General features: G+C 40.5%; 2 protein-coding genes across 2 annotated transcripts; one reads left to right on the forward strand and one right to left on the reverse strand.

Annotated features, from left to right (window-relative positions):
- Window positions 1-8,325: 8,325 nt before the first annotated feature.
- Window positions 8,326-50,833, reverse strand: LOC122655334. Its single transcript, XM_043849539.1, has 7 exons — window positions 50,539-50,833; window positions 49,547-49,773; window positions 42,473-42,553; window positions 17,384-17,419; window positions 16,889-17,239; window positions 9,265-9,413; window positions 8,326-8,336 (listed from the first exon to the last, which is right to left on the reverse strand). The coding sequence occupies exons 1-6, from the start codon at window positions 50,831-50,833 to the stop codon at window positions 9,312-9,314; spliced, it is 1,092 nt and encodes a 363-aa protein (XP_043705474.1). The 3' UTR covers window positions 8,326-8,336; window positions 9,265-9,311.
- Window positions 50,834-69,994: 19,161 nt separating this feature from the next.
- Window positions 69,995-70,643, forward strand: LOC122655335. Its single transcript, XM_043849540.1, has one exon. It carries the CDS (start codon window positions 70,062-70,064, stop codon window positions 70,641-70,643), a length of 582 nt encoding a protein of 193 aa, XP_043705475.1. The 5' UTR covers window positions 69,995-70,061.
- The last annotated feature ends 1,446 nt before the right edge of the window (window positions 70,644-72,089 follow it).

The following is a 72,089-nucleotide window of genomic DNA, read 5'->3' on the forward strand; positions in this document are numbered from 1 at the left end:
CATAGGTGGAAGGTATCGATTTCGATGAAACTCTTGCTCCAGTGGCTAGACTGGAGTCTATCAGAATGTTATTGGAATTGGCAGTCTTCAAGGGGTTCAAAGTGTATCAGATGGATGTGAAATCTGCTTTTCTGAATGGTGATCTAGAAGAAGAGGTCTACACTGAACAACCAGACGGATTTGAGATTGGTGATAACCCAAATATGGTATGCAGGCTCAAGAAAGCTTTATATGGTTTAAAACAAACTCCAAGGGCTTGGTACTCAAGACTTGACACTTACCTGCTACAGTTGGGTCTGAGGAAAGGAACAGTTGACAGCAATCTATATGTCATGACAGAGGACAGCGGTCAATTAGTAGTTGTTGTGTATATGGATGACATCATCTTTGGAGGTCACTGTGACAAGGTATGCCAAAAATTTGCAGAAAAGATGAGGACAGAGTTTGAGATGCCCATGCTTGGAGAGTTGTCCTACTTTTTGGGTTTGCAAGTGAATCAAATGGAGAATGGCATTTTCATATCTCAAATGACGTATGTCAAGGAAATGTTAAAGAAATTCATGATGGAGGACAGCAAACCAGTGGGAACACCTATGGTAGTAGGTTGCAAGTTGAGCTCCAGTGATGAGTCACCCTCAGTTGATCAGACTCAGTACAGATCCATGATTGGGAGTCTTTTGTACCTAATAGCATCAAGACCTGATATTCTACAATCAGTGTGTCTAGTAGCTAGATTCCAGGCTAGCCCAAAGGAAACACATCTGCTAGCAGTGAAGAGGATTTTCAGGTATTTGAAAGGGTCAATGGAGTATGGATTATGGTATCCTAAGACTGAAAAGTTCACTCTCACAGCCTTCTCAGATGCAGATTGGGCTGGTAGCATTGATGATAGGAAGAGCACCAGTGGAGGTGCATTCTACCTGCGGAAGAGTTTGGTTGCTTGGCACAGTAAGAAGCAGGACTCACTCTCATTGTCTACAGCAGAGGCTGAGTACATAGCAACTGCATCCAGTTGCACTCAGGTGATTTGGATGAAGAGACAAATTTCTGATTTTGGCATTCAAAGTGATGAACCTGTGGTTATTAAATGTGACAACATGAGTGCAATCAACATCTCTAAGAATCCAGTGCAACATTCAAGGGCTAAGCATATTGACATCAGATATCATTTTCTTAAGGAAAAGGTAATGGAAGGTGAAGTGAGGTTAGAATTTGTTCCCACAGAAGACCAAGTGGCTGATATCTTCACAAAGCCGCTTCCCAAAGATAGTTTTGAGAGACTAAGAGAAAGGCTTGGAGTTGTGACTCCAAAGGAGAGAAGACCTAAACAGTAGAAGGTATAAGTGTATGGGGAGCAGGTGAAAGAGTGCATAGAACACCAACTCTCCATAGGATAGGAAGATGCGGTGGGCACTCCTATGGTTGAGTCTATGTAGGGAGAGCTCTTTTGTAGGGGGAGTTCAGTTACCCTTTGTATTTGTGGTCAAAGGAGGAGAGAAAGTACACTTGTGGTTGTTGAGAGTACACTTATGGTTGTTGCCAACAATTCTAAAGGGGGAGATTGTTGGTCCATTGGCAGTAGTGGTAATGGGTTCTCATTGTTGGCAACCAAGTGCAAACATGTTCGTAGGTGTTTTTGGGAGGTTTTGGAAGTGTTCAGGGACATTTTAGTCCTTTTGCATCACTCAGGGGCAATATGGTAAATTGGAGAGAGAAATTGGGTGGTGGACCCCACACATTATGGACCTCACAAAGGGTGCCTAACCTGGCTGAGGTGGCAGCCAAGTGGTCAGGTAGTGAAATGATTTAGGTAATGTGGTCTGGTAAAGGTGTAGGCAGAAGAAGAAAACAATTCGAGCATTTGCTACATTTTTTAAGTCCATTGCTTAAAAGAGCAGCATTTGTTACACTTTTGAAGTCCATAGCTTAAAGGGCTTCCTATACTTAGCCAAATTTTGGCTTCCATTTCGTTATGGAGCTTCTGTGATCGTTTTGAGCCATTTTGTGCCTTAAGGGTTTTTTATTATAATTTATTAAAACTTTGGTCTACAGAAGCCTTAGAAGATGAGGTGAGGGGTCTATTCACAAGTATCAAGAATTGGTGCATTAAATGGCCATTCAACATTCCAACCTCCAAAGTCAAGCACCATGTACTCCGTTGCTTTTCTTTAAAAGCTAAGCAAAGTGAATGTATCTTGTCCTAGACACGTACCCTGAAACAAAGTTAGAGATTCCAAATGCTAGCTTCTGGTTTGCTTGTTGCACCCTGCTCTTTGTGAAATTCAAGATCAAGGGCCTAACATCTATTCCTACTGGGCGACATCATCTATGGCTGTGCAGTTTTTGCGCTGAACGATGACAAGAATGATAAGAGATGACAAAAGGTCATCTAACCCAAGGAGCAAACTTGTCAAGCCCTCTTCTTACAAAGTATCCATTGCGATTCCAGATCCGATGCTCCCATTGGCCGAATATTTATTTTATTGATCCACTTTATTGTGCCATATCTTCCAATGCCAATCTAATGGTTTTCATCATGACTTATCTGGTACACCCTCTCATGGTCCTTTGATTCTATGCATCCCCAGCTCACCATACATAGGTGTAAAAGATTCCATTCTAAAGCTTCTCATTATTCGAAATAAAAATGCAATAATCCCCTCATTCGATGGTCATTTTGGTCTATCAAAATTGCAGTGTTTTCATTTTTTTGAAGAGACCTATCTGTCTGTAACGAAAAGGGGAAGGGGATTATTCATTGAAACATTTGGATTTCCTTAGTGGAAGCTCTCCTCCCTTTGAAGAATGCATTGAAATTAGTCCATGAATCATGATGAGCATGGTTTTGAAGGGTCATTGAAGTGAGGATATGTGTGGTGGTGCTTCATTGAAGAAGAAGAGCTCAAGATTGTTGATTGTTGAGTGATGATGTTGCTTTGAAGCTTTTCAAAGATCAAGTGGAAACAAGAATGGGTGCTAGTATACTTGAAGATTCAAGTCTCCTCTATCTTGGGGTCAATTGAAAATTCCAGTGATACCTAGAGATCTCTGTGAAGCCACTCAAAGTGCTATTGTCAAGGGGGTAACTTCGAAACTTGCAAGTTGTTTTATATTTTTGCATAGATTGAATATTATTGATAAAATCTATGGCCTGTTTGTAAGGGGGTGAGACTTGCACTTACTTTGTTATTGATTCATATATATTGTAACTAGTCAAGTGGGTGCTTGACTGGAAGAGGGGTAGGTGCCCTAGCCTGAGTGGGTGCTTAGGTGGAAGCAGGTGTTGCATCACCTGAATTGTCGCTGCAGTTGAATTCACAGTTTGTGTTGAATAAATACAAAACCCTGGTTAGGGTATTACTCCGTGGATGTAGGCAATTTGCCGAACCACGTATATCTTGTGTTTTGTTCGTGTATTTGTTTAGAAGTGTTGTGTACTGCAGGATGGGGTGCACACCTAGTATGCCTGGCCACATAGTGGTTACACTGCGGGTGTGCATGTGAATTGGGTGTGTTTATTTGCACAAGCAAGCTTAGTGGCAAGCAGTTGAGTGTTCAAGCTAACAGGTCATTTTAGTGTTGCACAGTTGGAAGCAAAAATTGGAAAGAATTTTTAGACCCTGATTCACCCCCCCTCTCAGTGTCGATCTGGGAACCTCACTCTTCTTCTTCTTAAATGGGCTAGTTCCATGTTTTGGATGATCGAGGTGATGCAAAGGATTAATGATCAGGCCCGTTAGAACTGTTGAAGATGGATGACTCATCGAAACTAGGTTTGCATATTTATTATGATCATATGGGGAGGGAAAGCTAAGGGTAACTCGTGAGAAAGTAACAAATGAAAGAATAATAATAATAATAGTCCAAACAGCCTTCCATCTTAGTTCTTTCCATTATTGCATGCAATCCCATGCAATCTTACCTTTCCATTATTGTATGCAATCCTTGTGATCTCTATAATCTCTCTTAATCTCTATATTCTCTCAATCATATCTCTCTCTATATGGTAATGGTGATTGAGTTTCCAACTTGTGGATTCCTCTCACCTTCATCTATATATACACAATCTTGTAATCTCTCAAAGCTTAAGGCAATAATATTATTTCATATCTCAATATGGTATCATGAGCTCCTAGCTCCAAAGAGCAAGAAACGATCCCACCTCCCTTCTCCACCGAATTTTTTTGGCCATGGCCTCTCCTCCCTCCTCTCCATCTCATACTCCCACTCTCAATCAAATTCTTTCTCACAAATTAACCTCTAAAAATTATGTTTATTAGAAAACTCAAATCGTTCCTTACCTCAAAGCCTAACGACTCTATGGTTATGTTGTTGGCTCCAATCCATGCCCCACCGATGAATCAAAAGTTGATGCTTAGCACAAAAAGGATACTTCAATCATGAGTGTTATCATCTCATCTCTCTCTGACAAAGCAATGCCTCTCTCCGTCGGGCCTGAGACAAGTAAAGAAATCTGGGAAGCTCTTCATGCAGCCTTCAGTTCAACCTCTACAACCCATATTCTATCCATTAATGTCGCCCTCCAGAACCTTGTTCAGAAACCCGAGGAGAGCGTCACTCAGTTTCTCCATCGGGCCAAGGCCCTTTTTGATGAGCTCAGTGTTGCTGGCAAACCCCTCCCCATGGAGGATCTGAACATCCATATTTTTTGTGCACTACGACCAGAATTTGAATCTGTGGTCTCCACAGTCATGGATCGCAAGGAACCAATCTCTTACACTAAACTTCATGGTCTGCTCCTTAGCCTTGAATATCTCATTGCGTCATGTCGGATCCTGCTGCTAATGCAACTGCCAACCTTGCTCACACATCTCGTGCCCCCCCCTCCCAATCTTATGGCCTTGGTCGTGGTAGGGGAGGCCGTGGTGCTCCAAATGGACCTAGTGGGTTTGGGCGCTCCAATGCCTATACCCATAGTCCTTGCACGATTTGTGGTAGGACCAATCATCAAGCCCCGACATGCTTCTATCGGAACAAGCAACTAGGCCAATCCACCCAACCTATTTTGCCCTATCCCAATCCCTCATATGCACAATCTTCTGTCTATCTAACCACGCCCCACCCCCCATTGCTGCCCACGCCACCCACCCAATACCATTACCCACAAACCCAGTTATCAAGGCCACAACAATTTGCTCCATCCTCACTATATCAAATGGTTGGGCTGTTCGTCAGCTTGACGTCCAAAATTCCTTCTTACATGGCATTCTCAATGAAGAAGTCTACATCCCCAGCCTCAGGGGTTTGAAGATTCCAGTAGGCCCACCCATGTTTGCAAATTACATAAATATTTATATGGTCTTAAACAGGCCTCTCGGGCTTGGTTTGGCTGTCTCTCTCAGTTCTTACCTGGGACTGGTTTTCGGGCATCACAAACTGATCCATCTTTATTTATCTACAAACAAGGCCCCACGGCAACTTATTTTCTTGTCTATGTAGATGACATTCTGGATATAGGGAACCAGGCCACACATATCACCACTCTCCTCCAACATGCTTCGGAGTTTTCCATTAAGGATCTTGGTCATTTGAGTTTTTTTCTGGGTATTGAGGCTACATACAGGCTAGATGGGGTTACTCTCTCTCAATCCTAGTACATTACAGATTTGCTACAACGGGCTGGCATGGTTGATTGCAAACCGGTTGTCACACCAATGGCCACCACCTTCAAAGCCTCCTCTACAGGGGGTGTTGCCTTCTAAGATCCAACTCAGTACAGGTCTATAGTTGGTGCACTTTAGTACATCACCCTCACTCGTCCCGATGTGGCCTTCTCCATGAACTGGGCCTACCAGTTTATGCATAGCCCAACTAAAGATCATTGGTCCATGGTGAAGCGAATTCTACGCTATCTCAAATACACAATTAAATATGGACTTCACATTACCAAATCATCTTCTCAGAATCTTCAAGCGTTTACTGATGCCGATTGGACCAATGATGGGGACGATCGAAAATCTACCGGTGGATATGCAATTTATATGGGCCAGAACTTGATCTCTTGGGCATCAAAGAAACAAAAGACTGTTGCCTGATCATCCACTGAATCAGAATATAAGGTTCTCGCTGATGCATGTGCCGAGCTGACCTGGCTCCAATCTTTGTTTGGCGAGCTTGGACTATCCACGACCCACGCCCCCGTGTTATGGTGTGAGAACATCGGGGCTACATGTCTCTCCACCAACCCGGTCTTTCATGCCCGTACAAAACATGTGGAGATTGATTTTCATTTTGTGCATGATAAGGTTGCCAAAAAGGATCTACAGGTCCGATTTATTTCCACAAAAGATCAGATTGCAAACATTATGACCAAGGGGCTCGGCACGACGTGATTTTCTTTCCTTCAGGACAAGCTGAAGATTAGATCTCTCGAATCTTCATCTTGAGGGGGTGTATCAGTCATAACAGCCTTCCATCTTAGTTCTTTCCATTATTGCATGCAATCCTACCTTTCCATTATTGCATGCAATCCCATGCAATCCTACCTTTCCATTATTGTATGCAATCCTTGTGATCTCTATAATCTCTCTCAATCATATCTCTCTCCATATGGTAATGGTGATTGAGTTTCCAACTTGTGGATTCTTCTCACCTCCACCTATATATACACAATCTTGTAATCTCTCAAAGCTTAAGGCAATAATATTATTTCATATCTCAATAAATAATGATAATAATAAGAATAACTAATTAAGAGAATTCTAAACCCATTTACCTTTTCTTACGTACCTTCAAACCTTGATGTCAGTCTTATACCTCGACATGTATGTATTGTTGGCATCTTCTCTCTTCTCGTGATTCTCATCGATCTCATGTTCCATTTCTTCCATTGTTATCGGGTTCTTAGAGAATCATAGCTAGGGAGAGGGTAAATTTCTTATTATAAACATAGTTGGAAAATCGGGTTTTGACTGGGGCGATCCACCCGAGTCGACTCAAAATTTTGAAGACTTGGTCAAGAATCGTGTAGACTAGGTCAGGGTAAAAAATGATGAGACTGGATCAAAAATGATTCAAGTCAAATAAGAATTAGTATTTTTAACCGAGTCATGACAAAATCAGTGAGTTTAGTCATTTTTAAAAAAATTATAAAACCAATTCACTTAGAAATGGAGTTAACTAAATAGTAAATCCATAATCTAAAACAATAAGAAAGCCTCAACTCCTCAATTCCCTTCTCTTATTCATTGGTATAAACTCAAAATGCATTGATATGTGATTACTTGATTTGTTTTTTGTTTTGTTTTTCCCATATTATTCTATATTTTAATGTTTTTTTTGTACTAATTTATACATATTTATTACATGATAAAATTAAAAAATATGACTCGTCTTGACTAGGTTTGACAAGGCCGAGTTACCAAATTTTTCTAGAAGATGAGTCCAGTCAGAAATCCTGATTTTCCAACAATATTTATAAATGGGTTTAATATTGAAATTATATATTTACTGTTGGTGACGGTTTGTTTTTAGTGATGGTACCAACTACCGCCTGTAATAAATCGCAATAGTTGCACCATATTTAATGCGGATTTCCGGTGTAAATAAAGACACCTACAAAAGTCTTTAACACAGTATTTTGACTTTTAGTTGGTGAAAATACTGTGACTAAAGTTTTTATTTATTGTAAAATGTTATTTAATGTGACCTTTTGGTTGCCCTTTTTTATTCTTTTAATGAAACAAACAAACAAAGTGAAGTGTAATCACATAAATCACACATCAATCCCAAAAGGTTAATCGACTTTTGAAACCGTGGAATGGCGAATATATATGACACATACACCACACACACATCCGATGTGGGACTAAACCCACCCATTTTTTCTTTTGATGAAACAAACAGACAAAGTGAAGTGTAATCACACAAACCACACATCAATCCCAAAGGATTAACCGGTTTTTGGTTTCCCTTTTTAGTCTGGTAAAAGATCCCATACGATAGTGGGATGGTAATTTCTTTCCAGTCTCTCACGTGATGGGCAGTAGGGTCTTTATATAAAAAAAAAAAAAAAAAAAAAACTGTGAGGTTTACAGAGACATTTTTTCTCCTTAGACAAAATGTTGATCCTATTGAACTAATTTGTCTCCCATCTTCTCATCGGTGGTCAATTCAGAATTGGAATCTAAAATCAGTCAAAACTTGCTATTTAAAATTGAACCTGGAAAATTCGATTTGGTTTCGATTTTAAAAAGTGAAATTTCATTCGATACGGTTTGTTCTTATACTAAAAATCATCTATTTGAACCAAACCAAATAAAGTATAATCATTATAAATCAAACTTAAATTAATCAAATTTAAACCATATTAAACCCTACAATCAATTGTCTTTGTTGAGTTGTGTGAAATTATCATCTATAGATATCTTTGTTGAACTGTGTAAAAAAAGGTTGAAATTTACGAAATAAGACTAAAATGGCCATATTTTTCACACATACGTGCTCACTGGTTCAGAACAGCTCTCTTTGTTCAACCCTCTCGTAATGTAGCAACTTTCAGCCAACCCACTGGTGGCAAATCAAGGATTCTTTTTCTGTGCATTTTCTTGAATCTATATGAGCTGAAATTGAATATTTGGAATGTCCTGATTCCAAACAGCCACTGATATTGATGCCAGTAAATCTACATGTCTTATATAGAGGAAGTTTTATCCAGGGAAAGAATATAAAAGCACATCTATTTATAACTTCGATCCATCCCTTTAAACATTTTTTCTGACTACTTGTTATGTACAATAGTCCCACATCGGTCCCATAAGGGATTGGATGTGGGCATATATAATATTAGGTTCGCTCCCCTTGAAGATCGGTTTATGAGGGTGAGTTCTTCCAATCGTATCAATTGGTGCTTTCATTGACCTGTCCTTAGCGGTTGGCTACTTGAGAGGGGCGACCTAGTGCCAGAGTGCGAGCCGCTAGGAAAGGGCTACCTGCCGCTGGGAAAGGGTCCTGGAGCAGGGTGGCTACTTCTTCTCAAACATATGGCAGGAAAGTGAAATATATCAAGAGGCGGAACTTTGGAGCCAGATGTAATATAAAAGGTGATTCATTCAGTAGATTATGAAGTACAAATATATACAACAATTCATCTATTGTTCAAGCCAAAATAAAAGAGCGATAAATACATTTATATATCAATGAAAAAAAAAGGTGGTATATAAAATGGGAATTATATTGCTCATAGAGCTAAATACTTGGTAAGGAAGCACACTGAAAACTGTAATTTCAGTATTAAATAATTACAACAGCTATTATAACAGTTACAGATGAAGACATGGGCAGGCTTGGTTTCACAAGGTTGTTCTCAAGAACTGTACAACAAAATAGACAACGGCCAGGAAAAGTGCAATCTGATACGTATCCCTTCGGAAGCTGTCATCCCTTTGGAAGAACTGAATCAAACAACAAACACATTAAGCACTGGTTCAAGAAATATTCGGAGATATATCATAGACAAAAACTACTCTTGTATGTTTAGAATCCTTTTACATGTTCGATAGAGTTAGAAAATGTAATAAAACTCTATATTTTCAGAATGTTAACTGTATTTCCTCTTCTTTCTTTTTTTTTTTTTCGGGGGGTGGAGGGGGAGGGGGAGTGTGTGTGTGTGGGTAAACCCTTTCTTTCTGTTTTCACTCTGTTCTTTTCTTGTTCCTTGTTCGTTATCTTTTTTTCCCACTTTCTATTAGGCTCTCTAACTTGATACTATTTTCTAAATCCTACTTCTAACTTTGCATTTTCTGCTTCTAAACCCTAATCTTTTCTGAACAGGAAACCACCTTAGTTCCCACACCTTTCCCCATTGGCACCTTACTTTTAGCAACGGTTTGTAGGTTGATGTTGAAGAGTAAAACTATCCTTCTCTCGTCCTTAGTAAATCCTTATTTTTCGTCACATTTACTCTTCTTGATCACTTTCCTACCACCATCCCTTCTAGTTCATCCATAGATATCAAAAACCTGTGACTGTCTTACATGATTACATCATATGTAAATAATGTTATAGTGTTGCTAAACATTCTATACAGCATGGCGTGTCTTACAGCCCTCTCCTTAAACCCTTCAAATCTAATGGAATATGTCAATCATAGGACACTCTCATACCACCTCTCCATTTCATCCAACTCACTTTAAATTCTATCTACAACACCTCCTTATGGATGAAAAAAGCAAGATAACAAAAGTTTAGGTTCAATGGTATTTCCTAGTTATCAATCCTAACTACTCCCTCATTTATATTCCTCTTTTTACAATTATTGCACTTACATAAACACCTCATCAGCACCCTCTTCAGGGGAGAATAATAGGAGTGAAGAGGCTGTTGATGTCATCCCTTTTATTCCACCTTTGTCTATTTATCCTTTTATGTTTGATGTTGGGAAATACAAGGAGGTGGATGATGTTGATGCCCTTGATCATTCAGGGGGAGCTGGTAATGAGAAGAAGTTACTTGTTTACAAAAGAAAGGAAAAGAAGACCGCCCAAGAGTCCTCTTTGGATCCACATCCTGAGATCCACCTTCCTCAGTTAGGTAACATACCTTCTTATCCTTCTGAGTTAGATCTTCCCATTTGATGTAGATTACATGTCCATGTCTAGCCGCAGCAACAAGCCCCAAAACCAGCCGAGTTTAATTGTGAGATTCAATTGCTGTGGGAGGCAGCCTGGTCTGATGATGTGGCAGATTTTTGTTGGTTCGATGGAGCATCACGTAAGGCAGCTCCAGTCCAAATAGAAGCATGAAGAAGAGAAGGGACCAAGATAGAAATCCCCCCCCCCAAAAAAAGTTACTGTCCACAGAACAGTGTTGTGGGCCAAGCTTAGATTATGTCTGCTTCTATTTTCCAATATTCTAGAAGCCTTGGACAGCAAGACACTCAAGGATTGAAGGGACAACTTCTAGAAGATTTTGTTACTTTTTTTATTATTTCAGTCCTTATTAGTCTTAACTAAGTAAGAGTTTCTATTTTAGTTGCTTAGCTTTTATTTAAAAGTCTCTATTTTCTTAAGTTTCTATTTCAGTCCTTTGTTTCCTTTCAGTTAGATTTAGTTTCTATTTTATAATCCTCCCAATAGCCAAAAGGGGAGTTACTATTTTGTAACCATGGTTTAAATATTAAATAAAGGCAAGAGGCTGTATTTTAGCCAACGATGAGATTAAAAAAAAAGAGTGGTTGTTAGCCATGTAGTAGTGAGAGACAGCTCCTCTGAGAGACAAGTACAGTAGATAGGCTGTGGGTGAGAGACCTCATTTTTCATTTTTTATTTTAAACTTTCATTGTGTGATCTGCTACAAGTTCTGTGATCGATTAAGGAATATCTGCTACAACTTCATCAATTTTTGCCCAGTTTTGAAGACCAAACCAGCATTAAACTTTGTTCAAGAAGATCCTGCTTAGGGCTAGGTCCTTCGTGATCCAGCCTTACATTACCATTGCTCTTCGTAAGGAGAATAAAGCTTGTACTAATCTTACAGCACAATTTGTTTCCTATGATGCTATTTCTCCCATAGGTGTTGCATTTTCTGTTGCTCCTTTCCTCTTCCATTCCCAAAAATGTCACTGAGGCCATGTTTGACCCAAAGTGGAAGGAAGCCATGTTTGAGGAAATGATGGCACTTGAGGAAAACTGTACCTATAAACTAGCTGATCTACCCAAGGGAAGAGTTTTGGTTGGATGTAGATGGGTTTACTCAATCAAGTACCTATCTGATAACACAGTTGAGACGTATAAGGCCAGGTTGGTGGCCGAAGGATATGGTCAGGTGTATCGGATTGACTATCAAGACACATTTGCCCCTATGGCTAAACAGGATTCCATAAGAGTCCTATTATCATTGGCGGCCAATATAGATTGGGCATTTTACTGACTTGATGTGAAGAATGCATTTCTCCATGGTGACTTGGAAGAAGTGTATATGCACACTCCTCTAGGTTCAAATTTCCATCAGTTGAAGGGAAAGTGTGTCTTCTCAAGAAAGCTTTATATGGCCTCAAACAGTTTCCTTAAGAGTGGTTTGAGAGGTTTAGGCAAGCTATCCTGAAGAACGGATATTCCCAAAGGCAAGCTAACCATACATTATTTACCTGACAAGGTAACGGTACTATCATAACCCTGATTGTTTATGTGGATGATATTGTGGTAACAGGGAATGATAGGGCTGAGATAAACAGATTGAAGTCCTACTTGGCCCAGCAATTTGAGATCAAGGATCTCGGACCCTTAAAATACATATTGGGGATTGAGGTCTACGGTCACCATAGTTGTTAAGGCAGCAAAGCGACCCAAGGCATTGGAGGGGTGTCCAAGCACTTAGGTGACAAGGCACCTGCCTAGGCGTCGCCTAGGCGACCAAGGCGCCCCCAAGTGTATTTTTTATTTCCCCCTTTTCTAACATATTTAATATGCCACAATATTTTAGTATGCTACAATATATACCTTCTATCATCAACAATCAACATTAAGCCGTCTCAAGTCATCAAAAATCAACATTAAGCCACATTAAGTCACATCAAGTCATAAAAAATCAATATTAAACCACATCAAGTCATCAAAAATCACATAGAACTAGAAGACAACAGAACTGAAGAAGCAAGCTATTGGAAGTTTGAAATAATCAAACATACATTTGGTTTATACTAGTCTCACATTTGGTCTATACTGTTCTTAGAAATATGATCTTATCTATAAGTAATTAAATTGTTCTCGATTTGGAGAAATGTTCTTGTTCTCTAAGAAGTTTAACTAGTCAGCTGATTTTATTTTTACATGGGATTTTTAGTATTAGGTAGAGCACCTCTACAAAACCAGCTTTCCAACAAATCCAAAATTGCTTTATTCTGATTTACATAAAAGAAGTTATGTTTTGTCAAACTTTATTTGGTATGCGTGAATGCTGTCAAAATCGCTCTGAATGAAAACATTTTTTTAGATATCAAAACAAATGAATATTTTACCACACTTTTGGATTTTAGCAATGTTTTAACATATTAAGATTTATAGAATTTTTAGATTTGAGAAAACCCCAGCATTAGAAAGTTGAAAATTTTACCTTTCGTCGTAAATCTAGTTTTTGATCTTGAACTAGGGGTTGACTTTTTATCCTTTTGAAATTTTATTTTTTAACTATATTTATTGGATTCAAATAGGGGGATATTTGCTTATTTATGAATAATATCTTAAGTAAATGAAATACCAAATATAAAACATTTATTTAAATCATATTTGGCATAAATAAATGAAATTCCTATCTTCTATTTTTCAATTTTTTTTTTAATTTTCACAGTGTGATCTGCTACAAGTTCTGCGATCGATTAAGGAATATCTGCTACCACTTCATCAATTTTTGCCCAGTTTTGAAGACCAAACCAGCAGTAAACTTCGTTCAAGAAGATCCTGCTTAGGGCTAGGTCCTTTGTGATCCAGCCTTACATTACCATTGCTCTTCGTAAGGGGAAGAAAGCTTGTACTAATCTTATAGCACAATTTGTTTCCTATGATGCTATTTCTCCCATAGGTGTTGCCTTTTCTGTTGCTCCTTTCCTCTACCTCCATTCCCAAGAATGTCACTGAGGCCATGTTTGACCCAAAGTGGAAGAAAGCCATGTTTGAGGAAATGATGGCACTTGAGAAAAACTGTACCTATAAACTAGTTGATCTATTGGGTTTACTCAATCAAGTACCTATCTAATAACACGGTTGAGACGTATAAGGCCAGGTTGATGGCCAAAGGATATGGTCAGGTGAATGGGATTGACTATCAAGACACAAATGCCCCTGTGGCTAAACACAATTCCGTAATAGTCCTATTGTCATTGGCGGCCAATAATGATTAGGCATTTTACAGACTTGATGTGAAGAATGCATTTCTCCATGGTGACTTGGAAGAAGTATACTCCTCTAGACTTCAATTTTCCCTCAGCTGAAGGAAAGTGTGTCTCCTCAAGAAAGCTTTATATGGCCTCAAATAGTCTCCTAAGGAGTGGTTTGAGAGGTTTAGGCAAGCTATCCTGAAGAACGGATATTCCCAGAGGCAAGCTAACCACACCTTATTTACCTGACGAGATAACGGTACTATCACAACCCTGATTGTTTATGTGGATGATATTGTGGTAACAGGGAATGATAGGATTGAGATAAATAGATTGAAGTCCTACTTGGCCCAGCAATTTGAGATCAAGGATCTCGGACCCTTAAAATACATATTGGGATTGAGGTCTACAGTCACGGTCACCAAAGGGAATAAATATTTTTAAAAGGAAGTTTGTGTTGGACTTGTTAAAGGAGACAGGAATGCTGGGTTGTAAACTAGCAAACTCTCCTATTGAGCAAAATCACAAGTTGGGAGAAGACTGGTCCATCTCTTATTGATGCAGAGAAGTACCAAAGACTTGTGGGGAAGCTGATCTACCTCTCTTTTACTCGCTCAAACATCACCTATACAGTTGGGGTGGTAAGACAATTAGGCATATGCCCCCAAGAGTGGGCGCTTGGATGTTGTTTATCGCATCCTCAAGTACTTAAAGTCTTTCCCAAGGAAAGGACTATTATATGCCAGACACAACCACCTGAAGATAAAGGGCTACACTAATGCTAGTTAGGCTGGTTCAGTTTCTGACAAACGGTCTACATTAGGCTATTGTACATATATGGGTTGTAACCTGGTTACATGGAGAACCTGTGGTAGCCCGATCCAATGCAGAGGCAGAGTTCAGGGCTACGGCTCATGGAGTATGTGACCTCTTGTGGTTGAGACGGCTGGTCCAAGAGGGTTTGATACTGAGGCACCTATGCAGCTCTATTGTGATAACAAGGCTGCCATCAATATAGCTCAAAATCTGTGCAACATGATCGGATCAAACATATTAAGGTGGATCAAAATTTCATGAAGGAGAACATTGACTCTAGCTATATTTGCACCCCTTTTGTGAGAGTAGGTGGCCAATTGGCAGACATCTTCACCAAATTGCTCAATACTCATCAGTTTAGTAAACTTCTGTACAAGCTGGGAATGTATGATGTTTATTCTCCAACTTGAGGGGGAGTGTTGAGAGTTTATTTAATGAGGATATTTTGGTTATTTAGTTATTATCTTGTTAGTTAGCTTGTATTAAACTTTTATGTTTTTTCTCCTTACCTCCCTAGGGAGATGTATGTAATTTCCATCATCTTATGTAAATGAATCAATATAAGGGAGAATCATTACAACCCTATCCACAAGTTTGCACTCATATTACTCTTCACTCCTTCTCTTTCTCCTCTCACCATCTTCCTCCTTGTTCTTACTTCTGCTCTTTCCTTTACTTCTGTCTCACCTTGATCATTGCTCATTTCCAACTAATCTTGGGGACTTTGTTCTAGGGTTTCGTATTGTATCATTCCCCAATATATAAATACGGGCATTTTAATGTGTTGAAGGTTGATCCCAAAAAAGTCCTAAATGGTGCACCACCAATTGTGTTTGGCAACAGGAATTTATGAGTTACTTTTTCCCATGGCTGAGAGGCACTTACCATTACATTTGAGTTCTGTGTGTCTATGGTGTACCAATGATTGATGTCTACCAACAAGATTGACTACACACCGGCCGTTCGACGTACACAATATAAGCGGTGACGGGGGTGACACTCAATAAGGTTTCCACTGCCCGTTTATAGAGAACATCTAAGTTAGAGAGTTGTCAGACTGTAATTGGTTGAAATCCAGGTCCTGGTAATTGTTTTGTAAAGAGTTTGCAAAAAGTCTTTTATTTTATTTGTTATATTAAATAATTATATTTGAAAAAAAAATTATAATATTTTTGTGCCCAGTCACTAACCTTGACATCCTAAGATTTATGAATAATGGATTTATTACATTTATTACATGGTGGTGATTATATTCCATGTTTTGCTATGTCCATTGTGGATGTTAGTGATGTGGGGGACTGGGGGAGACAGTATAATGAAACTTTCTACATTGGGGGTTTTCAGTTTACGCCTTTTGTAGTGCCATTCTTTAGTTCAATTAAGGACAATTTAAAAGCTACCCTTTAGGATCACGCCACTTGGTATGAGCTAGTCCGTTAGATTGTGTTCTCCTAAGTTAGTTTTCTATTTAAGAGAAGGTTTGCTGAAACCCTAATTGCACTGAGCAAAATTTGCACAACACAAAAAGAGAGTCTCCATCCTCTTCAAGCAAAGGTTTTGGCCATTGGAGATGGTGTATTCAATGGAGATTTTGACCTTGTGCTGCATTATCTCTAGAGGAGCACACCACTTGTGTGTTCTAGGTAACCTACAAACCCTATTCGTATCATCATCGTATGTGTTCTTTGAGATCCTCGCTACCTTAAATTTTTGTAATGGATATTGTATCATTGCGCTTCCACCACCACCTTTAGTATCAATATAGGAAACAACGGTAGACAAATCTGATAGTCTATTAAGGCTCTACATGGCTGGATTTCCAAACTTTTATGATCCCTGTATATTAGCATCCGTGCAGCTCTATCCATACACACACAAAAGCACATGAATACGCAAAGTGTGCTCCAAATCTAGTCAATTCCAGGAAAAGATAATCGTTGAATAGTTTTAAGAATCTTGTCCAATCCACTTGACTGAGACTGTACAACAGAAGAAGTTCGTTTTTAAAATGTATCTGAATTTTAAGATCTTTTTTAGTGAACTTATGTTGATGAAGGATTCATCTCTAAATACATTCAACCAAGAAACATGGGCTTTGAATATCAAAACTAAAGATACTCTACATTGCAGAAATATAAGGGCAAGTCCAAGGTCAACTTTTGGAAAGGAAAAGAACTGAGAACAGAACAGCATTAATATGTCAAAAAGATGTGATACGCAATATATATAATTAGAACTTACCTTTGTTGGATCACCAGAAGGATCTGGATATATCTCTAAGTTCTCTTTTTCTTTCGAGAAAAGCTTTGTCAACTCCTTAACAACCTCAGCTGTATCTTTTCCAGCTTCAGTTGCAGCAAATAGTCGACGAGACATCCAAAAAAATGCCTGAGAAAAGGCAGATGAGGAAGACAAATCCCAGAACTCCTCGTGCTCAATCACTTGACCACTTATCTGGTTTAGAGTAAACTGAGAAGTCACCCTGACTATCAAGTCTCCGCCTATGCTAGCAGGGTAAAACTTGGGCTTCCCTTTGATTGTCCACTTGATACGTAGCAAACTCGTTGACAACATTACCATTTCTTGTACTGACTGTTAAATAATAATTAAGAATTAAAAACATAGCAATAGCATGTGAGAATTGTAATTTTTTGAAATGATTTCTGTAAGTCTAAATAAAAAAAGTATTATGGAAAAGATGAAAATTAATTACCAAAATGGACTAAAACTACAGACTTGCTTCTGAATCAAGGTCTTGGTGGAAGAAGGTTGTTCTGTATTAAATAATTCAAATTATCCATCAAATGACTCTAGCTCTTAAGCTTAAACAGATAAAGGCAGATGAGTAATCAAAATGCACAAAACGGATAATTCAGAACGTTTTTTTTTTTTTTTGGTGAATAAAAAATGTATTACCAAAGAAAGCCCCAGGTGGGCAAGAAAGAAATACAAGGGAAAGCTGGGGGGGAAGAAACAAGCCACAAGCCCTCTAGGGGGGGGCTGTAAAATGGTACAATCAAGGTCCCAGGCTCTAACAATATGCCTATTCCTGGGAGAATCCAACAAAGACTTGTGGAGAAGAAAGCTCAATTTCGTAGAAACGTCAAAGGAGATGGACTTCCAAATAAAGTCGAAAGATCTAGAATTGGTAGACCATCTCCGAAGGTTTCTCTCCATCCAGATATGATATAGCATAGCTCCAAATATTAGCTTCCCAATGGCGTTGCATATAGAGCAATTCAAAAGGTTAATAAAGATTAGATTCAATATTTAAGCTTACTGTCATGTAATGGTTAACATATCTTTATTTGGAGTATGTTCATATGCATTTGATGGTATGTGCGAGACAGGAGTGGGATACTCTGCCCACTCCGTTTTGCATTTATGCTTTTACAAGACATATTATTCTTACTGGCCTTCTGGCTTCTACTGAGATACACAGTGAACCAAGTAGTGTTTATTACAGTACCAAAGCCATCATCGGAAGAAGACATAAGGAAACTGTAAAAAACTAGAATAGTCATTTACTATTTCTGTTTAGCTTCAATTCCGTATAAGACTATGACACTTCTAAATCCTGATGTACTCCAAGATTGGTAGGAGACCAACTAGGAGCCAGTAAACCAGGATCTGTTATGAACAGGTGAATCGGCTAGGTTAAAATAGGGTTTTTGGTGAAATTAGGCTAGGATTTGGTGTATGGGTTATGTCAAGTTGAAGTAGGGGAATCTATCAGTGAAGGTCCTGAGATGTTTTAATGGATGGAAGTATGTTGATCTGAATTAACAGCACATTAGGGTTAGGATTTCGGGTTTTTGAAAAGTGTAAAATAGGGAATCTAGGGTTTAGAGTGGGAGGATGGGGCTAGGGTTTGGATCGAATGCTATAGGGGTGGAGAGTTTGAACAAAAAAATGAGGGATTTTGCTGGCTGGTTTGGTCTGGGCAGAATTTAGGTTATGGGAATTGTAATAATATAAAAGAAGAAGAAAAGAGAAGAGATGGAGGGAGGAAGAAGAAGTAGAACTGCTGCAACTCTTGGGAGTCACAACCTTGAGTTTGAGACTCCCCATCCATCTCATTAAATAATAGGATAAAACCCCAAAACATACAAAGGACAAAAATACCCCTCATAGGGAATTGTGATTAGTATTAGCACTAATCACGATTCCCCTCCCCTCTTACATCAAGACTTCTAACATTCCCCCTCAAACTGGAGCATAGATGTTAATCATACCCAGCTTGTTACAAATATACTCAACCCTTACATTTCCCAAAGATTTAGTAAACAAATCAGCAAGTTGCTCCCCCGTTCGAACATGACGAGGAGAAACCCCTTGTTGCAGCTTCTCATGAACAAAATGACAGTCTATCTCAATGTATTTCGTCCTTTCATGAAACACAAGATTAGTGGAAATATGGATAGCAGCCTGATTATCACACCAAAAAGTCATAGGAAAATTGTCAACAAACCCAAGTTCAGTCATCAACTGTTTCATCCGCATCCGTTCACAAGTAGCATGAGTCATAGCACGATACTCGGACTTTGCACTAGATCGAGCTACAACATTCTGTTTCTTGCTTTTCCATGACACCAGGTTCCCTCCAACAAACATACAATATCTTGAAGTAGACCTCCGATCAATTGGAGATCTAGCCCAGTCAACATCTGAAAACCCCTCAATCCTCCCATGACCATGGTCAAAATATAAGAGACCACGTCCAAGATCTTTCTTGAAATATCGTAGAACCCGTATAACTGCATCCCAATGAGATGACCAAGAAGCGGACAAAAATTGACTTAGTACACTGACAGGAAAGGAGATGTCAGGCCTAGTCACAGTCAAATAATTAAGTTTTCCTACAAGTCTCCGATACTTCTCAGGATCCTCAAGAACATCACCATCATCTACCATAAGCTTCAAATTTGGATCCATAGAAGTATCAAAAGGTTTAGTGCCCAACAACCCTGTCTCTGAAAGTAGGTCAAGAACATACTTTCGCTGTGAGAGCGAAATTCCTTTCAGTGATTGAGCAACCTCAATGCCCAAGAAATATTTCAGTCTTCCCAGATCTTTAGTCTGAAATTGTTGTCCCAAATGTACTTTCAATTTCTCAATACCACGAGAATCATCTCCTGTGATGACAATATCATCCACATAAACTATCAAAAATATCCTTCCTACATCAGATAGCCAGAAAAACACCGAATGATCACTGGCAGATCGTGTCAGTCCAAATTCCATCACAACATCAGTAAATCGGCCAAACCACGCCTGAGGCGACTGTTTCAGCCCATACAACGATTTCTTTAGCCTACACACCTTACCAATAGACTTCCCCTAAGCAACAAACCCAGGAGGTTGCTCCATATATACTTCTTCATGGAGATCACCATGTAAAACGCCATTTTTCACATCCAACTGAAATAAAGGCCAATGATGTGTAGCAGCCAAAGAAATCAATATGCGGACAGATGTAAGCTTTACAACAGGAGAAAAAGTATCCAGGTAATCTACACCATATACCTGGGCATAACCCTTAGCAACAAGTCTGGCCTTCAAACAAACCAAGGAACCATCAGGGTTGACCTTCACCATAAATATCCATCGACAACCAATAGCAGACTTACCAGAGGGTAAGGAAACAAGGTCTAATGTCTGATTCTCCTCCAGTGCAGATAATTCCTCAGTCATAACAGCTCTCCACCCAGGAATAGGCAAGGCTTCTGCAACAGACTTAGGAATAGGACGATGCTCAACAGTAGACAAACAAGCAATAAAACCAGGAGACCAACCAGAGTATGAAACAAAGTTAGAAATGGGATGTTGAGTACAACTTCAAACACCTTTACGATGAGTAATCGGAACATCTAAATCAGAAACAGCAGGAATTGTAGGAGAAGAGGAAGTACCTGGTGTAGGATCAAGATCTGCCGGCAACGAAGGCATGGTAAAAGCATTCAACCGAGTGGTGTATCTCTCGAAAGGTGTAATACGGGGTGCAGCCTCGTCCGGAGTGCGACGCTGAAACACAACAAGAGGTTCTCTAGGACTAAGAGGCGGAGCAGATGACAAAAGAACCTACAAACCAGAAGAACTTTCGACAATATACACGGGCAGGTCATCATCCAAATCAGAAGAAACAATAGAAGACTCAACATAAGGAGTAGACTCAAAGAAGGTAACATCAACTGTCACAAAATATTTATTCAAATCAAATGAATAACAATGATAACCCTTTTGAGTTCTAGAATACCCAACAAAAAGACATTTAAGAGCTCTAGAATCCAACTTAGAAAGTCCAGGACGAAGATCCCAAATAAAACAAACACTCCCAAAAACACTGGGTAGTAGCACGAACAATGGTGCAAAACGGAACAACAAAGAGTATGGAATGCCACCACCTAAAACTGAAGAAGGCATGCGGTTAATGAGATAGCATGCAGTCAAAATAGCATCAGCCCCAAAAGGGTTGGACACTTTCATCTCAAACAGAAGACATCGAGTGACCTCCATTAAATGTCTATTTTTCCTCTCTGCCACACCATTTTGTTGAGGTGTATCAGCACAAGAGGACTAATGAACAATCCCATGCTGCATCATAAAAGTACTGAAGGAAGCTGAAAAATATTCTTTAGCATTATCATTACGAAAGATTTACAAAGAAGTACTAAATTGATTTTGAATTTCAAGAACAAAGGCACAAAAAATTGTGAACAACTCAGAACGACTTTTCAAAAATAAATCCAGGTAGCTCTGGAATAATCATCTACAAAAGTGACAAAATAATGAAAACCCAACTTAGACATGACCGGACAAGGACCCCAAACATCCAAATGAAACAAAGAAAAGGGTAGGTCAGACCGTTTATTGACTCTAGGGGGATAACTTACATGGTCAAGTTTCCCAAATTGACAAGACTTACACGGTGAACTGGACAACGACCGAAAACGACTATCCAAAATTTTTAAACTCTCCAGGGAAGGATGACCCAAACGACAGTGAATTTGGTGAGGAAGCGCCACACTCGAACACGCCACAGCCGATGGGTCTTCAAGTAGATATAACCCCCCAGATTCACGGCCTCTACAAATCGTCTTCTTCGACGTAAGATCCTGAAAAACACAATAGCCAGGGAAAAAGGTAACAGAACAATTATAAGTTTCGGTGAACTTCTGAATAGATAATAAATTAAAAGGAAATTTGGGCAAATAAGAAACAGAAGATAATGACAAAGAAGGGGTAACATGCACAGTGCCTGTACCCCGGATTTTTGCTAAAGACCATCAGCTAACATAACATTTGAAGAGGACTCACGAAATGAAGAAAAAAAACCTGAAACCCCAGTCATATGACCCGAAGCACCTGAATCAATGATCTAGGGATGATAAGTGGACGAAAGACACGCAGTAACATTACTTGTCTAAACAAGTATAGCAGTTGAGACCTGAGATGACTGGGAATGCTGAAATTGAGTAAAGCGCTCATACTCATCATCAGACGTCTTCACTGTCTTTCCCTCGGACTGGGGAGATGAAGCAACAATAGAATCACTATTGGCTGAATTGGCAAACTGAGCAGGTTTACCATGAAGTTTCCAACAAAAACGTTGGATGTGACTAGGCTTGCCGCAATGATGGCAAGTTCTCACAGCCCCCGAAGCCTCTGAAGTAGCCTGATTACCAAATATTGGGCCTTACCAGCCCCACGACCACACCCAACACTACCAGTCCCAACACTACCCCCACGGTTGGGAGTGAAGGATGCCAATGCAGAAGTATCCACAGGTGTGGTATCATGTGAATTCTCACGTGAGACACGTAGGACACGAGAAAAAGTCTCTGAAAGGGTGTCCACTTTATCGCCACCAAGAATCTGGGAATGGACAACATCAGATTCTTTACTCAAACCACCTAAAAATCCCATGACTGTGAGTTGCTCTAACTGATTTTGCATTTGCTGTACGTCAGAAGTAATAGGAAGTAAGGAATGTAGCTCCTCATACATCCTCTTGAAGTCTCCAAAATATTGGGTCAAAGAATGAACCTTCCGATCAACACGATAAAAGTCCTGGGACAGTTCATAAATTCGAGAAAGGTTGCTCTGTCCAGAATACAGAACATTCAGATAATCCCACAATTCCTTCACCATATTGACATGGGTCACCAGGTCAACGATGTGGTGATCCATACAATTTAACATCTGCCCTAAAATTCGAGCATCCACCACTGTCTATGACGTATAAGCATCATCCTTGGTCTGTGTCAAATGCTTCTCATGACCACGACCAGTCAAAACCAGCCCAACAATTTTCTTCCATTGTTGAAAATTGTTGGCACCTTCCAACTTCATCTCTACTAACTTGTTGGAAGAAACTTCAGTAAAAACAGATTTGTTATCACCCATTGATCCAATAATCTGTCCAATTAATATAATGTAGAATCTGTCCAGAAAAATATGCAGAAATTGATGCTAAGTCTGCCCAAAAAACGATGTCCAGAAAATACAAGCAGAGTCTGACCAGAAATTGATCCAAAACTGATCAAACTAACTGCCCCAAACCAATCAACAACACATACCTAAATGGAGAATTAAACCGCAAACTTCTACTCCATAAATCGATCACCACAAAAAAGGAAGAGACCTAATTCTCAATACTGAAACATGAACTAGTCTCTAAAACATTCCACAATACAGCATAGGGTGTTGAACCCCTTCAAACGAAAGTCCTAAAGAAGCCGCAAACCACCAGCCAGAGAGTAATCAACCAATATAGGTTGAAACCTTGAGAAAGATGAGAACACGATACTAGGGAATATGTCACAGCCCTAAGAACCTTTCTCTGATACCATGTAATAATATAAAAAAAGAAGAAAAGAGAAGGAATGGAGGGAGGAAGAAGAAGTAGAACTGCTGCAACTCTTGGAAGTCACAACCGTGAGGTTGAGACTCCCCATCCATCTCATTAAATAATAGGGTAAAACCCCAAAACATACGAAGGACAAAAATACCCCTCATAGGGATCATAGTTCGAGAACTCGCGAGATCTCGCCGAGTTTCTCGGTTTTTGGAAAAGCCGAGACGATACTGCCTACGAGTCTCAAAAGTGCAATATCTCGGCGAGATCTCGGATCTTGGTTGGATCTAGGTTTCGACCCATTATTTTAACCCACCTACCACTTAAATACCTTACATTGGACAAAACTTGACATATCTCGTCGAGATCTCGGATCTCGGGTCCAGATCTCGAGTTCACCCAAAGTTGAGGCTTCGAGTTGAAAAAAAAAAATGCACCAACTCGGCGAGATCTCGACTCGTCTCGGTTTTTCCAAAAGTCGAGTTGGTACCGAGACCCGAGTTTTAGTACCTTGATAGGGATGGGGATGCTTCTACTTGTAATGGAAGAAAATTATTGACAGAAGCTTGTTGACGGAGGAACTTGAATAAAATTGAATATTTGACTGAAACTAGAAAGTAGAACTTGAAGAGAACCACCCGGGCTTCACACCGCAAGGTGTCGATTGGATCAAACACCAATCCCACCAGCCTTGATCAAACACAAGACAACCTCCAAGGGAGAGAACAAAGTTGCAGAGCAGCTTGAGCAGAATTTTCTAAAACAGTGAGGTCAAGAGGAGCCCCACAATGAGCTTTATTTATATTGGCCAAAGGCCTAAATATGCAGCCTAGGAATAGGAATCCTGGCTGTGTCTAAATACAAAACACTCTATTCTAAAATACCCTAAAATATGACTTAAGTTACAAAGATTCTATTCTAAAAGAATATTCTAAAACCACTTAAATTGGACCAGTGGTTCAACCGGTTCAATTAAAAACACTAAAACATGAAAATAAACTAAGTATAGAGCTAATCCCGTATGCAACCTATGTACCCCTACATTAGGTCCATAAAAGTGACTTATTACAGTGAAAACCCATGGGATCAAAGGCCCAACATGTATATAACTCATCCTTAGACTTATTCCTAATAAAAGAAGCCCAGTTTGGTGATAAATCTGCATCACCAAAAATTTGTGGCAGATTTCAGGTCATTTCCTTAAATGTTCTTCTGTTTCTTCCTTTCTATGTCTCCCAACACAAGCAAACAGGTGAAAATTCAAAAAGATTCTCCCCCCCCCCCCCCCAATGTCCAACACCAATTTAGGAATGCAATTTAATACTCCTCCTCAAGCTGGAATACATATATATCTCCCATGTCAGCTTGGAACAACCACTAAGAAATGCTAGCTAGAACAACGCCTTAGCGAACATATCGCCTAGTAGATCACCGGAGTTGACAAACAGAGTCAAAATTAGCTTTTGTATAACTGCATTCCTTACAATATGACAGCCAACCCAATATGCTTAGTCCTCTCATGGAAAACCGGATTATTAGCAATATAAATCTTTGCATGATTATCACAATACATCTTCATAGATTTCTGCTGCAGTATGTATCATAACTCTATACTCAGCCTTAGCACTCTACCAAGTCATAGTAGTCTGCTTCTTACACTTCCAAGTCACAAGATTAACTCCAAAAAATGCACAATATCCAATAGTAGACCAACAATCGTCGGCAACACCAGCCTAATCAACATCAGAATAACCCACAATATTAGTGTGATCATGATGTCGATAAAAAAGACCTTTCCCAGGAGCACCTTTAAGAAATCTCAGAATGCAACAAGCAGCATCCCATTGAGCCTCTTTAGGATTCTCCATAAATGGACTAATAATTCCAATGGAAAAGGAAATATTGAGATGGGTAACTAACCTTCTATACTGATGTTTATCCAAAAAATCTTTGTCATCATAGCCCCAAGTTTTAGAATATGATTTATCAATGGGCTTAAAGCCCAACATGCCAATCTCAGTTAGAAGATCAAGGACATATTTCTCTTAAACAAACTGACACCCTTCTTGTAACGAACAACTTCAATTTCCAAGAAGTACCTAAGCATACCTAAGTCCTTCATCTGAAAATGTCGGATTAGATATGCTTTGACATCTTCAATGCCAAAAGAATTATTAATAGAAATGATAACACCATCTACATACACAATAACAATGACAACGTTGGCCCAAAAACGACAAGCAAATATAGAGTAATCAAAAGCACCTAAGGAAACTCATAATAACCAATAACTTTACTGAACTTATCAAACCAAGCACGAGGAGCCTGTTTCAGCCCATAAATGGCCTTGTGAAGACAACATACCTTGGATGCATTCTCCCCTTCAGCAACATACTTACATACCTGATGTAGATTTTGGCCAGAGGAAGAAGCAAAATAACCAACGAACCAGGTCCGTTCTCCAGAACTGGACCAGGTCGAGCCAGCCAAGCAGGACTAACTCGAGCCAGCCAAGCAGGGCTTCTAGTAGCTGCCCAAAGATGCTCCACGATTTTGACAGCTTTTCCCTTGACCAGTCAACTAGGATTGCTGCACCTTAGTTTCTATTTTTATGATTCCAGCCTTTAGTAGTTACCGTATTTACTAGTTTCTATTTTTGTTCCTTACATGTTGGCTGAACCATAAAGCCTAGTTTCTATTTTCATTAGGCTTCTATTTTGTTTAGAAGTTGCTATTTCTTTTAGAAGTTACTATCTCTTTTAGAAGTTACTATTTCTTAAGTTTCTAATTTTGTAAGCTGACTTATTCCACTAAATAGGCAGCCCCTCTTGTAATAGAAACAGATTTTGAAGAATAGAATTTTCTGGCCAAGCTTGCCATCGATTATGGGAATAATTCCTTGTTTCGACAGCTGGGATAGCTGTGGGTGAGAGACCTAGGCTGAGAAAGCCATTCCCCTACCCCCTTTCTTCTATCTTCTTCTCCCTTCTACTCTTTTCTTAACCTGCTCGATCTCCTTTGGTACTACTGCTACTAACCTGTGACTGCAACAACTGCTGCTGCTTCCCCTCAGATTAACACAAGTGCTGTGAAGATCCATCGAAGACTGCTGCTATTCTCCAAGCATATACAAAGCTGTTGCTTCTGCTACTTCCATTCGATTGAAGACTGCTGCTGTCCTGCGAGTTGATTGTTGCTGCAACTTCAGAGCCCCATAACTTCACAACCTTAAATCACAATCTGCTGGATTTTGGAGTATGGAATCACACCATCAACCACCTCATTCGATCCCAGTTCTGGCCTATCCTATTGGCTGGTTTACCCCATAGCCAAAATCCTTCTATTTTCATTCCACCACCATAACTTCATCTCTGTCCATTGAAACCACATAAAAATTGCAGCAGAGCCTCCCCTCAACAAGACCTCCACTCAATTCAGATTTGAACCCAAGCTGAAGGTTGGTTTGGCCTGCAAGGCTTAACTTTTTAATTTGGTGTTGCTTCCATATCTCCCACTTCCTCCATCAGAACTGATTGAAACTTTCAGCAATGTTTCTCTACCGTACAAGCAACATTCAATCCAAGTTTGGTTGCCTTCTCATGACTGGTTTGGTTTGAAACCCTAACTTTCTAATTCTATCCTTGTTACTATTTTGTTTTTGTGGGTTATTTGGGACTAGTGTTCTAGTCTTACATTAATACCCCAGAGGTTTTTCCATACATATCTCTTCCTCAAGATCACCATAAAGAAAAGCATTTTTTATATCTACTGAAACATTTGCTAATTAAGATTCACAACCTAGGAGATAAGAACACAAACAAAATTAAGATGGGCCATTAGAGAGAAAGTCTCAAAATTGTCGACACCATACGTCCAAGTATATCCTTTGCAACCAAACGAGCTTTTAGCTGCTCAACTGAACCATCTAGTAGGTACTTAACTGTGTACACTCAATGACAGCTCACAAGCTCCTTTCCTAGGGGTAAGTCAGTAAGAGACCATGTTTGACAATCCACCAAGGTATCCATTTCTACATCCATAGCATTTTTCCAACCAGGATGCAAGTATGCAACAAAGCTTCCTAGTATTTAGTAGATAAAGATAAAACAAAGTTGAAATGTAAAAGTGAGAGATGAGACATAGTAAGAAAATTGAAAAACAGGATAAACAATATGAGACTGTTGAATACAAGTACAAGTACCTTTACAAAGACAAACTGGCAAATCAGGATCCCTAGGCAAAGGGTCTGATGAAGTATAGAGTGGTACCGAAGGATCAAGCGGGTTCATGGAAGTTGACTTGGTATGGCACTTGTAAACCTACAATTGCTTAAGTGGAAAACTAGTAGTGGGAGAGTCAGTAAGGGGAATAAGTGCAAGGATAGGTGGAGAAATAAGAACATCAGCATCCACAGGACGATTCTCAGCAAAGAAGTAAGGTATATTTTCAAAAAAGGTAACATCAACACTGACAAAGCATTGACGAATACTAGGATCATAACATTGATAACCTTTCTAAGTGCGAGCAAACTCAAAAAACACAAACTTGGTAGCACGCAAGAATAATTTATCAACACCCGCGTGAAGGTTGTGAACAAAACTGTTGAAAATGGAATAATGGGTTGCGTCAATATGATCATAACCCCACTTTATTTATAATGAGTGAAATATTCTAGAATAGGTACGAGTACTGAAATACCCCTATGATAAAAATACCCTTGGACCCCTATTACAACACTCCCCCCCACCCAAGTTGGTGCATAGATATCAACCATGCCCAACTTGCTAACTATAGAACAAAAACTGCTACTACTAATTCCCTTAGAATGTCAGCTAACTACTCACTAGAATGGATAAATGGAACACAAATCCCCTTGTTCTATCTTTTCCTTGATGATGTGACAATCTATCTCAACATGATTGGTGCGATCATGTTGAACTGGATTATGTGCAATACTTATTGTTGACTTACTGTCACAATAAATCCGCATAGGCAGATCAACCACAACACACAAGTCTTGAAGAAACCCTTGGAGCCAGAGGAGTTCACATATCCCATGGGCCATAGCTCGAAACTCAGCTTCAACATTGGATCGAGCAACAACAGCTTGCTTCTTGCTTCACCAAGTAACCAAGTTACCTCCAACAAAAGAACAATAGCCTGATGTAGATCTTCTGTCATCTGGACATCTTGCCCAGTCAACATCAATAAAAGACTCAACTTTAAGATGATTGTGAGGAGAGAAGAGTACGCCCTTTCCAAGTGAAGATTTCAAATATCTCAAAATCCTATACGCTGCCTCCAGATGAGTAGAGTAAGGGTCAACATATATTGGCTGACTATACTTACTGCAAAAGCTATGTTTGGCTGTGTATGAGATAGATATATCAGACGCCCAACCAATCTTTGATAGCTGCCCTTATCGACTGGCTCTCCATCCTTACTCTTTAAATGAGTATTTGATTCCAATGGTGTATCAATAGGATTACATCCCAGCATGCCGTGTCAGATAAGAAATCAAGTGTATACTTTCTCTGAGAGAGTGAGATACCTTGTGCAGAATGAGCAACTTCTATTCCCAAGAAGTATCGAAGCCTCCCTAGATCTTTTACTTCAAACTCGGTTCCCAAATAGACCTTTAGTTTGCCTATTTCAACACTATCACTCCCAGTAATAACTATGTCATCCACATAAACGATCAAGACTGTAATGCGTTGGCCCGTCTTCTTGATAAACAGAGTATGGTCAGCATTGGTCTGTTTATACCCAATGGACACCATAGCTTTATGAAACCAACCAAACCATACTCTAGGGGACTATTTTAGACCATATAATGCTTTCTTCAACCGGCATAGCTTTCCTTGTGTTTTGGGGCAGCAAATCCATGAGGAATTTCTATGTACACTTCTTCTAGCTCCCCATGAAGAAATGCATTCTTTACATTAAGTTGTTGAAGATCCCATCCTTGATTAACAGCACACGAAATGATTACCCTGACAATGTTCATCTTGGCAACTGGGGCAAATGTTTCCTGACGGTCAATCTCATAGGTTTGGGTAAAGCCTCTAGCCACTAGTCGTGCCTTGTATCTATCCACAAATCCGTCAGCCTTCTGTTTTACAGCAAAGACCCATTTGTAGCCAACGGGTTTCTTTCCTGGAGGAAGGTATACTAAATCCCAGATTTCATTCTTTGTTAGGCAACTCATCTCTTCATTCATTGCTTCTTTCTACCTCAAGTTAGCTAATGCTTCCTACCAAGTGTTAGGAATAGAAACAAAGGACAAGGAGGAAACAAAGGCATAGAAAGAAGGGGAGAGAGAGAGAGTTATATGGAACAAAGTTAGAAATAGAATGTTTAGTATAGATTCTTTGTGGCTTACGAATAGCAATTGGTAAGTCAAGAGTAGGATCAGAATCAGATTTAACAGTAGAAGAACTTGGAACAGGTTGTACCGATTGAGTGGGAGCAATGGTGGTGGTTCTTTTATGTCATGTTCCTCGAGAAAAGGTCTTCAAGGTACTCTGTGTCTCCCCCCTAAAGTAAGGGCTGTTCCTGCTCCCCCTAAATTTGTTTTGCTCCAGTTATACCATCTTCAAGTTCTATGGAGGTATCTTCCAAGATAGGCACAAAAACATCCATCAATGGTTCGATAAGTGGAACTACTTCACTGACAGACTCCCCCTGAAGAGGTTTTTGGGTAGAAAAGTAAGCCTCAGATTCTCGAAAAACAACATCCATTGTGACCATTAATTTTCTGATAGGTGAGTGATATCATTTATACCCCTTCTGGATGGCAGAGTATCCCAAGAAAATATAACGAAGCCCCTTAGGATCAGATTTCCCACTAACCTGGTGATTTCTAGAGAAAACCACACAACCAAACACCTTCGGTGGCACAACAAGAGAGGAAGACCCCAATAATACCTCAAGAGGGCAGCGTGCGTCAAGTATTCATGATGGTAGCCGGTTAATACGGTATGCAGTAGAAAGGACTGCATCACCCCAAAACCGAGGGATTGCCATGGTGAACATAAGGGATCTGGCTACTTTCAAGAGGTGTCGATTCTTTCTTTCTGTGACACCATTCTGGGCTGGAGTGTGGCATAAGATGTCTGGTGGATAATCCTATGAGTGGATAAATAAGACTGAAAAGATCCTTCCATATATTACTTCCCATTATCTATTCGCAAAATCTTTACCTTAGCATCAAATTGACTCTGAACCATTTTATGACATAACTGGAAGCAAGATGAGACATCACTCTTCTGATGCATAGGGTAAACCCAAGTAGTACGACTAAATCAGTCGATAAAGGTAACAAACCAACGAAAGCCAGAAGTAGAAACACAACGGGTAGGGTCCCACACATCAGAATGAATCAAACCAAATGGTATTAAACTTCTACTATCTAGAACTGGATTCATAGCTCTAGTATGTTTTGCAAAAATGCAAGCATCACAAGAGAAATTGTTTGCATTACAACTTTAAACTAAACTAGAAAATAAAGTAGATAAGACTCTAAGACGAGGATGGCCCAAAATTCGATGCCACCTACGAAGTTCGGCCAAGGCAGAATCAGATGATTCAGAACGTGAAACCAAAGCTGATGGAACTGATGAAGAGCTGTCCAGCATGTAGAGACAATTGAGTTTTAGGTTAGAGCTGCAAGGAAAAGAAGTAGAGAAGGTAGAAGAAGAAAGAGGAAGAAAAGAGAAGAAGAAGGAAACAAAGGAGAAGAGAAGAAGGTGTCACGGTTGTAAGTATTGTTTGTGTGAGTCTCCTCCACATAGCTATATTGATTCATTGATAACATCCACCTACCTAGAGAGGTAAAAGGTAAAAGAGAAAGAAAATACATAATAGGACTGCTAGAACTTAACCAGTTCCTAAAATACCCTCAGACCAAAACATCTAATAACTCTAACACCCCCCTCAAGCTAGAGAATAAATGTCATGCATTCCCAGTGAAGATGTCTGCCAGTTGATCACCAGTCTTTACAAAAGGAGTACAAATGCAGCTAGTCTATCTTCTCCTTGAAGAAGTGTCGATCAACTTCAATGTGCTTGGTTCTGTTATGTTGTACTGGATTGTAGGCAATAGTGATGGCAGCCTTCTTGTTACAGTAGAGCCCCATAGGGCCTTCAGTGTCAACCTCAGTTCCTGAACTAGTTGTTTCAACCATATGAATTCACACACCCCATGAGCCATAGCTCTATATTCTACCTCGGCACTGGATCTAGCTACAACCGGCTGTTTTTTGCTTCTCCATGTGACTAAGTTACCTCCCACAAAGGTACAATAGCTAGAGGTAGACCTCCTGTCTGTGATGGATCCAGCCCAATCAGCATCAGTAAAACCTTCCACTCTCAGGTGGTTGTGCTTGGCATACAACAGTCCTTTCCCTGGGCACGACTTCAAATATCTAAGAATACCAATACACAGCATCTAAATTGTGAAACCCAGTCAAATTTCCGAATAAATTTGAACTTTTTGGGACTTGTGTGATTACAGGTTCCACTTCTCAGTCTATGGTAGCATCAATGCTATGGGCTGTATCGGTCGAGGACACAGAAGGAATACTCGACACACCTATGGAAGACTCCGCGGATCTTTCCCAATTTGCACTTCTGGAGTCAGAGGACCCCAGTGAGACACTGTACCGGAGTTACCTGTGCTGAATCTGCTGCCTGAAGGCTATGCAGAGCCTCTCCCTCAATTAAAAATGTTGTAAGTACGATTTAAATGAATTTATATATTATTTGTACGACCAAATAGGAATTCAGGGGTATTTTAGTCAAATTGCCCCTGTGGGACCCACTTTCTCAGTGGAGAATGTTGTTCTAGATAATTACCCGTAATCGGATAATCTTTGATGTCGTCCGGCATCAAGTTATGGTTAGAATAGTTATTAGAAGCAGATTTATAGTTATAAATAGCTTTTAAAATTAATTTATGAAAAGATTTTAACCAAAGGACAGAATTGCCCCTTAGTGCTTAAATGCCATATAACCTTATATATAACCCTCTCTTAGTCTATTTTCAAATCACAATTAAAATCTAAGAGCTGTAAAATTCGTTCTCTCTTGGAGAACAAGAAACAAGAAAGAAGAAAGGAAGGAGAAGGGAAGAAGAGGAAGCTCTACACTTGAAAGCTTGGATTTATACCTGAAATCTGAGCTGAACCTGCACAAATCCAAGGCTGCCTGCACTCTATCTCTGTTTCTACAACTGAGGTAAGCCTTAGAACTTGTTGTCTTCCTCCTTGCTTCCTTCTTCTCCATCTCTAAATCACCTATAATGGATTCCTGCCATTAAAGCTTGAAGACCAAGCTTTGGTTTATATAATTGGACATAATTGGACTGGTTTAAATCAGTCTCAGTCCCATTAAAGCCTGCAGTTGTAGGAATAAACCAACTCTGAACCTATTTTGCTGTTCCTAAACGGCAATTTATGAACCCTAAGTTAGTTAATTTAGGTTTAATTGATAAATTCCTAAATTAGGAAACCAAACATTAAATTGGAACCCCAATTAGACTGACCCACCTTGATATGATACTGAAACATCAAATTGAGGTCATGCATGCAAGAATCTGACCTTGTAGAGCAAAAACCCCAATTTCGGATTCAGGGCCGGATGGAGTTGCAGGCCTAAGGCCGGTCAACCGGCCCTGAACCCCTCTGAATCCGGCTGGTCTTTTTGATGTCCCTGCTGCCCTAGTGCTTTGGGGTTTGCCCTGACTTCTAGTAAGGCCTAATAGATGCTGTTTTGATATGTTGTTTAGGTCTGTTCTTGCTGTTCTTTGACTGTTTGCTGGGTTATCTGGCTAGGTTAAACTACACTGCAGGTAAGGAGACCTTGACCTTAATTTCTGTGTGTTTATCATATTAATTTCAACGTTGTGCTGATTGCCATGTCATGCACCATTACAAATATATCTGATGCATATAGTTTTCTAGCTTTGATTTAATGCATTAGAATGCATGTGAGTTAGGCGGCATATGAGCATGCTGCATTGCATTGCATTGATATTTTATTTATGTGGAATTGTTGATGGTGGAATTCAGTACTCTATAACTCAATCCATGCTTGTATCATCATAATTAGATTGCACTGGGCTAGGTTGATATTCATTACCCAGTACTACGCCCCTTACCAACAGGGGGAGAGGTGTTGGACAACCCGTGGTATAGCCGAAGGGACATGCCGGGGTGCCATCTTCTGTCTCATGTTAGCGTGTCAGCTCCGCTGTGGGAATAAACAAACAGGGTTGGTCTTTGGGGGTTTGTCGGGTCCGCTGCCTGGTGTCATGCCGATCTGGCGGGTCCCCACCGTGGTAGAATGGTTTCACTCGGGTGACCGATGTGTGAATTCCGGGACCGAGGTTAGCATCTACCATTAGTAGTACTTATACCTCATGAGACTTAGTAACTGTGCTAGGAGCATACTAGTTAGGACATGCATCATGATTTATTGTGTACGTATGCTTCCCCTCCCCCTTACTGGGCTCAGTGGAGAGCTCACCCCCGTGAACGTCCTTCTTTTACAGATGAAACTGCTTCCGTTGTTGTTGCTGGTTCTATGGGGACTTCTCCTAGTGAGGATGTTCTTCCTGCTGCTGGAGTTCATACTCCTTTCCTTGTTGAGCACGCTGCTTCGTGCTCCTGCGGCGACTGCGCGTTCTCCTGAACGTCCAGGCTGATCAAGCTACTTCTTTTCTTTTTGTCCATGACACTTTTGTAAATGTGATAGTATATAACTATCTTTTTGGGTTCTTGAGTTAATGTCTTTTTTGGAAATACAATGTAAATGATGTACATACAACTCCTTTTGAATATAATACTATCACTAGTCTTTCCTTATTTATTGTTATACTGCTCTATTATTGCTTCCGCTGCATTTAGATTCTGATATTTATGGATGAAATTGCGAATAGAACACTGCATGTGCGATCCTACTGGGATTGATTGGGTGTCTGAGACGTCCAATCACACATGGCCCTTATTAACCGGGCCGGGGTGTGACATAAATCGCCACTCTTGGGGGCATGCATAAATTGGCTCACTAATCCCACTGCATAGGAAATATCTGGGTGTGTAATAAAAAGGTAAATAAGCTTCTCAACTAGCCTCTGGTACTTTCGTGCATCAACAAAAGAACGACCACAATCTTCTCCTAGTTTGTGATTCTGCTCAATAGGAGAACTTGCTGGTTTGCAGCCTAACATCTCTGTCTCTATCAGCAAATCAAGCACAAACTTTCATTGACATATGTTAATTCCTCTCTTGGTCCTTGATACTTCAATGCCTAGGAAATACTTCAAGGGACCCAGATCTTTGATTTCAAACTGTTTAGCCAAGTAGATTTTCAATTTATCTATCTCAGTCGTATCATCTCCGATGACTACAATATCATCAACATAGACAATGAGGGTTGTGATGGTACCATTGCCCCGCTTGGTAAAGAGAGTGTGGTCAGCTTGACTCTGGGAATATCCATTCTTCAGAATAGCCTGTCTGAAGCGCTCAAACCATGCCTTTGGTGACTGTTTAAGTCCATATAGTGCCTTCTTGAGGAGACACACCTTCCCTTCAGCTGAAGGTATTTTAAAGCCTGGTGGGGGTTGTATGTATACTTTCTCTTCCAAGTCACCATGAAGAAAGGCATTCTTCACATCTAACTGATACAATGGCCAATCTTTATTAGCAGCCAATGATAAAAAAAACTCTTATAGAGTTGTGCTTAGCCACAGGAGCAAATGTCTCCTGATAGTCAATCCCATAGACTTGACTGTACCCCTTGGCTATCAACCTTACTTTATATCTCTCAACAGTACCATCAGATTTATACTTGATTGTATAGACCCATCTGCATCCAATTAGGACACGTCCCCTGGGGAGATCCACCAATTGCCAAGTACCATTCTTTTCAAGAGCCATCATCTCCTCAGATATAGCTTGTCTCCACTTTGGGTCAGACATAGCATCAGTAACATTCCTGGGAGTAGAAGCTGTAGAGAGAGCAGCAATAAAGGCAAAACCTGTAGGAGAAAGAGCATTATAGGAAACAAACTGGGCTATAGGATTAGTACAAGCTCTTTTTCCCTTTCTAACAGCAATAAGAAGGTCTAAATCAAATGGAGGAGAAGGGATATCACCTGATTGAGGAGAATGACTCTCAGGATGTAGATCTAGATCCAAAGAAGACTCTTGGTAGGTCTTCTTTCCTTCATTGTGCAAGCCTTCACCTCTCTTGTATTTAATATGGTAATCCTTCTCCTTACCAGAACCACTGTCAACAACCAAATCTGTATTCACCTCTACATCCCTGTGCTTTCCAATGTCAAGCATAAAGGGAGAGATAGGTAGAGGATAATGAAGGAAATCAGCAACCTGTTCACTTCCACAATTCGCCCCCTAAAGAGGATGCTGAGATGGTGCAAAGAAAGGGACAAACTCAAGGAAAGTGACATCTTTGGAGGTGAGGCACCGGCGAGAAGATGGGTGATAGCACTTATAACCTTTGGTAGTAGAAGAATACCCAAGAAAAAGACACTAGAGAGCTTTGGGATCAAGTTTAGTACGATGTGATTTGTTAAAATGCACATAACAAACACAGCCAAAGACTTTAGAAGGAAGAGAGAAAGCAGAAACCTGTGGAGATAAGATTTCTAAGGGAGAATTGAAATCAAGAAGTTTGGTAGACATGCGATTAATGAGAAAGGAAGCAGTGAGAAGAGCTGCAGACCAGAAGGTCTTGGGAACATGCATGCTAAACAAGAGACTACGGGTAACCTCCAATAAATGGCGATTTTTCCTCTCAGCAACGCCAATTTATTGGGGTGTGTCAACACATGCGAGCTGATGGATAAAGCCATTATTAGTAAAGAAGGCTTGGAGGCCACCAAACATGTATTCTCCTCCTTTATCAGACCGAACAATTTTGATACGAGTATCAAACTGAGTAAGGATCATCTGATAAAAATTCTGAAATGCATCACAAACATCACTTTTATGTTTCAAAAGAACATTCCAAGTAGCAAGAGAAAAAATCATCAACAAATGACACAAAGAAACAATAGCCAAATAAGGAGGTAGTAGGGGAAGGTCCCCAAACATCAGTATGTACAATATAGAAAGGAGCAGCAGTTCTATTACCATGATATGGATAAGAACGACAATGTTTGACAAACATACATGGTTCACATTGAAAAACATGAGAAGAAGCAATTGAAGAAAATAAGTGAGACAACTGTTTCCTCATTACAACAAGAGATGGATGGCCCAAACGACGATGCCATAACATAACAGACTCCACAGAACTACTATCATTACGTCACACACATAGGACTGAGCTGCGGGCAAAAAAGGGTCAAAACGGTAAAGACCTTGCTCCTCACGTCCACTACCAATAATGCTCTTCGTCACCAAATCCTGAAATAGACAGTGAGAACGAAAAAATGTGATACAACAGTTCAAAGATTTAGTCAAGTGACTTATAGATAAAAGATTAAATGTAAGGTTAGGGGCGTGAAGAACGGAAGTAAGGGAAATAGATGATGTAACAGGAATACTACCCTTACCAGATATGGAGGAAAGGGAGCCATCAGCTACCCTAACCTTATCCTTACCAGAGAAAATGGTATAGGAATCATAATAACGGGATGTACCATTCATGTGGTCAGTGGCACCAGAGTCAATGACCCAATACTGGGTTGCAGCAAAAGCGGAAGTGGAGACCTGCAAAGCTGAGCATGAAGAAGAGCTGGCCACTGTGGGTGCAGGAGATATGCTCAACTGTGACATGACCTTGCAAAATATTGCATCTGCCAAAGTAGAGTCATCCTGTGTAACATCTGCCTCAGTCATCACAGAGTGTGCTCTAGCTCCCCCTCTACAGCCACCACGATCTCGTGTGCCAGAAGGACGACCATGAAGGGACCAACACCTATCCTTGGTATGTCCAGTTCTCCCACAATGATCACATTTAAACCTGTCTCTCCCAACTCCACTGGCACCAATTGTCTCCACTACTCTGTCTTCCTCACAGTTAGTCCCTTAACCTCTACCACCTCCACGAGTGTCTCGAAAAGAACTAGAATTGAGAGCTGACCTCTTAAGAGATGATGTTGGTGTTGGTTCCATAGCAACACGTCGTGTCTCCTCACTCTGTAAGTAACTACAGACCTCACTAAGAGATGGAAGGGGAGACCGACCTAAAATCTGGATCCTAATTGGCTCATAGTCGGGGTTCAGACCACCAAGTAAAGTGAAGACACGCTCCTTTTCAAGAGTCTGATACACCTTTGCTTCATCCTCTGGGTTGGTCAAGTGGAGATCCCTGTAGTGGTCATACTCCTCGAAAAGACCAAGAAAAGCATTGTAGTACGCATAAATGGTCCTGTCACCCTGCCTCATTGATTTAATTTTTAAATGAAGCTAATAGACCTTGGCAGAGTCACCCACTCTATCAAAAGTCTGTGAGACACTGTCCCAGATTGCCTTGGCAATTTCTTTTCTTATAAACCTTCTCCCAATCTCGGGTGTCATGGAGAAAACTAACCATGTCATGACAGTAGATTTTTCAATCTCCCATTTGTCATAGGTAGGTCAACCAGGCTCTGGAGCTTTAACAGTACCAGTAATGTACCCAAGTTTCCCTTTGCTCCTAAGGGAAAGCTTCACAAAGTGTGACCAGTTCAAGTAGTTGGTACCATCAAGCTTCACAAAGGAAATCTGTGTATGTGTGCTTTCATAAACCAACTGAGGGGCACCTCGAGTGGGTTGTGAATCAACCGAACCAAGTCCAGATGTACCCGAATCAACCATATTATATGGGAAGCAACACTTAACCATAAACCAGATTTCCAACAGCAAGTGGGGAGTACACACTCAACCCAAATATGAACCCAACACAAGGAAGAAATCCCAGCAAGGAAGAAAAAGCAGTTATAAGCTGGACTAAGCTGCACCCAAACACTTTCCAAAAGGCAATACCAACCTAAACAAGCTCCAAGAATTCAATTAAGGTGCTCATAATCACTCCTCAACCAAGGTGGAAGCCGATGGCACTCCAAATGCAAGAAGAAGACAGTAGTAGCAGTCTCGGAATGAGCTATGCTCAAACAAGGTCCTCATTCATCAAGGAGGAACACATGAGGCCTAATAAGCACCTCTGTACAATCCTAGAGAGCCATTCCAAGATCCAAACACATGCCGAGAAAGAGAAATATAGGGCCTGCAACTAGAGGCTGGCAGTAACCTTAGATGGAGCTCCAAATCTTCAAAGCTGCTTCAAGAGAGCTTCGATAGAGCTCAAAGATGGACTTCAAACAACTAAATAGGTTGTAAAGAACCTATTCCATACTCTTTCACAGCTGTTTCACATAGAGGTCACCTCTTTGGAATCCTAGGGTTTAAGGGATTCCAACGAGAGAAAAAAAAACAAAAGAGCAGAAAAAGAGGGATACGACTCTCAAACCTGAGAGCTCTGATACCAAGTTGAGTTATAGGTTAGAGCTGCAAGGAAACGAAGAAGCGAAGGTAGAAGAAGAAAGAGGAAGAGAAGAGAGGAAGAAAAAAACAAGGGAGAAGAGAAGAAGGTGTTATGGTTATAAGTATTGTGTGTGTGAGTCTCCTCCACACAGCTATATTGATTCATTGATAATAATGCTAGAACTTCAGTTCCTAAAATACCCTTAGACCAAAACATCAAAAAACTCTAACAGAGACCACCAACCACCTTACCACTACCAATAGTACGACCCATTTTCAAGTCACGGTGCAATGTAAATCATGAATCAAACTACTTATGGACAGTAAATTGGTGGAAAATTAGGAACATGTAAGACAAAAGAAAGAGAAAGAGGAGTGCACTTAATGGTGCTCTTACTAGAAACAGAAGAAAGGGACCATCAGCAATATGAACTTTATTGCTACCAGATAAAGGAAAATATTGAAAAAATTGTGAAGGAGAATCTGCCATGTGGTCAGTGGCTCCTGAGTCAATTATCCAAGATGTGGACATGACTGAGGCACATTGGCCACCAAAAGAAATACCTGACGGAGTAGAAGTAGATGGAGCAGAGGTTCCTGTCAAGGAAATATCAGAGGCTGCAAAAGAAGCTGATGAAGGGTGTCCAGCCTGGTCATGAGATGACGAAGATACTGGAATTCCTCTTGGGAAAGAGATTGGTCGAATGTAGTGTCCTCAGATGAAGTTTGATTGGCCATGGCTGTAGAAGAACGATCCTGTCCAGCATTTCTCTCTGGTGTGTCGTTCCTTGCCACAAAAATCACACTTCACTGGTGGGCGATCAACAGTGGAACGATCACCCATAGTACGAGGAGGACCTCCACGAGATGTCGGCTGTGGGCTGCTAAAGAAAGCAGAATGCTCTTGGGTAACTGGGTGAACCATAGCAGTGCGACGGCTCTCCTCTGATAGTACCCTGTTCAAGAGTCAAAAAGGGATCACGATTCAAGACATGAGCACGAATCTGATCATACTCCATAATTAGTCTGGCGAGAAAATCAAATACCCGAAGACCTTCTTCCCACTTCTTGAAGGTAGTTGCATCAACATCACAATTAGCAGTAAAGGGCCCATAGAAATCCAGTTGTTGCCACATGCCACGAAGTTTAGAATAATATTGGGAGAGATAATTCACGCTGCTTTGTGGCATGTATCTTTTGACAGAGCTCATAGCACTAGGCAATGTTACTAACCTAAGAATCAGTGTCCTTGGCTGTTTTTCAAATCTTGGCAGCAATGTCTAGAAGGAGATGGCCACTAGCAATGTTAGGATCCATGGAGTTGATGAGTTATGACATCACAAGAAAATTTGATGTCATCCATTTATCTTGGGCAGCACCAGCATCAATAGGCATAGTAGTGGTTCTTGTGAAGTAACTAGAAAGACCACGGGAACCAATAGCCAAAAAACAAGATCTCGATCACATCAGATAATTGCTTCCATTTAATTTAATGGGGCTGGCAGGGAACGGAAAGAAGTCACGCTGATTTGCTCCTTCGTGTCCAGTAAAGGCGGTGGAGATATCGGAATCAGCCATAGTCTCTGGCCGAACAAAAACCCAGATCAACACCCAAAGAGGACCTTGAAAGAAATCATAAATGAACCCCAAAAATAAGGGATTTAAACCATATCAGGTGCAAGACCCCTTGGTGGGAGATAACTCACCACCAGGGGTGAGAAAGAGAGAATAGAAGGGTGGAGGAAAGTCACGAGAGGCAAGAGAAAGGGGAGGCGACTCGAGAGGAAGTCACATGAGAGAGAGAAAGAAGCTGGAGGCGAGACAAAAGGGTGGGAGACCTCCGGCAGCGAAATCAGGTGGTGGTGGTCGTGGCGGTGCTTGGTGGTGGAGCTGTAGGCATAGAAAACAAAAAAGAAAGAGAAGAAGAAAAGGTCTAAGGTTTCAGCATTAGGGTTAGGATCGAAATGTAGATCCTAGCTCTAATACCATGTTGAAAATGGAATAATGGCTTGTGTCAATATGATCACAGTCTCAATTTATTTATAATGAGTTTAGGAATATTCTAGAATAGGTACGAGGACTGAAATACCCCAATGACAAAAATACTCTTGAACCAATATTACAACATATACAACCAAACACCTATGAGGGTAACCCAAATAGAGAGATTTGGGAAAAACCACAGAAAAGGGAGATTGGTTATCAAGAACAACAGATGGCATGCGAGTTATTAAATAGCAAGCAATAAGAACTGCATCACTCCAAAAATACTTGGGAACATGCATATGAAACATTAAAGAACGATCTCTAGCAAGTACCAATTTTTCCGTTCAGCCACACTATTTTGTTGGGAAGTATAAGTGCAACTAGTTTGATGTATCATTCCATAATCAGAACAAAAGTCAGATATTTCACATTGGGGTTATTTTAAAGCATTATCTGACCGAAAAACTTTAATTGACACACCAAACTGAACATTGCATCTATGTTCCCTTCTCATCTGTATTTATGTGATCTTGGATGGCCCTTGAACAAGTCAGTGTTGTTTCTAACACAATAGATAACAATTCTAGCCCTTTTGAGGGTAAAGCCCAGGCTTTTGCTGTTAATGCTTCCAATTACTGTTTGTAGCAATCCCCAGCATATCAACCAAAATTTTGATCATCTTAATCTATGTTTTTTGGATCAACATATATGTAAACATCATCTCGTATATATTAAGGTTTGGGGTAAAAATTTGTGGTTTATGCTGACAATTTTCAACCAAGGCCCAAGACTTTGAATTTGAACTCTAAATGAGGGGAAGAAAGCATCATGAGGCCAAATTTCTCAAATTTGAGCTTGTTTAACCCTGCTGCCAACTAGACCTGACTGTTCCAGAGAAGAATTTGGGATGACACCAAATAAAGTAGCCCAAAAGAATGAGTTTTGGAAACTAAACCAGTTTCCAGTCTCATCTTTTTTCTCTGTCACTTGGAGATCAATGCTAGTTTTTAATCTGAAGTATTGAGAATCTAATTATATCTTTGAGCACTAATATCAGATTGAAATATTGAATAGGTGAAAGCAACATGCATTTTTGCATCAAATATCTGTTGAAATTATCCGGTACATACAGACTGGTTAACAATTTAATTAAAAAAAGAAAAAATATAACATTGATCCAAAAAAATAATTTCAAATATGTTATCAGACATCTCAGTTGGTCAAAACATGGCTCCACCCAAGTGTTAAAATTAGTAACTTAGCAGGCCTTTCAGCTCTCAAGTGATAAATAAGGTTAAGTCTTTAAGCTTCATGTAGCCAACCCCAATTTAGTTGGGATAAGGTGGTGGTTGTTGTTGTTGTTTGTCGTCTTTAAACTTCATGATGCTTAGCAATCTCTAGCCCACAAGGATCACAATTCCAATGTTAAACCTAGTTCATATTCAGAAACATAAATAAATAAAAACACATAACATCAGCTCTTACCACAGAGGGCTTATCTAGCGCACCAGTTACCCACAAGGGTCTCTTGTATTTCTCTCGACCAGTAAAAGTTCTGATGGGATCCTGAACATGAAAAACCAAGTTTGTTTTAGTCATTTATTAGTAAGGTAAGGCAGCAAACGCTCAAGTACAAGTGCTTGTCTATCAACTACAATGAAAAGTAAAAAACAATTTTGAGTTCAGTTTTGAACTAGTAAATCATTTCTCTTGTTGCACTAGTATAAGTTTATAGTTGTGTTAAAGTTTATAATTGGAAGTTATCGTCTATAGTTTGTGAACTATTGTCTTTATGTGTAGTTGATTGGAGGGTAGTTGTGGTCTATACTCTTTTCTTAATAGAGAAGTTCTGCGCTAGTGGAGTCCTTATCATATGGTGTAACTACCCTAGTTTATCAATATAAATAAATATTGTGGCTGACAATAAGGTGACTTTGATTCCCAACCATAAGCCTTCTACTCCCTAGTCGATCTCTCTCTCGGTTCTCTTCTTTCTTTCTCCTTCTCTTCTTCTTGTTCGATTCTGGTTGTTTTATTTGATTTGGTCACATGGTATCAGACCTATGAAGAAAAAGAAGGGAAAAAAGTTGTACCCTAGTTAATTCAATATTAAAAGAACCAGGGTTTCTAATATTTTGATGGTAACTTGTCGTTCTGCTGTGATATATAACTTTCTCCCTTTTGAAGAATGTGTTGTTTGTACCTAAACATGAAGTGTTGTTGCTGGATATCATATCTCCATACACTGCACTTTACTGATATGAAGATTTCTGTTGATATGAAGTTTCCTGCACATGGAGTTTCGATTGCTTCCCTTCATATGGATCTGGTTTGATCCCTTTTTGGCATTGCATTGAACCTTACACACTTGCGGCAGCTCTGTTTCAGGGTTTTTCTTCTGGTAATGTTATCTCTGGTTTCAATCATTGTTTTGATACAATTAGCTGGTGGAGATTAACCCCCTGCAGCACCCTTTTTTGATGGTTATACTACTTGTGGTACCCTTGTTATGGAGAATTTTTCTACTATTCTTACCTCTTTCGTCACCCTTTTTTTGGTCTTACATATCCTGGTTATGGTACTGCTGGTTTGATCTCTTTATGGGCAGTAGGTAAAGGTACACTTCTCATAACTTCTAGTTTACTGTTTTTACTACTACCATCAGAACTCCAGTTTTGGGGAATATTTCTGCTGCTGTTATACCTTGCGGCAACCCTGTTTTTGGCCTTTTTGCTGCACCTGAATATTGGATTGTGTTTTTAATCCAACTGTTGGATCCTCAAGACATTTGGGGATCATCTCAACTACCAAGGTACTGTTATATATTAAAAATCGGTCTTCATCAATGCTTTGGATTGGCTGCTACTGTTTTTCTCTCAAATCATTCAGTTCTTCTTCCCTGCAGTTTTGGATTTTTTTAATCTGCTTGTCTGTGGCTGGATTTGCTGCTATGTATTCATTGAATAATATATATTGGGTGTATTTGAGACCCCACATTGATTATACATGTGATTCTTGGCTGCCTACCACCGTGGTTGAATGTTCTTGGTCTTCTCCTTGATATGGGACTTTTGATTGTCACTGTTTCTGCCCTGTAGTTTTCTAAGTAATTGTTGATTCAATATATTGATGCTGTATGAACTGTGATCAATCTCTGTGGCTTGTGGATGACAGTACGATGTGTATATAGGAGACTGCTTCTAGTTCCTTGGTCATCAGATCTAATTTTTTCTGCTCTTGGTAACTGCCAATTTGGTGAGTTTGCCATATATTGCTTCAGTTTTTGAAGTTCTACTTGGTAAACTCCCCTCCATTATTTGTCCAGGTGAGGGGGAGATTAGAGTTATCATGAGTTATCATCTGATATTTGAAGATTATTATAATTATCAACTTGTGTCATTTGCTTGTCTATTAAGGTCATCTGCTCTTGTCATCAGCGATGTATTTTCTTATGAAGATGGTTACTTGTGGTTCACTGGTTTGTAACAACAAGATTGTAATTTAAGGTTCGCAGCAACCTTATGTTATTATCCTGTGGTTCACAGCTACTCTATGTTGTTACTTGTGGTTCGCATCTACCTTATGTTGTTATTTGTGATTCTCAACAACCTATGCTGCTCTTTAATTTGTGGTTCGCAGCAAACTATGCTGCACTTTTATCTGTCTTCTTTGTGAAGATTGCTACTTGCCTTCTGTGAGAAGGGCTTATGATGTTGATGTTGATGTTGATGTTACTGCGATGGTATTCTCGTTGGTATTCTCGTTTGGGGTTGACATTCTCTACCGTTTATCTTGTTCCATAGTTGTCAAGGTGGCAAGGTGACCCAAGGCGGTGGAGAGGTGCCTAGGCGCTTAGGCGACTAAAGCGCCCAAGTGTTATTTTTTATTTTCCCTCTTTTTTAACATTATTTAGTATGTTACAATATATACCTTATATCATCAAAAATCAACATTAAGCCACATCAAGTCAACAAAAATCAACATTAAATCACATCAAGTCATGAAAAATCAATATTAAGTCACATAAAGTCATTAAAAGTCAACAGAAGACAGTAGAACTGAAGAAGCAAGCTATTGGAAGTTTGAAACAATCAAAACACACTGTTGGTTTATACTGTTCTTGGAATTGGTCATTGTCATGTTATACCTAGTCTCACAATTGGTTTGTACCATTCTTAGAAAATATGATCTTATCTATAAGTAATTAAACTGCTATCGATTTAAAGAAATGTTCTTGTTCTCCAAGAAGTTTGACTGGTCAAATGATTTTATTTTTACATGAGATTTTTTGTATTAGGTAGAGCACAAAACCAGCTTTCCAACAAATTCAAGATTACTTAAATCTGATTCATATTGAAGGAGTTATGTTCCGGTCAAACCATATTTAACGTACATGAATGCTGTCAAAATCGCTCTGAATGAAATAATGCTTTTAGATATCAAAACAAATGAATATTTTATCGCTTTTTGGTTTTTAGCAATGTTTTACCATATAAAGATTTATGGATTTTTTAGATTTTAAAAAACCCCAGCATTAGAAAGTTGAAAATTTCACCTATCGCCGAAAATCCAGTTGTTCTTCTTCAACTGGGGGGTTTACTTTTTATCCTTTTAGAATTTTATTTTTTAACTATTTTTATTGGATTCAAACAGCGGGTATTGCTTATTGATGAATAAAATCTTAAGTAAATGAATATTCGGCATAAATAAGGGCCAAGGCGTTCAATATACTAAGGCAATAACTGCCTAGGTCCCAAAAAATCCGCCTAGACGCCTTGACAACTATGCTTTGTTCATTGTTGTATGGATTTATTCGACACGAATATTTTTCTCCCCTGTTTCAGCTGATGATTGGTGTGCTTGTGTTGGTGTTGCAACCAGAAGGAAGTTCTCTCTGTGGCCACTGGTATCTAAGACTGATATATATCAATATATGTAAAGACTGGTTCTGCTGTTTATAATTGTTCTTGATGTTCCAAGCTAGAGCCTTTGATATATATGATCTAGCTTAAGGGGGAGTCGTCTTACAGTTTATACTTGTGTTAAAGTTTATAACTGGAAGTTATTGTCTAAAATCTGTGAACTATTGTCTTTATGTGTAGTCTACTGAAGGGTAATTATGGTCTATAGTCTTTTCTTAATACAGAAGTCTTGCGTTAGTGGAATCCTTATCGTATGGTGTCACTGCTGTATTTTATCAATATAAATAAATATTGTGGCAGACAGTAAGGTGAGTTTGATTCCCAACCATAAGCCTTCTTCTACCTTGTCAATATCTCTCTCTCTCTCTCCCTCTCTCTCTTGGTTCTCATCTTCTTCCTTCTTTTTTCTCCTTTTCTTCTTTCAATGCCTTTTAGAAGGCTATCCAAGCCTTGGAGGACGAATGTTTTCAGTTGGGCAGCAACACGAAGAGTGCCCGTTGAGGTTCTCAAGGCCCAGATCCAAAATCTTGTGGATGAGTTCATTGTCCTAAAAGGGATGGGGCAACCACAATTAGGAGACTCTTTATGAGTGATAGTCCCTGAGCCACGGTGCTGCACAGGGATCATCGTACATCATGAATAACCAAACAATTGAAATGAAACCTTTAAGAGGAATCAATAAAACAGGAATCAAAGAAAGGACATCAATTCAAATCCTACTTCGAATTGTAAGAGATCGGGAAATCTCACTATTTCTTAGATTCATGGACCAAATTTCATTCATTCCTCTTCTTCATTAATTCTGGTTATTTTATCTGATTTTGTCACAGGACTCATATCAAGCAAGAACATAAATTATTTAAGAAAAGTATGCTTTGCCTAACAGAGGATTTTTCAGAAAAGAAGTGCTACGATGCTACCCCAGGTGACCACTTTGTTATATTGGTTTACTGGGGAAGGACAGTTTGAAGACAACATCATGCAAAGAATTAGAGCTAATTTGGATGAAGAAGAGGTGCTTCAGGAGTGCAAATTGAGATGAGGATCGTCAATGAATGAATACTGACAAGTACACCAGAAAGGAGGAGTGATCTGGTATATCTTAAGGTGTTATTGTTAAACGGACAAGGAAAAGGCAAATGACCTGTCTTGAACTGTTGAGAAACTACATGGCTGCTTATATGTCAACAGCAGATATGACTTTAAATAGGGTGAAATGGATAAATAGTATTGGTAACACTAGCCTTGCATAATATGAATCAGGCACTGTGAGTTGAGTTGCAGGTTGATAATAATTGCCAGCCCACATAATGTCATTAATGGGGGGCCTCATTTTCTTCCCATGCAAAATAGCCATCAAAAACAGAATGGGAAATGAACCATTCCTAATGTAGTCCTAGATAAACAAGGAACTACTAGGAGCCAGTTAGACAGGACCTTCTGAACTGCTAGCCGAATAGGGCAGAATTGAAGAAATTGGGTCAGATTTAGGGTTAGGGTTAGGATATGGACAAGTTTGATGGATGATAAAGCTAGGCAGGCCTAGGGGAGTATAATGAGCTAGGTTAAATTAGGTTTGAATGAGATTTTAAATTCCAGAAAATTAGGGTTTCGGGTTTCGGGTTTAGAGAAGAAGAAGATAATGAATTTAGGGTTTAGAGTAGGAATTTGGACTAGGGCTTCTGGCCGAGGGACAGCGGTAGGATAGTTCGGCTGTGTTTAGAGTGAATTCTGATGGCTGGAAGTGATGGATCTGTAATTAGGGTTTTGGGGGAATTAATGGAGAATGAAGGAATTAGGGTTTGAATGATGGCTTAGGGCAGACACTAAAGTCAAGTAGAAGGGTTATTGTGAGGATGTTATGTCTGAAATTTGAGTGGACTTGAATGATAGAATAGGGCTGGACAGAGTTTAGATGATCTAGGGTTTATGGGGATCAATTGGTATGAAGTAGGTTTAGGTTGGAGGATTAGGAGAAGAAGGGTAGTTGCAGAAAACTGTAAATCACTTACTGGATTTGCAGGTTCTTCAATTGCAGCTTGAAGAACGGCTAGAGCAGGACCGCCCGATCTACAAGATGCAAGGAGTGGATCAGAGTCCACCAATCCCTTCCACCTTGATATGACTTACAAGGTCTCCTTGATATTACCCATGAGGCATACTCACATGGAGCTAAACAACAGCAGCAATGGCAGTAGCAAACAGAGTCGATTTTTTTAGTCTGAATAATGTAGGGGAGCCTTGCCACGGTTTTATTAATATAATAGGCCTAAGTGCCTGATTCCTAAAACTATTACAAGTCCTCCTCCTTTAGAAATCGTGGAGGGGTCTGATTTAAACACTTTAAAACAATTAAAACACCTGAACTTAAAAGATTCCTAAGTAACCAATAGGATATAAGACCCTATCAGCCAATAGCATTATTTCACTTAAATTGAATCAAGTATGAACTAGTTCAATTTAAGTTTATGTTAGAAGATGAGAAAAGAGAATGAGAGCTGAAATGCTTGAGTGAGTTGTGTCTCTCCTCAGCCCTCTATATATAGATTTCATTAATAGGAACAGAATTACAAGTATACCCTCCATAGCCAACTATGATAGCTAAGGAGAGAAATAAGAAACAAAATAACAAAGAGAAATGCCCAAAGTACCCTTATCGAGTTACATAACTTAACAGTTTACAATTGAACTAAAAAAAAAAACTAAGTATAGAAAGCAGAAAATAAACTAAGGCTCCTAGCTAAGGCCCTATGATTAGGGTGGCTTCTTCAGCTCGTGGAGGCTTGGATCTGCATCAATTTCCCATATAAAAGAAAACACAATCGGTGAGTGAACATTATCTTCTGTGTTAGTTGACCTAAGCTGCAATATTACCACTGGGTAGGGCTCAGCATCTGAAACATATGCAGGAATAGTTTCAGGCTTTCAGCCTCACATAGCCCAGGCCAAATAACTAGAGGAAGTTTAGAATAGACACAGAGGCCCTGTAGCTGCAGTGTCAAGTGGGCATAACCTTGCAACCAATGTCACAACTCTTCAGCATAACGTCCAAACTTCAACTGGTAGTTCTTAGCCCCACAAAAGAGGAAAAATAAAATCCTAGGAATTCGTTGATAGTTGGCATAGATTTGTAGTCCGGGTTGGCTGATACGTTTTATAATCTTTCTAAATGTTCATTTCCTATTTTTAACATGTCTAGGGTTGAAACCCTGAAATATATGTAGGATTGACCTCTTGTCTTTGAGAGCCAGAGGAGGGGTATTCATGTTAGTGTTAGTTAAGTGCCTGCATCCTCTGATTTATTGCTAGAAGTGTAGTTCCCAACATACATCTGTGGTTCCTCATCAACAGGCCAAAACCTTCCCAACCACCCACCTCCTCTGTGGAATTGTGGATGTGGTTATGTATAGTTCGTGATGCACGTTGTTATCGTTGGTTTAGCTCCTTGCTGTTTATTGGAATTGTCTTTGCAGGACAAAATTTAACCTGGTGACAGGATCCCTCCTATGTGTTTGCATTGGATAGGCAGATTACATTTTTTCAAGAATGTCACCCTTTTGCTTGCCAAGTTATTAACTTCTTCAAGCAAAATGACTAAAATATCTAGTCATGCAAAATGAACCAAAAAAAAGAGTACCTTGTACTTGACAAAGATAGAGAAGGTTCCCAGAGCACGATTGCCTTCTCGTAGCTCCAGAATGTCCCGTGCTAGTTGCCTTGCTGTGGCTTCAATAGAGGGGCTACTAATGCACTCAAAATCATTGCAAAGCTCACTAAAGCTCATTCCATCAACGATCTTGTCAGCCTCAGATATTTCAATTGTAGTATCCGGAGACACTTCAGTCCTGTTAGAATCATTTGTAACTGCAAAACACATGGAGTACTTGAATACTTGATTCTAATAAACGAAACTTCAGGTTATGATTAAATATAGTCTACAAAAGAACCATCTGTTTCTTTTGAATCTTGTAACTGAACTCTCTTAGCTGCATGACATCAGGAGTTTGAGGAAATTATTGGTTCAGCATTTGTTAATTCACTTACACAAAGCAAGTCCAACTTTATTATAGTACTAGTTCCTCTGAATAGAAGATATTTTCACTTCTTTCACCTTTTTTTTCTTGGGAAAGTGGGGTTTGGATTAACTATATGATGCCAATCAAAGGAGATAATCAGATCAACATTAAAAGATAATCTAGGGCTGGACATTTTCGTTGTCCTCATTTACATCTTTACTGCTCACAATCACCATTCTCTAAGTCCCTACCATCTAGATAGGATGTGAATCCAAACAAGGATACCTTTAATTCAGATACAACAAACAGTTATATCAATATAGAATTCCATAACAAAACAAGAAGAATGATGTCTGATGGCAAGTGAATATATACAAGAATCTATTCAATGAATCCCACTTAAGAATCTACACAATAGAATTCATTCAAATGACCCAGTAGTTGACAATCTCTTCCCCAAATGCATTGACCCACGTAACAAATAATATAATTTCTCTCGTTCATTAAATTGATGCAAGTGTGGTTGGATTTGTATGGAAAAATCCAGATAAATTCTACATAGTTCCCAGTAACTAACTAAATGCAGAGGAGAAGAAGGAGAAGCAAAACTTACCCCGTAGAGAGAAAGGACGGTGGAGAAAGAGAGAAGTGGGGGTGAGGGGAGGGCTGCAGAAAATGGGTCGCCGGAGGGTTCTGCCCAACATTCCCCTCTGGGCCTTGTGGCAACAGAGAGCGGAGGTTGTGGCTGTGGGTGTAGAAGAAGAACAAGTGGAACAAGAGAGAGCAGTCATTGCTGGATGCCTCTTCGCACCCCATTCTACAAAGCCATTTGGATAAAGTCGCAACCTTCTCCTCATCGAAGAGGACCTGATGTGGGGCCCGCTAACAGTTGCAGACGCTCTGTCCATTGGTTAAGATTTGTAGTGATGCCGCTCCACTGCAAACCTGCAGAGAAGGTCACCCACTCACTACTCACTAGTCACCAGCGCAGTCGGTTCAGGGAAACCGGCCCAAGTGTGAACTGAGCTGACGAGGGTCATTGCATCGAGCTCCTTTTCAGGAGCCCAGTGCCCAGGGGGCATCCAATGGCTGGGTGTGCCGCACACATCTAGGCGCTAGGCTCCCTGGAGAGGAGCAGGATCCTAAGATATATGGTGACGGATTTTATTTTTTTTTGAGAATGGTGACATGGTGTTTTACTGTTATCCACCCTTTGAACGGTTTGGATTTTACCTTGCCATGCATATGGCAAGAATCGAAGTGTAGAAAATGCATGACCCTTACAAGTAGGACCATTTTAACCATAGATGTGAGGCAACGGTTAGGGGTGTCAATTACAAGCCCTCACCAGCAAAGCCGACCAATACTGACCTGTGTTAAGGCCCACCTTGCCAAGTACTCCAGACCTGTGCTAAGGTCCACCTCCTGTGTAAGGCCCACCTCGCCAAGCGTTTTAGGCCTGTGTTAAGGCCTACGTCGCAATGTGCTCCAAACCTGTGCTAAACTCCACCACGTCAAGTATTCAAGGCATGTGCTAAGGCCCACGCCAAGTGTTTTAGGCCTGTGTTAAGGCCCACCTTGCCAAGTGCTTCAAACCTATGTTAAGGTCCACCTTGCCAAGCGTTCAAGGCATGTGCTAAGACCCATCTTGCCAAGCATTTTAGGCCTGTGTTAAGGCGCACCTCGCCAAGTGCTCCAGACCTGTGCTAAGGTCCCCCTCACCAAGCGTTCAAGGCCTATGTTAAGGCCCACCTCGCCAAGTGCTCTAGACCTGTGCTAAGGTCCACTTCGCCAAGCATTCAAGGCTTGTGCTAAGGTCCACCTCGCCAAGTGTTTTAGACATGTGTTAAGGTCCACTTTGCCAAGTGCTCTAGGCATGTGTTAAGGCCCACCTTGCCCAACATTCAAGGCATGTATTGCCCCTCACAATAAACGCTCAAGCGACTGCGTCAAGTCTCCAACGAGATCCCGAGCTTGATCTCTGCGAGCCAACAGTTGGTAAGACCCTTAAGGCCGGGAGGCCCAACGCCACCAAAAGAGTACACCTACCCCCCACAAACCCGTCCTGAATATTGCAAACTCGCATGGATATCACTCTTTTCATCTACACATACCAAAAACAAGGAAGAAGAACCATAGGAAGAAAATGGAACATTCTTTATCATTCATTAAATATTACAACTTCAAGACTCGAATCCATCAACATTTTACAACATAGAAACAGGATTTGGAAGAAAGAGAAACCCTGACTAGCGTCCAAGCATGTTTTACAACATAGAAACAGGAACAAGAACCCTGACAAACCCAAAAGAGGATTAAACATGCTTGGGCTGAAACAGGAACAAGAACCCTGACAAACCCAAAAGAGGATTAAACATGCTTGGCCCCCACCAAACTCCGTAGCCCAATACGAACACAAGGAAAGCAGGGCCTCTTGTGAAGTAGGGCTAGAAAGTAAGGAGACAATGGAAGGGGTACAGTCGGTTTGCCTGGGTCGATCCAACAAGACAACACCCCAGTAGGACCCATGAGGAGAGTCCGTGAAAGGAATGTCAGGTCAAGCGACCCGAATGGCGTCCTGAGGGGATCGTAGCTCCACGGATCCTCCACTTGCAGATGCACGATTCCTCCGAGCCGAGGATGTTTCCCAGTGATGGATTCCCACCGCTTAGAGATGGGAGGAGACCAGGCGAGAGTAAGGAGATGACCACCTCAAGATTCGCCACCTCTTTGTACCAGTAAACTGTCGCCAAGCATCCACACAAGCATACTGGACAGAGAGGCTGCCCCAAGCCTACAAACAAAATATGACATCATGCGTCGTCAAAGATCAAGGCTGCGGGCGGGGACTTTGTCATTCGAAGTTTAGAGCCAAGGACAGCTAGAAGAACTCCACCCCAGAAATGGCCTCATCGCAGTGACGTCGCTTGTAACTCCAAAAACAATAGCAAAGACAACACCAGAGTAACAAAAGAGCAGCCATGGAGTCACAGGGATAAAACCAATAAAAGATAGCCATGGGAGCGAAAAATGGAGCAACAACATGCTAAGGAAAGGAACCTGCCCCCTATTTATAACAAAACCAACGGTCGAGATGAAAGAAAGACACGACGGCTCAGATCCAAATATCCTCCCGTAAATTGAGAAACCCATTCAAATGGCCTACGTCAAGGCCCACGTGGCACTACCCCATTGCACCCTCGCTTCACAATCTCCAAACCCAAAAGATCTTGAAAAGATGTGAAAATCCTGAGAATGTAACATTTTGAAAGAAAAGTAATAGTGCCATTAAGGCAACCAAGGGGATATCCCACCAACGCCCCATCAAGGGAATAAAGACAGCACGTCCAATCAACTCGCCCAAAAGAAATCCAATTAGGAGCCATGTGGAAAATTTCAACTCGCCAAAAGACATCACAACGATAACAGAAATATCTCAGCATAATCTCCATCAACGTAGGAAAAGCACATGAAAGTAGGAAGATGAAGAGGGAAAGGCATTCCAAAGCTTCAATAGAAAAGTCACAAAAATTATGAAAAAAAAATGAGAAGCAAACAAAAGGCAAACAAACTAAAACAAAAAACGCCCCATGCAAGAGGCCAACATGACAAAAAACCTCACCACGGGAGAAGAAATAGACAGCCAAAACACTTCAGGGCTTGACAACCCCAACAATGACGGGAAGGCAGATTACGGGTCCTTAGGCAAAGTGAAAACCTGATGCACAGCGTCATCAACCTTAGCCGATGCAGCCCTAAAGCGCCTCTTGAATTCATCAGCCCTTATCTGGTGATGATTCGCCCGGGCCCGCAACTCTTACTCATCCTTCTGCATCTGCCGCACCATCGTCTTCACCGTAGCAAGCTCCCCCAAAGATTGCTCCAGTATTGTTTGAACCAGCACAGCCTTCCTCTCCAAACGCACGTGTTGTTGCTCCAGCTTCGCACAAAACTCCTACACCTCCCTCTGTTGATTCTCCAAATGGAAACATTTCTAAAACGTCAGGGTCAAGCGTCGTTAGAGACCTCCGCCTGCGGAAGATGGGAGAAGATCCTAAAAAGTGTGAGGACGAACTCTCTAGAGCGGATTCAGATGGTCGCTTCCTGGAAACACAAACCACGTACACCTCGGAAGACCTCCCAGTAGTGGCAACAATCAGACGACGGTAGCCCCGTTGCAAAGAAGGCTTCCCCATTGATATAGCATGGGTCGCAGACTCCACCTAAACCACAGAAATCTTCTTCTAGCAACCAGTCACTGAATGAGAAGACATGACGACAAAGCAAGACAAAACAAGCAAAGAAAGCAAATATGGCTGTGACAGGCGCCCCCACAGCTATTCATAAGCGCGGCAAGAGCCACTTAAACAGATGAAGCAAATTTCAACCAACACTCCCCCCATCCAATTAATTAATCCTTGGGAATGATAGATTGACAAGCACAAAAAACCCTTAAGGTCCCCAGAATCATGCTTTGCCAGCAACCACCCAGAAAACCTATAAAGAAAGATGAAGAAACACAAACAAACGACGAAAGAAATAAGAGCTACACATTGTTCATTTAGTGTCAACGATTATAAAAAGTGCAAGAAAACGAAAAACTACTTTCACTCCATCACTCTGAGTCAATCACAACTAGCAGACCCCCATCACTACCCTTGAAGGCCACCATTCTCCCCCGGCCCGAAGACCCAGGGTTTACGTTGTCTGTGACCTCCTCACCAGCGAACTGCCTTGCACTCGAAGCCTCTCCTAGCGAACCAACAAGCTCAACAATCAGCACACCACGGGACCTAGCTCGCCGCCAGGCACAAAAAAGTCACCCCACCCCTATCATGGGATCCCGTCGAGTCCCCATCACCATCACCCTCGCCCTCATCATGTGACGTACCGCGACCACCACTCTCTCGGTAAAACTCAACAAACCCAAAAAAATCATAGTCAGGCTCCCTCGGATAAAGCTCCCAAACTAACCCCTGCACCCCCTCAGCTCCTTCATTAAAGTGCTTTTGCAACAGAGAACTGAAATTGGAGAAACTCTTAGACTGGACCCGAACCTCCATCGCCTCCTCAATCTCATTCGTGTAAAGCTCGGATCCCCAAAACTCCACGATGATCTCATCTTGCTTCTCCAAAGGCACCTCCATAGACCTCGAGCGCTCTCCAACACCTCCTTATGCTCTCTCTTCTGAGCGGTGGTCTGCTTTGTGAGCTCCGCCTGCTACTCACACTTCCGTTGGACCTCCGCCTGAGTCTTGTCTACCTCCTCTGTTCTGAAGGCCAGCCAGCGTGCAATCTCCACATGATCATTATGGCTACGGATGAGCAAGTCTAGTTTCCTATCTGATTCAATTTGAAGCTCCTGAGTCCGCCTGACCCCTGCCTCTCGATCCTTAAACCTCTTCTTGTTATCTTTGCAGAACCTCTCCAACCTTTCAATACGCCTCCGAGCCAATTGAAGACCACTCTCATTCACCTTGCTAATGTGCCACTCTCCTTAGTTAGATTGACCTTCAACTGGATAACCTGCTTCCTTAACCTAACCACCTCGTCCCTATCTGTCCTATCTGCCACCACCCGATTGTTAAAATCAGACTACAGCTTACCCAGTGACGCGTGCAAACCCCTTATCTCCTCCTATTGATGCCTCATCACCGAAGCCACAAGCGGCGCCCCCTACAATAAGAAAGGTAGACAACAGAGAATAAAGACATAAGGACCAAAGGAACAACCTACGCGCAAAAAAAAAGCACGGGGAGAACTCATAGAGCCAAGCCTGCACAAGGACGAGCTGGTAAAAGACTCTAGGTAGCCCTCCACGACGAGTTGTATGTCAATGGGCGGCAACCCGTGCCGTAAAATCTCCCCAACAACTAGACTATCACCCAACATAGAGTCCTCCACGGTGACACCCCAGGGGGAACAAAGTGTGATGGTCCAGCGCCGTACCAACGCCCCTCCGAGACCTCGAGTAAACCAGCACCAACACTATCAGGGCCCTGCGCCCTGCCAGAGAGACAATCTCCCGCAATAGACGAGTCCCCACCAAGCCTACCAATAGCCATCGGCGCATCCTCGAACAGTGGGAGAATTGCATCAACCCCACCAAACTCTTCCCCCGAACCCGGCAAAGTCAAAGGATCAGCCCCAAGAGGGCCAGCTGGAACCCCAGGTTACACAACAGCCATCTCCGACTGCACCTCACCATGGGTCGAGGAGGAAGAAACCTCCTAACCTGCCAGCACCAACCTTCTCCTCTTCCTCCTACTCAACTCGCCTTTTGGTGAACCCAAAACACCACCTCCACTCCTCCTCCCATAAGAGATTGCATCTGCCATAAAAGTTAGGCGTGATTCACCCCTTTGAGCCTTTTTGCTCAAAGCACCACCAGAAATAACCTCCTTCCCACGCCCACCTGTCGACATCTCTGCCCCCTCTTCGACGTCGATAACTTCACCTGACCAAGGGCAAAATGCAATAACCTCAAAAATAAAGGGAGAAGAGAGTAAGGAAAAGGAGCAATCCTCAAACTAGAGTAAGAAATGGCCAAAAACCCCAAGTACCTCAAATAAGGCCAGCCTCAACCAACACTAGATGGATAGTCAAGTCAGTGTAAGGCACAACCGTGCCCGCACATAGAGCCTTCAGTCGCTTTGTCTCAGACCTCGATAAGGTACCGACCTGATTCATGAGGCTAATCAAGATCCCCTCCGCCCAGTGTGTGGCAAAACTGAAGGGCGCCTCAACCCATAAAAACTTGTTCCTCCACCCGTCACCCACTTTGTTGGGCAACTAAACTATCTTCACCTCCTTTCTACTGTGAGAAAAGTAGAACCACAACAATGCCTCCCCCTGTGTCTTCAGGATAAAACAATGGGGGAAAAGCACAATGGAAGGATCGAATCCCCTGCACCGACTCGCCACAATAAACTCTGTAATACACTTTAACTAATTCGGAGAAAGTTGTGCAGGGGCAATGCCATAATGGCAAAGGACATCGACGAACAAAGAATGTAGTAGCAGTTGCACTCTTCACAAAAACATCTCTTTGTAGAAGATACAATCCTTGGGCCTCCTCAACATAATGGTGTCAGTCTTTCCAGGAAAAGATAACTTGAATGACGATGGAATCTGATAACACAACCTAATCTGCACCAAATCCTCCTCCTTTAACACAAAATAAAAATCTCTAGGGCCCATGACATGGACTATGACCCATATTCCCAAGCACAGGGGACAATTCATCAATGGGTGAACTAATGGATTCGCCACCGTTGGAGGACGCACCCTCCCCCTCCCTCGAAGAAGCGTCGCCCCTTCTCTAAGACTCCAAAAGACATCCTATCGCAAACACCCAAAGCAAGAAGAAACGAGAACCAAAGCACACCACCAGAAGCGAGAAAAAACCCAACAGACGAAAGAGAGATACTCAAGCAACAACTTACAATGAAAGAAACACTCATGACAGAGGAAAACACATATATACGTTTCTCAGAATAGGCGACCCCAAATCCAACGATAAACATCACACGCAAATGAGAGGCCAAAATCTAACCCCTTTTCAAAAATCAAACTGTAAACGGTACACATACTCATCATGGACGAGACTCCAAAACGTCAGATCCATCGCCACAGCAGGATTGAGTGGTACAGCCCCCCGAAAAGCCTGACTAACGCCAAAAGGAAGTAACCCCTGCCCTCGCATATCGCGCTATAACTAGTCCCATCACAAAAGGCAGCACAGATTACTCCCCCAACCCTTTTCCAAGGCTCGGTGGAGTGGGAGACTTATATGGACCCCACCACGAGACTCCATCAGCATTTTCAAAGAAAGTAATTTTTCAAGACAAAGATCTCCGGGGCATAACTTAGTCCATTGACTCTTCTTCGAAGATTCGAAGGAGTGAGAAACTTATGATACGATCTAATTTCAACCTCTAATGCTAGCCAGGCATATATAATGGGACCAAACTAGCATGGGACCGACTTAATAAGCCAACGTAAAGAGAAAGACACCCCTAGTTCAACTGGGTCCTCAGCCACGATCCCAGGATGGAAAAAAGAAACTGACAAACCTTACAAGTGGATCACTAAAGGGCCCGACCAATGATAGACATTGACAATTTGGTTATACGGTCCCCAGACCAAATCTTCAATTCGTCTTGGAGACTACGTAACCCTAAAAAGGGGGTAAAAAGAACATTTAAGGAAAGAAAGGAGGGAATATAGAGAAAAAGGAAGATAGAAGGGAAAGTAAGTCCTACGTCCCAAAAAAATCTTCTAGAAGTAAGGGAACGGAGAGGAGAATTCCTAGATTCAACCATCCAAGAGGCAGATCCCCGAAATCAAACTCTTCACCTCTAGCCCCCAAAAAACTACTGTTCAGTCCTGATTTCTGACCTAGGCATCGAAGGGATCTCCCCTAGGGCCAATCCCAGGATGCTAACCTCCCTACTTTTTGGTTCTGTTGTAGTGCAGGTCTAGTCCGGAGTCACATTGAACCACAGAAGGAGGATATCAGCAGCAACATAGGGTTTAGCTCACATGCAAGACAAAATCTAGCACATACAACAACTATACTTCATTATCCGTCTTCTATTTTATAATCTAACAATCCAAATGGAAACCAAACTCAGATTCATAATGCACTTACCTTCATTTTTCACCTTTAACATAAATCTGGAACTTGGTTCTTGCCTTCACCCAATGCAGTGGGAAGGCAGGCATCAATCAACCCTATAAATACCTCGGTAAAAACTTTAAATTGTAGGATATCTTAATCCCAGCTCAATCAAAGGATTCCAGCCTTCAACCAAACATCTTCAACTTCTTATAATCCCTTTAAACTCTTGTTTTATCTCCCTTCTCAAATCTCACGACCACTCTCCAAAATTCCAATTACAAGTTCTTAGCAAAATGAACTTTGTTAAAGTATATCGAGCTCCTAGGAGAGAAAGAATCTTGATAAGAATATTCTATTATTCTAGTCGAGATTTTCCTCCTCCGTAAGAGTCTCTCCTATTTTGTGTTAAAGTTATATTTTTCTACTCCTAGTTGGAGTCTTAGTTTTATTTTTCTAGTTTAGTGCAAAATTATGTTTCTACTTTCCTATTGTAATTTGAAGTCCTAATCTGATTAGCAGTTCCCCTTTAATATAACAATTGATTATAAATAGATACAAGGTGAGGGAGACTGTTATATTCGATGGTTCTTTTATCTTCACCATCTTCTTCTTCTCTTTCTCAGTTCTAGTTCTTAAGTAAGTGTCTTATTACATGGTATCAAAGCACAATCTTTAAATTGGTTGTTCCTCTACGATTTTGGTTTGAAGGTTTCTTCATTCAGCTTCTCTTAAAGGGGTGCAACACCCTATGTTCCATATTACTACAGTTTAAACCCTAGATGGAGTTTTCAATTGAAAACTAGGGTTCTCTTACATATTTAAATGCAGTATTGGTTAGAGAGTTCTTTTCTCAAGCTATGGTATTTTTTGAAGACCACATCTATGGTTTTTTCTTAAAGATCTCTTATATTTCATAACCATTCAATGGATTATTATTGAAGATTAAAGTTTTTCCAAGGAATTTTTGTTCTTAACTTTACATCAACATTGCAAGGTCCTTTTCTTCTCCAATCGATCCAATTTTCTGGTGAATTTGTAGGATTTTGTTCTTCTTCTCCCAGAATATCACTTGATAGTCTAATTCTGCTGCTCTAGGTTGGTATACTATTGGGATTTATATCCCCTACTGCTGGTTGTGTTGGTTTCTGCATATTTGGGTTCATAAAACCTAATTATGCTTTTACCGAGAGTGCTGCTATTGTACTGGTTATTATTTTGGCTATTATTGGTACTGCCAAGTGTACCACTGCTATTTTGATTATTACGACTGCCTTCCTTAGGATAGTTTTTTAAGCCCTACTATATTACTGCTCTGGCTATTGGATCTACCAAAAGTATTGCTATTGATTTAGGTTATCCAAACTTAATCTTATTACTCCTGAACATATTGTTGCTATTTTTGGGTTATTTTCAACTCTAGTCTGGTTCTATCTAAGAGCCAATCTACATTGATGTTGTTGTTACCCTAAGCTGGTTTGATGGCCGATCCCAAACCACCAATGGATAATGTCCAAGTTTAGATAACTACTATTAAACTCTCTAAAGTTTCAAATTATTTATTGTGGGTGCCAGTAGTGCAAGCTTACATACATGCCAAGGGCAAACTAAAATACATTACAGAAGATACTCCTGATTGTGATCTTAAGGGCCCTACCACAATCACAACTCATGATAAGTGGATGTGTGAAAATTCTATTACCAAGATATGGTTATGGAACAGTGTTAAACCTGCTAGTGCCTCCAATGTGATGTTTCACACCCTTGCTAAGGATGTCTAGAATGACTTACGTGGAATCTTCTCTCAAGAAAGGAATTTCTCACGTATGTATGATCTCTATGAGAAACTCTTTACCTTCCAACAAGGAGATAAAACCTTGAATGGGTATTTTTCCAGTTATAAGAGCATGGTTGAATAACTGCAAATACATCAGCCTTTGACTACCAATCTGGATTATTTATAACAATAAGAAGTTGAGTTTCATGTTGCAAAATTCCTCGTTGGACTACATCCTGATTACCAATTTATGATGAGTTAGTTGCTCAAAGGGGTGAAGGTTCCTTCTCTCAATAAAGTTTTTTTATTTATTAATTATCTAACTAATCCATCCAAATCTGAATACACCCAGGGACACCTCAGCCTTCGTTGCAAATTGTGGACGAGGACGTGGTTGTGGCCAATTTAAAGGCCGTGGCACTTGTGGAAGAGGTCCAGGCCATCAAAATGTTGACAAATCTTCTCGCTAGTGCTCTTATTATGGCAAACCAAACCATACAGTAGATATCTATTGGGCTAAGCATGGAAAACCTAAGTGGGCGAATGAACTAGCCAATGTTGCTATGACTGACACTACTAATGAGAAACTTACCGGTGAAATGACCAGAGAACTACTACTTCATAATCTATCTTGTGATGATTACAATTAGCTATTCAAACGGCTCCAACAACTTGAAGCTGCATCCGCCTCCACCTTTACCGCTACTTTAGCCTATAAAGGTAACTCTGCTTTTATCCTACTTCTACTTCTTGGCTTATTGATTCAAGTGCTTCTTGTCACATGATTGGTAAGTCAAGTTTATTTTCTTCCATAAATAATATTCAAACCTCTTCCAATGTTATTGTATACACTGAATTTTGTCACCCCCCGGCGATGATGACAATAGGACACGGACAGGCATCAGTATCTCTCTCAAGAAGGTTTCTTACCCCTACATCTAAGCCAAATCACCCTAATATTCCTAAAAATAACTTATAAGACCCTTTTATCAAATGTTGAAGGAGGTACTGCTCACCTTTCCCGACCACGGCAGTCCCACTAGTTGATTAGCGGGCTGCGGGGGTTATAGGGGCAAGGAGCCCTCTGCCAGGGGTGTAGGGGGAACGGAGGCCCCCCAAAATTTTTTTTTATGAAAAATCAAAAGGGAGGAAAAACCCAAAAAAACCCCTAAAAGCCCAAAAAAAAGTCCATGGGGAGCCCAAAATCACGTGGGTGAGGTCATACCTTAAGTGTGGCACCATGTGAAGTTACCACAACGCCGTGGAATCCCGACGTCATGCAAAATCACATGGCACCACAAAAAAAGGACAAACATCAACCTTGTGACATCATCCACGGTGCTGTATGGAGGGCATACCTGGCGCCGCGGTTAAGGGGTGCCCACCTATGAATAGAGGTGACCCCTACCCCCTAAAACATGGAGAAATAGAGTGAGGGAGAGGGTCCTAGCCTTATTTTCAGTCCTTTTTTCTCTCTTTGAAGCCATTTTTTATTGATTTTGAGTGAGGATTCTCCTAAGCCACGAGTAGATCCTTCGATTACCCTCCCCAGCTCCGTTTTAGAGCATTTTTAGGCCCTTTCTCCTCAATTGTCTCTAAGTAGGGAATCACTCTGCGATGGCGATGGGTAGATCATTCGATTACCCAGCCTAAGAAGTGATCCTACTAATTATCTCTCCTAGCCTTGATTCTATCTACATACAAAAACCAAGGATCCCTGATACAATCGTTACTTTGCTCGAAGTCTGAGTAACGAAACCCATCTCATATAGTCCTTACTCTGCCCGATAAGAGAGAACCAAGTTGATCATCCGTCTCCACTTGAGCTGTGGGACATCGCATATTTCGCATTTGGTACATTTTCATTAATTTCTTTTATTGTTTGACAGGTATTTGTCTCTTTCCTTCTTATTATTTTTGGCACAATGTAGACTATTAAAATAATTCACTTTAGTGTACATAGTAATTAATTTTTGTCCTTTTCTTTGTCATGTTTAGTGCATCATAACTTAGTCTTGCATGTTGGTATAGGATGCATTATTAAGGGAGAATTTTTGAAACCTTGCATCCAGCAGAAAGACCGATTTAACTGGGTGAAATGGGGTGATGGGGTGCTAATGTCTTCCCATGCTCGTAACCTAACCACTTACCCATAATCTTTGACCAGACCATACGTAATCATGTAGCCCTTTTCCACTCACCCCGGATAGGGCTACACCCATTGGGTCCTAAGCCCTAATCCTAGATAGCGACGCCATTTGTATGAAGCATGATCCCAATCTCCCATGATGATGTATTGAAATGATACGCCATTATCCATCAAAGGGAAATTTTGTCGCCATAAGGTTAGGAAAACCCTCCCCCTCCGAGGACCATGGTACTTATAGTTATCCTTGCTGATGGATTCTCTATTGAGGTAGCTAGTTATGGTACTATGTCTCCAACATCCTCCATGACTTTTTCTCCTATTCTTCATGTTCCTAAATTACCTTTAAGTCTTTTAGCTTTGTAAGGCAATCTATGGGTTAAAACAATCTCCAAGAGCATGGTTTGATAAGTTCAGCTCCATTGTCACTCAAGTTGGATTCTCACAGTGTTATTCTGACCATTCAGTTTTGTTCGGTGTCAAAGTTCAAAAGTGGTGGTAATGGTAGTCTATGTGGATGGCATCATTATTTCTGGTAATGATGCTTTTGGTATTGCTAAAGTTAAATCATATATCTTCATCAGCATTTTTAGATAAAAGACTTGGGCATTCTCAAATATTTCCTTGGTATTAAAGTTTGGCGAAGCAAGAAAGGTGCTAGTTTATCTCTAAGAAAATATGTCCTTAATCTTCTGACTGACACTGAAATCCTTGCTTCCAAACCAGCAGATACTCCCATGAACCCCTATAAAAATATTTGGGTTCATTGAGAATGAGGTATTTTCAGATGTTTATCGGCATCGAAGATTAGTTAAAAAACTTATTTATCTTATTCACTCGGTCGGGTATATCCTCTTTCATCGGAGTTATTAATCAATTTATCTAATCTCCAAAGAAAATTCATTGGGCTGTTGCTTGTTGTGTGTTGCGATATCTAAAAAGTGCTTCTGGTAAGGGTTTTATTCATCGATCCAATCGAAATGCTAATCTGGTTGGGTTTTCTAATGCTAATTGGGCTGGTGTTGGGTGATCGGAGTTCTACTACTAGTTATTGTATTTTTGTGGGTGGTAATTTTGTTACTTAGAAAAGCAAGAAATAAACCACCATTGCTCAGTCGAGTATTGAAGACGAATACCGAACGATGGCACATACTACAACTAAGTTGATGTGGGTACAGTCTTTGCTCTAGGAGTTGGGATTTCCCATCACTCAATCTATGCAGGTGTTTTGTGATAATCTAGCCGCTATCTATATTGCTAATAATCCTGTATTTTATGGGAGGACCAAGCACATTGAGGTTGATTGTCACTTTGTTCGGGATGCTGTTATACATAAGTTAAAAGCTACTCCATTTGTCTCTACTACCAATCAACTTGGTGATATGTTTACAAATTCGTTGTTTAGACCTGCATTTTGTCGGAGTTGTTCCAAGCTAGGTCTGGGTGATTTGTACGCTCCAGCTTCAGGGGGAGTGTTGAAGTATATTGAACTCCTAGGAAAATGAATCTCGATTAGAATATTCCCTTATTATAGTCGAGATTCCCCTCCTCCTTCGGAGTCTCTCCTATTTTGTGTTAAAGTTATATTTTCCTAGTCCTAGTTGGAGTCTTTAGTTTTAGTTTTCTAGTTTAGTGCTAAATTTTGTTTCCATTTTCTTATTTTAATTTGGAATCCTAATCCAATTAGGGGTTAGTCCTAATCTGATTAGGAGTTCCACTTTAAGGTAACAATTGATTATAAATAGTTAGAAGGTGAGGGAGACTATTATATTCGATAGTTCTTTCTCTTCACCATCTTCTTCTCCTCTTTCTCGGTTCTGATTCTCAAGTAAGTGTTCTTGTTACAAATTTCATAGCATCAAAACCAGTTACTTAAAGCACTAGAAGTAAGTGATTAAATTGCAACATTTCTTTTCCTCAATTGAAGTTCCTATAATAACCCTTTTTGATTCCTTCGCCACTAACACTTTGGTCTAATAGGGATCCACGCAAGTCTCAACCAACTCTTTCATTTCCAAGACTATCCTTCAAAGAAACCAATAATCTCAAGAAAGCCTTACCACTTAAATTGGACCATCATCAAACCAGAGCTTAACCAAACCTTCCAATTGAACTCATCAAAACCCCAATAAATCAAACCCAGCCATAAGCATTACATGATGCAATAATCAAATTCATTCCAAAAGAATTACCAAAATAAGGAAATAAAACAAGATAAAATATTAAACAATAGAAACACAATCAAGCAATTCATATAATAAAATAACAATAAATAATGAAAACAAGCAATTCACCTTAAATCAATATCAATGCAATTATTTGATAATCTTACATTTACAAGAATTCTTCGGCCTTCACATAGGCTCTACTTCAATTTACGGAATCACCCAATCGGCACCATAATAAAATATTATTAATTAAAAACTCAGGATACGGGGCATCACATAGGGGGAATGGAAGATGGAACTCTAGCTTCAACTACCTTTGGTATTGTTAGTTTCGCTAGGGATACCAACACCGACAACAGAGGAGAACTCAGGAACAACCCACCAGCAGATATGACGAGAGTCGATACAACCAACAAGCCCAAATGCCCAAGCCTATTCTATGGCTTACTTTAAGGAAAACTCGGGAACGACCCTCCATCGGATTTGGAGAGGACCTTAAATTTTCAGAGATATCAGGAGAAATATGAAGGAACAATGGATCTTTATCCCCTCCAATTCCCTATCTGGCCCAATTCCCCAGTCCCCCTAATAAGGGGGCGTAATGACTACCCTACCCCTGCTCAAACACTCTGCCCGGGTGGGGTCCACCCCCCTTGTTAGAGTAGAGGGACTAGGGAACTGGGTCAGGCAGGGAACTGGAGGAGATAATTTTCTAGGAACAACACCGACTCCTATGGTACCCATGACGTTCACGGGGAGAATGGAGCTTCCTCTGGTGCTTGAAATCCCTCATTGACGAGCTCTCTCATTTATTGACATTGAGTGGTCAATGCGTCAAGAGAGATATTAGGGCTTTTGATTGTAAATGAATCAGACAGAGTGGAAACTAGAAAGATTGGGAGTGTCACCCCACAAGAGGCTGCTAGAATCGTTCAATTGAAAAGCCAATTCACCAGCCAGCCAGAATTGGGCGATTCCAACCAATCGATTCGGAATCGAAAAGACTTGAATTTGTATTGTTTGGGTTGAGATTTTGAGAATTGACTCGTAGGATGCTTAGTGGATTAATTACAGATGAGGCCAAACTCCTAGTTTTAACTCTCCATGTAGGATGCTTAGTCGGGTAACTGAGTTTTGGGACTCTGGTTTCTCTTCATTTAACACTTTGCATAGGCCCCTTCAGTTAAAAATTTCAAAACTTTTCTCTTCCGCTACCATGCGTGGTTATTTGTCCGCTGTTTGTGCGTGGTTTTTGTCTGCCGTTTGTGCGTGTTAGGTTATACTTTCCATCTTCTCCTCCACATCTTCCGCCATGGTCCTTGCAACCTCTACTGAAGATGGGGCAGAAGACAATGATGACGACGACGATGATAACAGGTACATTGTTTCAGACTGCACGTCTGTTGGAACCTTCTATGACACTCAACACTTCACCGCAACACCTGAAGATGCAACTCCAACCACCATTAAAACAGGCTTAGAACGTGGAACCTTCTTGGCATCCCTTGCGGAGCAAGCCATGAGAGTGCTCTCTGATACTGAGGGTCGGAATGTTGCAGGAAATCCCTCGATGCTTGAACTGCTCGACACTAACGACTTTTGCGGGACTCTATTCATCGCAGATGGGGTGTCGCTGGATCCGCTCAATGCTGCCGACTTTAGCTGGATTATGTTCGCTGCAGTTGGGGTGCCACCGCTGCCATGTTGTGAGATCTCAAAGTCTCAGGTTGTGCTTGTTGAGAGGAGAGCTCAAAACCGGGATGTTGCTGAAGATGGCAATATTGCCAAGGGAAGGGGGTCATCACCCTTCATGGCCCTTTTTCAGGCGAAGGCCATCAATAGGAGCTTCGGCCTCGGCAATGAAGAAGACTCCGATGAAGATGACGATGCAGACGATGGCCTGGGGACGACGTCTTTCGCCCTCTGTGGCCCTTTTTCTTCTGCCATGCTCTGATGAGACCATTTGTACCCTTTGGATCTTCGTGCGCATGGCCGCGGACTCCCTACTCACAACCCACGGCAAGGAGCTTTACGATATCGCCAGGGGCGGCGTGAGCGACCTCGCCTTCGACTCCGCTGTTGGCACTTGTACAGATCTTGACCTGCGCAATAAGGGGGAGATGGTTTTGGTGATGGGGCTCCTCATCTCAGTCACCTGGATTGAAGTAGAGCTCTAACATATCGGCACCTTCAGCAACGATATTACCTACACTCTTGGGATCTTCAACCGCAAGGCCAGGTAGTTTTACGACATCACCTGGGGTGGCATCGACGTCTCCACCTCCGTCTTCGTCGTTGGCTCTGGTGGGGCTTTCGACCTGCGCGAAATGGAGGAGTCTTTGTTGATGAGTGATGAGCCTACTATGTGAGTGAGTAAGGATTTTGTGCGCCAAGGGTTTGCTTCAGTGTCTGGGCCCTTTGTTAAGGGTGGGTTTTCTTTTTTTCCTTTTTTTTTGTGTGTTGCAGGTGTTGCCGACCTAGGTGCTTGAGGCACCGCAGTAAATGCCAGCTCTGATGCTCCAGCCATCGTTCATTTTGGACTATTTGGCACTTTTGGGGGCCCTTCTATTGGCACGTATGTGCATACGCTGAATTGTAACAATGGCTACAGCTTGTTATCTAGGGATGTGGTAGTGTCCCAACCCCTAGTCTGGATGACCCAGTCAATAGCATGTGCGATCGGGTCAAATTCCTCTCCTTGGTTTTGGATACCGTATATCCATACCTTGTGCCTATCATACTCTCTATCGGTGTTATGTATTTCATTTTGGGGAAATTTCTTAGATCTACGAGATAAAAATAATAATTAAAAGATAAGTATATTTAAAATTTGTTTTACATCCACAAATATAAATTTTGAAACGATTTACCTTATCCCCAAATTAGTTAGTTTTTATCCCGCCCAACAAGAACATAGAATCAAACTTCCTAAAATACCTTTTGATATAATTTTTTTTCCATAATTTAAGCCTAAAGATAAGGATTATTAACTTAACAGATAAACGTATCTCACTTGCACAATTCCCCCTTGGTTTCTTCTTCTTTCCCTATTCGTTGGATTGGGTTCCCTCCTCTTCTTTCCCACCTCGTCGGGATCCCAACAAGTACCTATTCTAAGATCAATGAAACTTGAAACAGAAAGTCCACAGTAGCCCCGATCATCATTCATAATGGATTAAAACTTGTCTATAATCATTGTTTTAACTTGAATAAAAATGTATGACCAAAAAAACTTGAATAATGTGAGAAGATTATAAGGAAATTAATATTTTCTTCTATGATTAATGATTTTACAGACAAACAACACTGTTTTTAACTTTGAAAGTGACGCATGAACAGAGTGTCTTGCAACCTTTATGTTAGAATTTATATTTAAGGGATTTTCTAGAGTGATTTCAATAAAAATCTATTGTAGTTATCTAGTATTAATTGTTATTGTTGCTTATCTTTAGGCTTAAATTATGGAAAAAAGTGATGCCAAAGGGTATTTTAGAAAATTTAGTTTATTTTCTTGTTGGGCGGGACAAAAACTAACTAATTTGGGGATTAGGTAAATCTTTTCAAAATTTGTATTTGTGGATGTAAAACAAATTTTAAATATACTTATCTTGTAATTATTTTTTGGGAAGCAGTTTTCTGTACGAGAGTGTGGCCTACACCAGCACTCCCATGTGTTTATCTCTCTCCTCCTTAAAATAAAAGGGTAGAGGTGTCTTTTCACATAGAGAGAAAAGAGAGAGACTCATGGGAGTGCTGGCGTAGGCCATACACTCCCTGAGAGAGAACTTTTTCCCTTATTTTTCTTGTGTAGTGGATCTAAGATATTTCCCCTGTCGTTTACCCTTGTTTGGCGTTCGGGCGCCCATGTATGAATAGAAAAAAACGCACACTTTGCATAGGTATAAATTAAAACCCTAGTCTTAGCCCTCCACGGAGTCCACGCTCTCTTCGGTCCATAGGGTTTGTAGCAGATTTCAACTGTAAGGTATCTCATTTTAGTTCTTCGAACGCCTGACTTGTTAATTCTGTCTCTCTTTCTGCCTGTATTTACTCTCTGGCAGTGACATTGTTAAGTTTTTTCATAAGGTTTAACAATTAAAACCGATCACCGGCGAACTTGCTTCTAATTTCCACTTTCTATAGATTTTGGGTATTGCAGTGGTTATCAACCCGAGGAAACTCTAGCTTGAAATCTTATAGCGGTGTAATGATCTGCCAAATTTGACATCAGAGCTCTGCCGTTGGTCCCTAATAGTGGATAAGAAGTTGTTTACAAGGTTTTAGTTCTCAACTTGATGGTGAAGATAGTCTGATTGATACGCCACTTGGGCTTTGCTTAATCTCCACCGAAATTGAGTTTCAAATAACACAGAACATGGTCAAACTTTCTTTTTACTAGTCAGTTTCCTCAGATTCTGGGTGTTGAAGTTTTGAGCTTGAGGAAACAGTAGTTTGAAATATTATAGGAGTGTAATGGTCGGAGAAATCTGCTGTTTGGGCTCCACCAGTGAGTCTATAACCCTCAATTGGACTGTTAAAATGGTTTTTGCTAGGTTTTAATTCTCAATTCCTTGGTGAAACTTATCTGATTAGTAGGGCTCTTGGGCTGGGCTTAATCCCCACTAAGTGCCTCGGATCATGTTTCAACACTTCATACCTGCCATTTTAGTTCTACTTGCATTTGTTTGCATTGGCAATTATTAAATTGCCTTTTTTTTCTTCTTTTTTAAATAAGTTTTTTCTTATTTTATTTATAAGTTTGGTTTTGAGGTTTGGGATACCTCTGGTTTGTGGTGGCAACAGTGAACTGATATTATTACAATTAACATGACGAACAGGGTGTGCCATGACTAACTTTATTTTGTAGGATCTCTCATCTTTTGGTTTGATTAGATCCTCTTGTAAATAACTTGAAATGGAACCTGAATAACTACTGGGGTTTAATCCCAGTATTCATATCATAATTGAGATTTAAATTTTAACACTTGTTCAGGGTATATAACCCCATGAATTCTGCTGTGTTTATGGACACATGTTTATTTCTTTATGTTTGACAGTTTTTGATATTTATTTTTGGTTAAATGTGCCTTGTGAGCCTTTTTAGTGATGCATGGCTTTGTATCTGGAGTAGATGATTTTGGCAACAGCTTAATCATCAGACATCTTGCTTTTAATTGTTGAAAGCATTTGATGCACACAGTTCATCATAAGAAACCCTATCAAGTGTTTGCGTGGCATGTGTGCATTTGGAATTGCGTTATGTGATGTTTTGGTCATTCTCTGAATTTGTTCCTTTCTTTTTTTTTACCTTAGCTATTAAATTTTCATGAAAATATACGATTTGATTATCAATGTATTCCGAATCCACTAATGAATATTTTTCAAATTTGTTTGTAGGTTATAAATCCTGAAAGCAAAAGTAAAAATGAGTTCTTACAACAATAACTTTGACAGCCTACTCCTCCAAACCTTGATGGGCAGATTACAAGTCCAAACCCCTTACCTCCACAAAAACTCCTCTCTCTCCCAAAGCTTGGAAGATATCCTACTTGATTCCAGTGCAATCCATGAAGATGACAACATGGAAAGAACTCCTCTCGCTAAAGAAGAGTCAAAGCTTGAGAAGGAGATCATTCGTATTATACTCAGTGGCAACACTGAAACTTTCAGACCAAATTCTGGGCAGGCAGTCACAATCGGCAAGCACCACGTCTGCATTGGTTTTCATGAAGAGAAGGGCTCTCATTATCGCATTTGGGAGTGGCATGGTCATATAATGCTGTTTGATGAGGAGAACGGATACTCACCAGAATATATCTATGGAAATTACTACGAAAGAGTGGCCAGGAAACCAACTGAAGATGCAGAGAAGGATGAGGAGGAAGAGGAGGAGAAGGAGAAGCAGTTGAGAGGAGGAAACTTGGGGCTGCGGGAGTTGATTGGTGGTGGTGACATAGTCAGTGGTCGAATTCTCCATAGGAACATGAATTCTGGTTCGGGGAGGTAAGAGTGTTGTTTCCTCCTTGTCTTGATTTTCCTAGTGGGGTTGTAGGCTTTTCAATTAGATTGATGACATGGTGTTGGACTGTTGGTGGGACTAAGTTGAGAATTGGAGCCACCCTGATTGGGATTTAGTTTTTCATGGCTTTCTGTAGATATGGCTGGATCTAGTTTTGGTTTACTTTCATGTTCATGAAATGTTGTTAGTAGTGGTTTGTGAATATTTAAAACATTTTGAAGGACTTCTTTTATGTAGATAAGATTGGCTTTTACACATTAGAAAAAGGAATTTATTTACTTCAGATTTGGTTATGAGAGTGTTCCAAGTTTGGACATTCTCAATCCTGCTTAGTTCTTTGGATTTTGTGTCTATAATTGGAATTTGAGTTTTCTGTACGTTTGAACCCTGAAGAGTGAAGTGCAAACTGCACCACCTGGGAAAAAGAAAAACAGAGTCTTATTTATATATAACCACATTATGATCAGAAGGTCTACCCAACCTCATCAACATATTAGTTGGGGGGGGGGGGTTGTAATGTAAGACTATAACCTGAATAGGTCTAATCCCAGATCTCCAAAGAACAAGAAAGAGAGCAATGGGATTCCCATAGAACAATGGGATCTTAAAAGATAACCAAGAGACACATTGGTTGGAGGAGAATGATGAGATCTCAAAAGATAACAAAAAGAAATAATCCCTCCAAGTAATAACCTGTTGAAGCAGCAATAATCTTGATGTGGTAATCTTCAAGAAATCGATGTGACAATCAGTTGAAAGAAATCTCAGCAGCTTGTAGCACTCTTGAGATCGATTTGAACAAATTAGGGTTTGGATTCAAGAACCGATGGAACGGGGTGGGAGAAGGGAATGGGGAAAGGTGGGGTTGGCTATCTCAGCCTGGGCATCTCACCCATCCCATCTCAGGATTTTCACATAGGCTAAAGCCAATATTTCATTAATCAAATTCGTGTACAATGCTGGCCTCTCTTACAAACTTATATAGAAGACTCAAAAATAGACTTAGACACTAAAAAGGAAAGGCCTAACCTTATCCTTAACTAAAAAGCTAACCTAAATTGACTAGGAAAGTGAAAGAATATAAAAAACAGACTCAAAATAGGACACTAACTAAACTAATGAAGCAAAAATCCCGTTTTTCTACTTTCTACCCCTAATTTAGGCTCATTAAATTGGCCAATTACAAGGTAAACCCATGGGATCAAACTCCCAATACATATATGACCCAACCCAAAGCTTATTTTGAATAAAATAAACCTTTTTGGTGACTTATCTACATCAGGGGGTCTAGAGAACTTATGTCAATCATTATCTAAAACTAACCATAAAATTTTATCATTTGTTAGTTTTACCTTCTAATCTGTGCATGATCGGTTGATAAGATTAATATATACTGTTAGCTGGTGTTTACAGTGGTTAGAATGAGCTCCTTAA

The sequence above is a fragment of the Telopea speciosissima genome, chromosome 3, assembly GCF_018873765.1.
Source record: "Telopea speciosissima isolate NSW1024214 ecotype Mountain lineage chromosome 3, Tspe_v1, whole genome shotgun sequence".
Lineage (NCBI taxonomy): Eukaryota > Viridiplantae > Streptophyta > Magnoliopsida > Proteales > Proteaceae > Telopea > Telopea speciosissima.

What these genes read in the sequence shown, in the direction of transcription:
- LOC122655334 (XM_043849539.1), bottom strand. Translation starts at nt 50,833, where the DNA reads ATGGACAGAGCGTCTGCAACTGTTAGCGGGCCCCACATCAGGTCCTCT. An exon ending in CCGTCCTTTCTCTCTACGGG is followed by an intron (nt 49,774 to 50,538) that starts GTAAGTTTTGCT and finishes TGTGTTTTGCAG; the next exon opens with TTACAAATGATTCTAACAGG. An exon ending in AGACCTTGATTCAGAAGCAA is followed by an intron (nt 17,240 to 17,383) that starts GTCTGTAGTTTT and finishes ATTATTTAACAG; the next exon opens with TCAGTACAAGAAATGGTAAT.
- LOC122655335 (XM_043849540.1), top strand. Translation starts at nt 70,062, where the DNA reads ATGAGTTCTTACAACAATAACTTTGACAGCCTACTCCTCCAAACCTTG.